The 72089-nt window shown below is 43.5% G+C and overlaps 1 long non-coding RNA gene across 1 annotated transcript; it reads right to left on the bottom strand.

The window, feature by feature from the left end:
- Positions 1 to 24326: 24326 nt before the first annotated feature.
- LOC116974861 lies at positions 24327 to 45699 on the bottom strand. The gene is made up of 3 exons (XR_004412472.1): positions 45581 to 45699; positions 29537 to 29544; positions 24327 to 24340 (listed from the first exon to the last, which is right to left on the bottom strand). It is a non-coding gene; the product is annotated as an uncharacterized LOC116974861 (long non-coding RNA).
- Between the last annotated feature and the right edge of the window lie 26390 nt (positions 45700 to 72089).

Below are 72089 nucleotides of genomic sequence, written 5' to 3'. Positions count from 1 at the left end.
AGGCTACCCCTTTTAGTGCTGTAATGCCACAAAACAACAGTCTAATTGAGTGTGAATAAGTGGTTTTGAAGATGATGATTGCCATGGATGGATGCATCTGCCATTGGTATATATGTCAGGAGGAGGTTTTAAGTAGATTTATCTTATTACCTTTCATGGACCCAATCTGGCAACTTGCCTTCCAGGACCCGCCCAATTGGCCCAAATAATTCTGCACAAACAAGTAATTTCTGGTGATGAACATTGAAGTCCTCCACCCAGAGTATGATTACTAATTTATTTTCCCGAAAGTAAACTTCACAATAGAAAAAAATAATACAAATAAAAAGCTCTTCTGACATTCTCAGCATCTATACATTCATTAGTGTCATACTCAGTGGTATATTTAGCTGTTCTTGCTTGCTCCTTGTATAAACCATGCTTAGGTTTTCTAGAACTTCAAAAACTGCTGTATTCAACTTCCCTCTGATATACGGTGGATATAAGCTGTAATCGCTGGAGTTTGGAAGAATGAGGGAGGACCTCATTGAAACGTACAGAATGGTGAGGGCTTGGATAGAGTGGATGTGGAGGGGATGTTTTCACTAGTGGGAGAGTCTAGGACTGGAGGTCATAGCCTCAGAATTAAAGGGTGTTCTTTTAAGAAAGAGATGAGGAGGAATTTCTTTAGTCAGAAGGTGGTGAATCTGTGGAATTCTTTGCCACAGAAGGCTGTGGAGGCAAAGTCAGTGGATATATTTAAGGCAGGGATGGATGGATTATTGATTGGTATGGGTCTCAGAGGTTGTGGGGAGAGGACAGAAGAGTGGTGTTAGGAGTGAGAGATAGACCAGCCATGATTGAATGACGGAGTACACTTGATGGGCCGAATGGCCTAATTCTGCTCCTATCACTTATGAACTTATGAAGGTGGAGATGAAGTTATCGGTTAACACGTTGCATAATAGCCAACGTAGGTGAGAAATGTGGGGGAAAAGACAACAGTAATTACTTTAATTTTATGATTGAATTTCCTTGCCTCATTGCTGGATCTGTCTTTCCTTCCCATGTTGTGCAAATGCAAACCATTAGATGGCCAATGTTAGCATGTTTTAGCAAACCTAAGGGCTTATAACATCAACTGATCTTTCTTTGTATAACTGCAGAACTGTCAATTTCATTGTATTCTTTTCTGTCCCAGCCATTACAACAGTTACATCATGTCCATGCTACTGTTTATCTTTATGGTCACTCAGTAGTCAATGTAGGAAACCCTTGTATGAAATGTATGAAACCCTTCTTCAGACTGAAGAAGGGTTTCAGCCCGAAACGTTGCCTATTTCCTTCGCTCCATAGATGCTGCCTCACCCGCTGAGTTTCTCCAGCATTTTTGTCTACCTTCGATTTTCCAGCATCTGCAGTTTCTTCATAAGCATTATAATCATACATTTTCCGGCAATTGATTGTGAGGAACTAAGAAAGATATGGACATTGAAATATACATGAAGAACAGAACATGTAAATGGGTAGGAACCATTTAATTTTCAGTTTACCTTAAATAGATAGTCAATTGAAAAAAAGCTACTGATATCCAAAGAAAACATTTTTCTCAATGCTATAACATTTGGGACTGTGTAGTGGGAAATATCACACTGCTGTTTGCAATTATGTAATTTTATCTCGTGTTTGTGGAATGGGTAATTTTGATTTATGCTCGTTTATGAAAGCCCATGTCTCTCCTTGTGTAATTGTTTCAACTACATGGAGGATATCAGCAGACAATTTGCTCACTGCTTTCAATCTCGGAGATAGCTTTCATAAACAAATTCACTAGCCTGGAATCAGGTGTGGGAAACAAAGCTGTTCCCTAAAGCGGAAAAAAAAAATGGCTTTTGTATATCCTGAGGTGGAAAGACAGAATAAGAGTAAATAGTGGGTTGTTGTTGATGCATTTGTATCCTATGTGACTGTCTATCAGCTTTGATTATATGTTCCTGACCTGACAACCAATGTCTGAACAGATTTCAGTTATTAAAGCTAACAGTCTTGACCTCTGTCAGGAATTGAGAGATGATTTAGAAACAACCCTGCCAGCAGCAGTGAAGGTGACAGCTGCTCTTACCTTCTTTGCTTCCGGCACATTTCAAGGGCCTGTAGGTGATAGCACAGTCCTCGGCTTGTCCACCATATCTAATTGTGTAAGCCAGGTGACAGCTGCTTTGCTTAGGGTGGCAGATCACCATATTCCTTTTCTACAGCCCATCTGTTTGCTACTGTTCAAGGTTCCTGTCATAATCGTATTAATTCTGTCCCAATTTGCCTCTTCCCAGGTGCTTTGTGACAGCACAGGTTGCAGATTTGCCGATTGGGGCTGGAATTGTAGCACTTTGATCTTAAATTCCGTTAACTAGGATGACTACCCTTGATTTTTATCCCCATTTTTAATTATATTAGATTTTCTATTATATGGTATTCTACCTAACCAGAGAGGTTGCGAGCAAGCTGTCATCTATTCTAAAACTAATTCCAACATAATGGTTCTGATGCTGTCATATCTTCTCTCTTCTAAACATGAACATAAAATTCTCCAATTTTAGGTAACCTCTAACTAAACCCTCCACACCCCCCTTTTCTCCCCCACACCACTGCTTTCTATCTGTTAACTCACTTTCACATCCTTATATACTAGAGAGAATTTACAGAGGCCAATTGCTACTACGAGTCATTATCTTTTTTGTAGCCGGGCTTCACAATGGGCGTGCATCACCTAAATATAAGCAAAACAACTCTGAGGTATCTGCAGTGTTTGGCCAGGATTTTAAACTCCTGTTCGGAAAGAAAGTGGTTCACTTAGGAAGCTAAGCAAGCCTTACATGACAATAGCACATCGACCACAAGGTATTCTGTAGAACCCAAAAGATAAAGGCCTGTGCTTCCACTGTATACATACATGTAGGCTTTTTACTACCACATCTACCATATTTACTCCTGGCATTATATTTATTCTGCTCTTGATCTAAACTGATAACTAAATGCATGATAATACTATTTGTATTCTGCTATCTTGACCTCATGATTGGGTCTTTGTCACAAGGCTATAGCACATTTTAGCAGGAAATAGGTGCAGCCTATTCCTGGGCTTTCCCACCCTAAGTAAATAGGAACAAAGAACTGCAGGTGCTAGTTTATACTAAAGATATACACAAATTGCTGGACTATCTCATCGGATCTGAAGAAGGGTCCTGACCCGAAACATCACTTATCTTTTTCCTCCAGGGATGATGCCTGATCCATTGAGTTACTCCAGCATTTTGTGTCTATCTTTGTAAGTAGGCATTGATGGAGTGAATTGAAGACAGCAGAATGAATTATAGAGTGAGAGGATGTAGTACTAATGCAACTGCATAACATGCTTAATATTTCTGAATGGAGATGATTTCCTGGACGACAATTTATAATATTAATGATTTCTCCGTAATATTTTAGTATCATACATCATATTAACATTTGCTCCAGATTTACTCTGTGAAACAAGAAATTGATATCCCAGTCACCATTGGTACTGGTATTATTCAGACAAATATCCAGATTTAACCATGAAAAACACTTCGGAAATGTTGTAATGAAATTATTCGACAATAGTGCAAAAAAGGCCATTATAAATTGGCAACACATTTTGTACTGTCTGATTTTCCTTTGTGTACAATTGAAAGATGTTGATGCTTGAATGTGAGATGACTGTGTTCCTGCATTCGACACCAACACCATCGTCAAGTTTGCAGACGACACAACGGTGATCGGGCTGATCACCAATGGTGATGAAACATACTACAGAGTGGAGGTGCAGAACCTGGCGGACTGATGCTCACGTAACAACTTGTCCCTAAACACCTCCAAGACCAAGGAGCTGATTATCGACTTCATGAGGACACATAATGGGGAATACGCCCCAATCTCTATCAACGGGGACAGCGATGGTATCCAGCTTTAGGTTTCTGGGCACACGCATCTCAGAGGACCTCACATGGTCCACCAACACCACTGCACTGGTCAAGAAGTCACAGCAACGACTGTTCTTCCTGAGAACATTGAAAAAGACTGGTCTTCCCCAACAGCTGCTGACAACCTTCTACCGCTGCACCACAGAGAGCATACTAACGTATGGCATCTCTGTGTGGTATCTCAGCTGCACGGAGGCGGAGAGGAGAGCTCTTCAGCGCGTCATCCACTGAGCGCAGAAGATTATTGGGACACAGCTATCAGTCTTGGAGTGCATCTACTACAAACGGTGCCTCAGGAAGGCCGCCCGCATCCACAAAGACTCCTCACACCCTTGTAATAGTCTGTTCGAACTCCTACCTTCCGGCAGACGTTACAAAGCCTTCTACGCCCTGTTCCTGAGTCTCATCCAGACTCAGGAACAGCTTCATCCCCAGAGCTATAGCTGCTCTGAACCGGCCCTGCTGAGTGCTCCCCAACCCCATGAACTGTCTCCCTCGGATGGTCTCGTTGCACATTGATCCGGCAAAGACCTATTTGCACGTTTTACTGTTTTACTGGTCTTTTTTATAAAGCATGTTTCTCGGGGTATCTAAATTTTATCTAAATTTTATTAGTTGTTTGTTATGACATCGGCTGCATACAAAATCTCGTTGCACCTATGCAATGACAATAAAATTATTATTATTATTATTATTATTATTAGACCTCTAATTTCACTGTTGTTCTCTGTGTGGTATTATGGAAGACCTGTCTAGTGCCTGTAACATGCATCTCATGTTGCAGTTGCCAGATTGTTTGCTGAACAATTGTTTACCATTCATCGTCTTTTTTCACCTACAGATCTCGTCTTGATCTCACTTTGACTGGCAACCTCCGCTTCTTTCCACTTCAATCTCCATTCCAAAGTTTACATTTTCAGCTTCGTCTTCTGCTGTTTCAGTAAAACTCAACAAAAAAAGTTTGAGTTTTTGAAAAACGTGTTATTCACCACTTGATGAGTAGGACTTTACTAAAACTCATTTGTATTCGCTTTCAGCTATTGAATCTAGACACTAAAGGTTTAAATTGCAGGAAGGAAACAAATAGGATGTACTTTGCATAGCTTAATGGGCAAATCATCATTTAGCCTTACTTTACAGATCAGGTATCTCTACTCATACAGACCGGAAGGAATAGGTTTGATTCAGGGTCTGTGCTGAATTAACTGATCTCATTTGGATATCAGTCAAGACGTAATTGCATTTATACCCCTGGGCTAAGGAGGAGAAAAAATATCAAATAGGGTCTATCCGCTGACATCATACACAGTAATCCCTGTACAAAAGTGTATGGGATAGAGGATGAAGTTAGCATAGCTTGCTTGACCAAATGATTCTACCCCACATGTTGTTCAGTGAGTTCAAGTGCACGCCACATTCAGGTTTACACTCAGGTACCTATAAGAGAGGGGAACTAAATGTTGCCAGGAATAAACATTCAAAATGAATGAATTACTTAGTGAAGACACCAAATTGTAATACAATGCTACAAAACAATTAGCAGAAAAAATGACAATAAATATGAGTTGAAAGCACTAATTCAATGACATTAGTTACAAGTTGGCTAGTTGTTTTGTATTTTTGACTAGTCTTTGTTGCAATTTATCATGCTCCAGGCTGATCTGTTGGATGCATATTAGCATTGGTATTGGGTTATTATTGTCATGTGACAAGATAGAGCAAAAATCTTCATTTTAAGTATATCAGGCAGCATAAACGAGATAATGAATAGAATCCGGGATATAGTGTGACAATTACAGAGGAAAGACAGATTACAAAAGTGCAAGAGCCACAACAAAGTAGATTGGAAGATCAGAAATGCATCCTGAGCATCTGAGAGATCCCTTTAAAGGTCTGGTGACTGAAGAATTTGGGGGTACATGCTTTCAAGGTTTTGTATCGTGGGAGAGGTGAAAAGAGAAATACTGGGATGTGAGTTGTCCATGACTACGTTGGCTATTTTCCCAAGGTAATGTGTAGTCCAGGTGGAGTAGATTTTTGGAGGGGTGGGGAAGGCTGTTTTAAATAATGCACTGGGCTGTGACAGGCCTTCCTTGCAATGCCTCCTTGGCTGCACTCTAGCTGTGGCAGCCGGGCGGGTGAAGGCACAAATGTCCCGTTGCCCTGTGGTCCATAACTCATCGACCCTCTCGGCGAGCTGTTGGCGGTCGCTGAAATCGGCTCCCTCGAGCATTAGACGGATTTCATCGGGATTCTGCTCCAGGAAAGCCTGTTCGAAAAGCAGGCACGGTCGATGTCCGTCCATCAGGGCCAGCATCTTGTCCATTATGGTGGAAGGGCTCCGATCACCTATCCCGTCCATATGGAGGATCCTCGCCGCCCGGTCTTGGCGGCTGAGCCCGAAGGTGTGTAGCAACAGGGCCTTGAGGCCCCCGTACTTGGCTGTCACCGGTGATCCCTCAGGTCCAGCAGCAACCTCAAGGCCCACTCCTGCAGCAGGGCTCCCACCATATGGAAATACCTGGTCTCGTCGGCGAAAATATTCCTCCTGCATGTCTTTCAGTCTAACGACGGTTCGACTCGTCGGGGTCACCAATTGGTGGATTAGACACAACGACCAGTGGTTTGAAACAAGATTTATTCAAAATCAAGGTTCTCTGGTATCACAGGTACTAATACACAACTGACCACAATGGAGGTCCTCAGTTGACTGGCGGGCTGAGCCCAGAAACCGCGCAAAAACCAGATCCCTCCCAGAGTCATGTGCGCACGGCTTCCGACCGCAGGGTTCGATGCTGGCGCACACCAGCAGGTGCCGCTACACTACTGTGGATAGGGTGAGTAGCTTTAAATACCTGGGAGTCCAAATTACAGAGGATCTGACATGAACAACACACACCGCCGCACTGGTGAGAAAGGCAAGGCAGCGCATTTACCACCTCAGGCAGCTGAGGAATTTCAGCGTCTCTCTGAGGATCCTTCAATCCTACTCTGGTGCAGTAGAAAGTATCCTGACCGGAAACATCTCGATCTGGTTTGGCAGCAGCTCTGCCCAGGACAAGAAGGCTCTGCAGAGAGTAGTGCGTTCGGCCGAACGCACCATGGGAACTACATCCTCCCCCCCCCCCCCTGCAGGACCTATACACCAGGAGGTGCAGATCCAGAGCCTGCGGGATCATGAAGACCCCTACCCCCCCAGCAACGGACTGTTCCAGCTGCCACAGTCAGGCAAGCGCCTTCGCTGTCATGCTGCGAAAACAGAGAGGATGAGACGGAGTTTCTTCCCACAGGCCATCAGAACTATAAACTCTGATCTCACCTGATCTCAACTCTAATTACTGTTGTGTCTTTTTTTTAAATGTAAATACTGGTTCTGTTCTGTTCCGTTCTGTTCTGTTATTTTGCACAATCCTGCAGGCATTGCCACTGTCATTTCACTGTACATCTTGTATGTGTATGTGACAAATAAAGTTGACTTGACTTGACTTGACACCATTTAGATAATAATCTGCCTTCCTGTTTTAACAGTCTGTAACAGTCTTTTGATGATAGCAGTCTTTTTAAAGCAAGTATAAATCACATATTGCAGTAAGGAGAGATTTAAGATGTCTCAGAATTTCTTGGCAGCTGGGCATGACCAGCACCTCAGAAGTTCATAAGTTCTAGGAGTAGAATTAGGCTTTTTACCCCATTGTCCATTCCGCTGTTCAATCATAGCTGATCTATCTTTTGCTCTCAAGTTCCAACCGACTAGTTGCTTTCTGAGGGTTCATTCTCTGGAAGGCCTATCTGACATCTACGAAGGACATCAAAAGTACAGGTGCACCAAAAGCTGTTGGAATAGGTGACATTATTCCTCTGTTCTTCTGTTCAAAAGGAGTGAGGAATGGTTCTAATCACATCAAGGACGGAAGGGTGTTGCCAAGGTTTCCGCCCAACCTCACTTTTAATGTTTGAACGTTGAATGTTTCCAGTGTTTTTTATTTAACACCTGCAGGTTTATTACATTAAGCTGGTCACAGTTGTCAACACAAAAAAAAGCCAGTAATACCAAATTTATATTACAAGCTGTGGGAAGAAAGGTCTCAACCTGAAACCTCACCTATTCCTTTTCTCCAGAGATGCTGTGTGACCCGCTGAGTTGTGATGCTGTGTGACCCATTTTTTTTGTGCCCACTTTGGTCCGCATTTAGACCTATTTTCATGATGTTCATATCTTTGTGATGACAGAAAATATGTAGCATAACTCACCAACTATTATCATGTATCACATACATCACACTGAAGTGATGAGAAAACATTTGCAGAAACCTGTGATCCATGTTTGGTTTAAGGTCAACCATGTTTCATTTGAGACCATAGACAAAAGGCAGAGTAAGCTTCTTTCAATTTCCCAATGAACCTGAACTGATGTTAATTAACTTTAAATTATTAATTTTCTGTTAAAAACTGTTTTCATAATTTGAATTTGAAAGAAAGTTTTGTTTCTAATTAGCACTTCTCATGACCCTCAGGACACTCCAAAGCACTTTATAGCCACAAAAGGTCCCTTGAATTGTAATCACTGTTGTAATGTAGGAAATCCAGCAGTTAATGTTCACAGGTAGACGTGAAGAGGATGTTAATGACTGGATAATCAATTTTATCATGTTGACAGTTAATATTAACCTACATTAAAAACAAAAGGGTAACTAAGAAGAATGTAGGACTATTCAAGAATAAAAGAGGGAATTTGTTCTTTGAATCAGTGGATGTAGGCAAGGTATGAACCAAGTACTTTGCATTGGTATTCACCAAGGAGAAGAACATGGAGGAAAGTGAGAACAGTGTGGGGTGTGCAGATATGCCTGGGCATTTTGCGATCAAAAAAATATGTGGGTTTGGGTCTCTTGAAGAACATTAACCTGGTTAAGTTCCCAGGCCTGATGGAATATATCCCGGGTTATTGAGAGAGGCGAGAGTGGAGATCGTTGAAGGTCTTTGTATTATCTTGAATTATCTCTAACCACACTTGAGACCATGAGAACTGGAGAATGTTGTTCCTTTGTTTAAGATGGGAACTAGAGATAATCCAACAAATAAGAGCCCAGTGAGAGAGACTCACATCAGAAGCTATTGGAGAGGATCCTTCACAATGGGATTTTCTTGCATTTGTAAGAGAGTAGACTATCAATAGTTACCATGGCTTTGTCCAGGTTAGATCATGTCTTCGAAACTTGACTGAGATTTTCGAGGAGGAATGGGACAATGGATGTTGTCTACCTGGATAGACACAAAATTCTGGAGTAACTCACCGGGACAAGCAGCATCTCTGGATATAAGGAACTCGGGACCCTTCTTCAGAAGTCTGAAGAAGGATCTCAACCCGAAACATCACCCATTCCTTCTATCCAGAGATGTTGCCTGTCCTGCAGAGTTACTCCAGCATTTTGTGTCTATCTTTGATGTAAACTATCATCTGCAGTTCCTTCCCACATATTTTGTCTACCTAGATTTTAGTAAGGCATTTGACAGGGTCCCTCATGGAAGGCTGATTGTAGTAGAAGATGAAGTTGTATGCATTCCATGTTATCTTGGTAGTTTGGATTTAGGAACTGTCTTATCCTTAGAAGAGAGAGGGAGGGTGGCATATTGGCTGGAGGTCTGTGACCAGTGGTGTTCTACAAGGATCAATGTTAGGACCTCAACCTGTGTTATTTGTGTTATATATGAATTTTGCACATGATAAAAAATGGCGGTTATAGACAGTGAAGAAGGCTGTCAATGGATACAGCGGGATATAGATATGGGCGGAGAAATGGCAGATGGAGTTTAATCTGGGCAAGTGTGAGGTGTTGCGATTCAGGGAAAAAAATCATGTAGCAATCACTGTACAGAAGCTCAAACAGTGCTTTTCATGAAGCATAAAAACAGAAATAAATCATCACAGCGTTAAGGAATAGGCAAAGAAACATTCTGGCAGTGTAATTTCACCACAAGCATTTCAGAAATGGAACTGTAATGGACTTGAACAAATCCATATAACCCGGCACAGGAATAATGTAGTGGGGAAAGAACGTTAAGCACCATAGTGCATTCATCGATTTTTAATAGCAAAATGTGGAAGTTAAAGAAAGTCTCAAAATAATGAAGACATTGCTCTTGACTACATGGTTGCACACAAATGCTGATGCATTAGATTTGCCTGTGGTCTTTCTCAATCTGCCCATGCTTCTCAACTGCAGAAGCAGCAGGGGTAGCAGTTGCTTATTTTCTGGTCAGTAAACACTCAGGTGCAAGAGTACATGATCATCTGAGAGATTATGAGCAAAAGAACTGGAAAAATGAATAGGGCAACGATCAAATTGTTTTCCCCTTGTACAAGCCTAAAACAAAACCTATTTCCACACAATGTGACACAAGTTAAAAGTCACAGTAACACATGGCTACATTTTTTACTTCAGCACTTACAACACTTCATATTTTGTTTGGGCAGCTTACAACCGAGCGGTATGATTCTGAATTCTCGAAGTTCAAGTAACCTTTGCATCCCCTCTCTCTCTGTCCATCCCCCACCCTAGTCATTGTACTAATGCCACTTGCATCCTGGTGAGTTTCATTGTCTGCATAACTCGTTTTCACCTATCCCACAGCTAACAATCGACTGCTTCCTTGATCATCTGCAGTTTTTTACATATCTTTCATTTCTTTGTTCTATAGCTATATTTAAGAGGGAGTTAGCTGTGGCCCTTGTGGCTAACGGTATCAGGGGGTATGGAGAGGAGGCAGGTACGGGATACTGAGTTGGATGATTAGCCATGATCATGTTGAATGGCGGTGCAGGCTCGAAGGGCCGAATGGCCTACTCCTGCACCTGTTTTCTATGTTTCTATGTTTCTATATCTCTCTATATCGCCTTCCATATCTCTCGTTCCCCTTTCCCTGACTCTCAGTAGAAGGGCCTCGACCCGTAATGTCATCCATTCCTTCTCTCCAGAGATGCTGCCTGTCCCGCTGAGTCACTCCAGCATTTTTGTGTCTATCTTTATTGCAGGTTAGTATTTTATGTGGCTGTCCTTTATTAAAGGATTGAAGAGTTATACCACATGTCATAAGGTCATATGTGATAGGAGCAGAATTAGGCCATTTGGCCCATCATGTCTATTCCACCATTCAATCATGGCTGATCTATCTCTCTATCCTAACCCCATTCTCCTGCCTTCTCTCCATAACCCCTGACACCCATACTAATTAATAATCTATCTGCCTTAACATGTCACATGGAGAAAATTGAGGAATAAAGTATTTACTGGCAACAGATAACAAGTCTGTTCAATATCTCACTGGAGGGGAAAAGGGTCACTACAAGAGAACTGGGTACTTATTTTTTTAAATAGGCAATTTTTCAAGGAACTGGAAATCCAGCAATGGAATGGAGGAGGAAAGGTGGAAGAAAGAAGTTTTCCCAGTTGTCCAGGAGGAGCAAAAGTCTACAAAAAAACCTTGTGTGTTTCCACCCGACAAAGTTTTGCTTCACTTAACAACAGTTAGAGAAATAAATCTGTTTGGCACAAGCAAAAACCTTAAAATAAGGTCAGGCAGGAATAATTATAGAAAGTAACATTTTCAGAGAGAAATAAAAAAGTCGCATATGAAAATAAACAGGAATACAAAGGAAATCAGAAAATTGATTAATATTTGACAGAATCTCTTTCCGCTATTTAACTGGCTACTTCATTAATTTTAATTACCAATAAACAGATAATAACTGGTCAGATTTAGTACTTCCTTATCTGATTTGTCATGCTTTATTTGACAAATGCAGATTTGATTGCTATGCCTATCAACTTGATCAAGTTAATTACATGGATCGGACAGGTTTAGAGGGATATGGGCCAAACGTGGAACTTGTGTAGCTGGGACATGTTGGCAAATTGGGCTAATGGGGCCTGTTTCCACACTGTGTCACTCTATGACTCTAAGTTAACACCAGTGGATAAGGAATGTAATCTTATGCTGTGTCCAAAGTTGATGGAGAGGTCTAAGGTAACAGGCATGGGGATGTGTCTAATGCAGCCTCTGTGGGGGAGGACCACAGTTTAGGGTTCTTCCGCTGCTTGACATTGGGGGACAGGTGTGGTGATGATGCCCCTCAATCAAGGGAAGGGATATAACCCAAGGGGCCACATGTGTGGCAATGGTGCCAGCTATAATGATATTTCTAATACGATATGACACTAATGAATGCATGTATAGCCTCCGAGTATTTTGGAAGAATTATTCCATTATGTATATATTTTTTATACTGAATATTTTGATTTTTACAAAAACGTGTCCAACATCACAGATGTAAGCTTCGTGAAGTTACTGGGGTAAAATACAGCTCAGGAAAGAATGTGCGGTTTCACAGAGTAAACAATGTAATATTTACCCTTTGTGAGTATGAAAACTGTTATGTGTGTCAGAAGTTATACTTCAGAGTAATCCCAAAGCTGTCATGTTGAATGACTCATGAAACAAGCAGCATGTTTTTGAAAAAGTCTCAATTTGCACAAAATGATATAGAACTATTTCTGTTCTCAGCCTGAAGAAGGGTTTCGGCCCGAAACGTCGCCTATTTCCTTCGCTCCAGCATTTTTGTGTACCTTAGAACTATTTCATACTTGATTGTAATCATCTATAATCTGTTCTTTGACTGGAAAGCACGTAAACAAAGCATTTCAATGTACCTCAGTACATGTGACAATAATAAAACTAAACTACACTAAACCAGTGCTATATTAAAGTACTTTTATTCTTTAGTTGTACTTTTTATAATATTATTTTTTTAGATCACATTTCAAAATGATGTTGCTTGCAGTTTAAAATGACTGCATCTCTAAGAGATTTTAGTATTTAGGAATACAGCATGTAAACCAAACCTTTGGCCCACTGAGTCCACGTTGGCTATCAATCACCGGTTCACACAAAATATACACAAATAGTCGGAGTAACTCAGCGGGTCAGGCAGCATCACTGGAGAAAAGGAATAGGTGATTTTTCCGGTCAAGACCCTTCTTCAGACCCAGCTTTCTTCAGAAGAATGGTCTCAACCTGAAACGTCACCTATTCATTATTTACAGAGATGCTGCCTGACCCGCTGAGTTACTCGAGCTTTTTGTGTCTATTTTCGGTTTAAACCAGCATCTGCAGCTCCTTCCTACAACAGTTCACACAAGTTTTCTGTTGTCCTACTTTCCCATTCACGCCCCACACACTTTGGACAATTTACAACATCCAATTAAACTACAAACCAGCACATCTTTATGATATGGGAGTAAGCCATGGCACCCAGAGGAAACACGTGCGATCACAGGAAAAAAGTGCAAACTCCACATAGACAGCACCTGAGGTTAGGATTGAACCTAAGTCTCAGGCACTGTGAGGCAGCAGCTCTGCCAGCTGCGGCATTCAGTAGAGAGTTTAAACTTATCCCTTTCCAAATGTTAATAGCCAGTAAACTAGCTGTGTTGTCTATGGAGGCATGGGGTAATGCGAATGTGTAGATGACCCCGATTTTAACTCTTTCAACTTTGGGTAGTGCGAGTTGTGGTTTCCGTTTATTATTCATTTTCTAATAGCCAAAAAGAGATATAGGTTGTTTACATTATTATACTTTTTATAAAATTACAAGTCTCCCAGTGATTTGACAGGGCCCATCCGCTCAAACGATTGTCTGGGTGATGGGTGGGGGAGAATATTTCCACAGGCTAGTTTGTGGCCTACATAAAGCAGAAATGCTTCTCACATGGGATAGTTGCTTTACACGTCCACAAGTTCACATGTTATAGGAGTAGTATTAGGCCATTCGGTCCATCGAGTCTACTCCGCCATTCAATCATGGCTGATCTATGCCATCTAATCCCATTTTCCTGCCTTCTCCCCATGAACCTTGACACCCGTTCTAATTAAGAACTTGGCTTTCTCTGCCTTAAAAATATCCACTGACTTGGCCTCCACAGCCCTCTGTGGCAATAAATTCCACAGATTAACTACCCTCTGACTAAATAAGTTCCTCCTCACCTCCTTTTTAAAAGAGTGCCCTTTAATTCTGAGGCTATGCTCTCTGGTCCTATGCTCTCCCACCAGTGGAAATATCCTTTCCACATCCACTCTATCTATTCCGTTCATCCTCATGGCTTCCAGGGAGATGGAAGTAGAATTATCTGAGAAATGACATTGAAGATGTGCCTGGATGCTCCTCTCTGTACAGCCTCCAGTCCTTGAATGTCAATATTAGCAGAAAGCAATCCATCCCATCGCACCACCATCCTTCAACATGAAGAAGACAAGAACTCGCGAGAAAAATTGGAAAGTGTCAAATACTGTAATTGGCCCCTTCTTAATTAGTCTACAGTTGTGCTGTCTTTTTCTATGATACCTACTGTATCATTTCTTCAGTTCATTTAAAAAAAAGCCTTCCCTAAATAGCACTGGAATTATTGGCATTGGATTTCAACACTTTCGTAGCATTTTCCACTTAAATGAGAAGAGTGGAAATTTATCTGATAGATTGCCCTGGTGTTATGCGGAATTATTCTAGATTAATTCCCTATGAAATACCTGAGACTGCAACATACGAGTCTGGGCTGCACAATACAATTGAAGAGAGACCTCAAGAAAGGAGCATAGCAGCGCTAAACCAAAATAGCGGAACAAAAGGAACTGCAGGTGCTTTGAAACCTAAGTAAAACAGAAAGTCTTGAAGGAACTCAGTGGGTCAGGCAGCATCTGTGGAGGCTTTAGATAGGCAACGATTTGGGCAACCTGGAAAATTGCCTATCCATTCCCTATTCCCAGATGCTGCCTGATCTGCTCCTCCAGCATTTTGTATTTTTTTAAACAAGAATAGTACCAGTTGTGTGGAGAACCTGGAGAAGATGATATTGTTCTTGAAAGAACAGAAAAGATCAAGGGTTGGATTTTATAGATATGCTCAAAATTAGGAGGGCTTTTGACTGGGGATGCAGAATATCAAGAGAAAATGTTTTTTTCAGGATGAATGGTAACCAAAGGGCTTGTATTTAAGATGATTGGCTAAAAACTAGAACAAGGAGCTGAACAATTATTTTGCACTGCGAGTGTTATGAACGGGAATGTACTGCCTAAACGAGATGGTGAAAGCAGATTCAAACGTATTATTAAAAAATTATAGAAATACTTAGAAAGGAGAAATTTGCCAAGCTATGAGGAATGACAAGGAGTGAGTGACTGAATGGATGGTTATTTCAAACAGCCCATGTAGGCATGTGTCAAATATTTTCTTTGTTGTGCAGTTTTACAATAAAATGAAAATGAAAACAAAATTTGTTGGAAACATGTAGAAAATTTGGTAACTTCCACAAGAGGTTAGCAGGTACGCTTATTGTAAATATAAAATGAGCTCAATGGTAGGACTGCAAAGCTGAATTGCCACACAATCAGTGACACGATATACCAGTAAAAACTCTTAATTATGGTTGGCATATTGTTAGTGTCAAGATTTTAACGAATGTTCTAGGTATGCATTTCCTTTGGTTCTTAGGCAGATGTTGGAGGCCAAGGTAACTTAATTGCATTCCAGTTTTTAGGACTTCAAGTAGTTGAAAAAAAGTCAATGCTGGATCTGCAGACTCTGCCACAAGTGGAGCAGGACATATATGATGGGAGGACGGTTAACTTAGGTGAGGGAACGTTCCTTCTGTTGGGCTTCCATGCATTCCAATGAAGATTATCAGTTGGATCACGCATGCTTCTTTTCATTTTGATCAATATCAGTCCAGGGATTGAGGTGGGACCAGTGTCGATGGGATATGTTGGTCAGTGTGGGCAAGTTGGGCCCAAAGTCCTGTTTCCATGCTGCGTGATTCAATGATTCTATGATTCTTATGAGGAATTATATATTTTTTTGTGGATTCTTCCACAGCAGCTTTGATATACAATGCATTCAGAAAGTATTCAGACCCCTTCACTTTTTCCACATTTTGTTACGTTACAGCCTTATTCTAAAATTGATTAAATTCTTTTTTTTTTTTATCATCAATCTACACACGATACCCCATAATAAAAAAGCAAACACGGGTGTTTAGAAATTTTTGCAACATAATTAAATAGAAATAACTGAAATATCACATTTACATATGTTACGACTCCCGAATGCAAGTACTTCAGAGCCACGTAACACAAGTCAAAAACCAGGTTCAGGTTCAAAAAAACAGTTTTAATTATTCATTGGAACACAAAACTCAAACCTGATTTAAACAACCCAGTCAGGGATATGGATAAACCGACAAACAATTTAACAATGCTCCAGCCAGACACGCCATGGGCCGTCGAACCGGAGATTCCAAAACCTGCCCAAAGAGATACAACCCTGAAACCAAAATACCCGAAAACTCTAAGGTCAGCCCTTATCCGTCCCAATTCAATATCTGTTAACAAGGAATGGTGAAAATACACAAAGTTCTATGCCATGTGGTCAGGCTTCCTCGGCCCCCACCAACAGTCTGCTCATCAGTCAGAGTCTACGACGAAGAGACGAATCCTGGGAAGTTCTGGTATTTATACTTCAGATGAGTCACCCGTCACCTGACGCAGCTGGGCCAATCGGGTACAGGAGCCTTTAACCCCTCGATTCCAGACTCACAGCCACGAGGCCTGTACTTGGGATAGAAACAGAGAGGTAAGTACATAGCATTCACCAGGGGGGGGGGGGGGAGCGCCTAACACCCCCACCCAAAGATACTGAATAAGTTTCTGAAAATGAACTAAAAAAAACACCACCAAATTTCAGCAACTATTCAGTAGCAGACATCACTGGCGCGACAATGCATCAGCCAATACATTATCTTTGCCACGGATATGTCTGATCTCCAAGTTGTAATCTTGCAGCTGCAAACTCCAGCTCATTAACCGCCGGTTCTTATTCCGCATATTCTGCAAGAATACCAAATGATTATGATCCGTGCGTACGATGACAGGGACATTCGAGGAGCCTTTAACCCCTCGATTCCAGACTCACAGCCACGAGGCCTGTACTTGGGATAGAAACAGAGAGGTAAGTACATAGCATTCACCAGGGGGGGGGGAGCGCCTAACACATACGTATTCAGACCCTTTACTCAGTACTTTGTTGAAGCACTTTGGCAGCGATTACAGCCTCAAGTCTTCTTGGGTGTGATGCTACAAGCTTGGCACACCTATATTTGGGTAATTTCTCCCATTCTTCTCTGCAGATCCTCTCAAGCTCTGTCAGGTTGGATGGGGAGCATCGATGCACAGCTATTTTCAGGTCCTTCCAGAGACGCTCGATCGGGTTCAAGTCCGGGTTCTGGCTGGGCCACTCAAGGACATTCACAAACTTGTCATAAAGCTACTCCTGCATTGTCTTGGCTGTGTGCTTAGGGTCACTGTCCTGTTGGAAGGTGAACCTCCACCCCAGTCTGAGGTCCAGAACGCTCTGGAGCAGGTTTTCATCAAGGATCTCTCTGCACTTTGCTCCGTTCATCTTCCCTCGATTCTGACATCTCCCAGTTCCTGCCGCTGAAAAACATCCCCACAGCATGATGCTGCCACCACCATGCTTCACCGTAGGTATGGTATTGGCCAGGTGATAAGCGGTGCCTGGTTTCCTCAAGACATGACGCTTTGCATTCAGGCCAAAGAGTTCAGTCTTAGTTTCATCAGACCAGAGCACCAGAGAAAAAAATCCTTTTGGCAAACTCCAAGCCAGTTGTCATGTGCCTTTCACTAAGGAGTGGCTTCCGTCCGGCCAATCTACCATAAAGGCCTGATTGTTGGAGCGCCGCAGATATAGTTGTCCTTCCGGAATGTTCTCCCATCTCCACAGAGGAACTCTGGAACTCTGTCAGAGTGAGCATTGGGTTCTTGGTCACCTCCCTGACCAAGGCCCTTCTTCCCTGATTCCCCGGGAAGCCAGCTCTCTGAAAAGTCCTGGTGGTTCCAAAGTTCTTCCAATTTAAGAATGACGGAGGCCACTGTGCTCTTCGGCATCTGCAATACTGCAGAAATTGTTTTATCCCCAGATCTGTGTCTCGACAAAATCCCGTCTCGGAAGTCTACGGACAATTCCTTTGGCTCCATGGCTTGGATTTTGCTCTGACATGCATTGTCAACTGTGTGAGCTTATATATACAGGTGTGTGCCTTTCCAAATCATGTCCAATCAATTAATTTTACCACTGGTGGACTCCAATCAAGTTGAAGAAACATCTCAAGGGTAATCAACGGAAACAGGATAAACCTAATCTCAATTTTGAGTGTCATCGCAAAGGGTCTGAATACTTATGTAAATGGGGTGGAAGATTGCAACCTTCATGTGGTCCACCCTGTTTCGAGAGTGCAATCAACCCGGCATACACAATCAAATAAAATCAAATAGAATCTTTAAGCTGTGCACGCCATACGCAAGAAGAAGAAGACATGTAAATGTGATACTTCAGTTATTTCTTTTTAATTACTTTGCACAAATTTCTAAATACCTGTTTCCACTTCTTCATTCTGGGGTATTGTGTGTAGATTGATGATAAAAAAAATAATAATCTATTTTAAAATAAGGCTGTAACGTAACAAAATGTGAAAAAAGTGAAGGGGTCAGAATACTTTCTGAATGTACTGTATCTCCTTTATCCTCTTGGTAATCTCTTGTTATTATCCAAGCCTGTTTTCTTGAGAGTCTGATGTTGGGATGTGGCCCACTTATCAAAGGTGACTTAACACAATTGCACCCTCACATCTGGGATTGGATGCAGTGCATGTGAATAGAATGTTTCCACTAGTGAGAGAGACTAGGACCAGAGGTCATAGCCTTAGAATTAAAGGACATTTCTTTAGGAAGGAGTAGAGGAGGAAATTTGTTTAGTCGGTGGTGAATCTGTGGAATTCTGCCACAAAATGCTACGGAGGCCAAGTCAATGGATATTTTTAAGGCAGAGGTAGATGGAGTCTTGATTAGTATGGGTGTCAGGGGTTATGGGCAGAAGGCAGGAGAATGGGTTAAGAGGGAGAGATAGATCAGCCATGATTTTAATAGCAGAGTATACTTGATGGGCCAAATACCTAATTCTGCTCCTATCATTTATGACCTTACGTTTACTTGGGGAGAGAATATTGATATTGGTCTGCTGATTCTCCTGGTGGATTTGGAGTTTTTTTTGCAGGATTGTCATTGGTGATTTCAGATACCTATCACCAATACTCCACGCATCATGTGTACAAGAGGACACAATTCACTGCTGCTGAGTGGACTGTGAGCTTTGCGGTTGGTTTGAAGTTGCAAACTTTGCTGAGATATGGCTCATGAGATATGGAATATGAACAGCATTTTCCAAGTCCTTATCATGGATCTTTGTTATCTGTTATTTGTTATCGCGCTTCATGAGTCCATTTGGTGGAGGACATTTGTGTTTTGGATATTAACTGTAAAGGGCCTGTCCCACTAAGGCGATTTTTTCGGCGACTGTCACTAGGTCGCCGAAAAAGTGACGACTGGACCCCCCCCACGACAATGTCTATGACAAGCTACGACAACCTACCACCTAGTTGACGTCAAGCTATGGCAAGCTAGCGACAATTGGCGACCCATTAGGACGTCCACCTATGGTCACACCTACGACAACCTACGACCACACTGGCAACAACCTATGACAACCAAAGTCAACCTACGTCCACAAGCTACCACAAGCAACAATCCTGTCGGCAACAACTGAAGACAACTGAAGACAATTCAGTTGCCGTTACCTGTCGCCAGTGGACGTAGGTAGTCGCCAATGGAATTCACCGAAGTCAGCACCCAGCGACAACCAACGTCACCTGGCGACAACCTGCGTCATCCTGGCGACAAACTACGACAGCACCTACGACAGGAGAAGCCAAGCTACGTCAACCCCACAGTCGCCGAAAAGTTTTGAACATTTCAAAATCCAGCGGCGACCAGAAAAACGTTACGACTCTTTAGGCGACTTGAGGAGACTACTCACGACCATACAGGTGTCGCCCAGCGACAATGTGGCGACAGCCTAATCGCCTAAGTGGGACAGGGGCTTAATGCCCCATCTCTTGTACATTCTATGTCTGAGGGTTAGAATGGCAATCTATTCCGATTGAGAAAGAAATCAATTTTTAAAAAATGTTTTCATAATACAATTGATAATCATCTCATTCACGGGTTAAGATAAAACGACAGTCCACAGGCTAAATATGGTAGAAAGTGATTTTATGCACATTTTCAGCATGACAGCTGTGATAAATATGGAGGCAGTGATTTCCCTGGTGCAATAAAATCATACTGCCATTTATCAAGAAGAGGTTTATCATTTTGCCACCTACAGAAGAAATTTTCCCTTAGTGGGTCATCTTTCTCAATATAATCAGCCTCATCACTTCTCTCTTTTCTCGTCCTAGTTCAAAGAACGCCTCATTAGTTATGCTTCTTGTCCAACTAATTTTCAGCATACATCCATGGTATCATAAGTCAAACACCTTCAGTCGCCTTCTGTCTTTAGCTCATGGTCCAATTTTCACATTCGTACAATACCTTTGACTGCACAGAGTAATTATCACTTCCTGTCATCAAACAGATTTTATATTGGGCAGAAGCAGCCCTGTGTTATGAAGGCTACTACTGGTGAATACAATTAATTCAATTGTGAGCAGAGACCACCTTTGTGGGTTCTACAGAATCTTTGACATCCAACTCTCTTTGGATTATGAAACTATCGGTCATCTAATAAAGCCTAATATTCTTCACAGAATAACCTCTAAAATATTGATGTAAAATATATACTAATTTCTTGCTTTAATTCACTGGAATTCAAATAGATTAGAAAATCCAACATTACACAAGAACATAGTGCATATCAAAATTGATGAAACAAACTTGATCCATCGTGGGTACACAAAATTGCTGGGGAAACTCAGCGGGTGCAGCAGCATCTATGGAGCGAAGGAAATAGGCGACGTTTCGGGCCGAAACCCTTCTTCAGACCATCATGTCCTTGCACAGCTGTAGAATAATACACTTTCTTACTATTTGTTCTAAGGCACCAAACTTCACTGACTTTGCAGAGTTATGACTGTGCACAGAAAAAGTCCTTTCAGCCTACCACATCTATGCCTACCATCTACACTGATCCCATTTGCCAATGTTATGCTTATATCTTTCCATGTGTTACCTATTTAAGTGCTTGTTTGAATGTCCCTTAACTGTAGTGATTGTATCTGGATATGCAGGGAACAGGGGGATAAGGATTGTGCAGACAGATAAGAGTTGGTCATGTCTGGCATAGATATTGTGTGCCAAACGGCCTGCTCTACTCTTCTATGTTCAATGTATCAGACTCTACCATCTCCTCTTCCAGATATTCACATTATCTGTCTAAAGGATACAAAGTGCCAGAACTTTGTCCCTTTGTGTATTAAGTTCAAGTTCACATTTATTGCCACATGCACCAATTAAGGTACAGTGGAATTTGACTTACCATGCAGCATACAATCAAAAAGAGCACAATACACAATAGAATACAACATGAACATCCACCACAGTGGAATCAACATACTTCACTGTGGTGGAAGGCAATAACGTTCAGTCTGTCCTCCTCCTTTGTTCATCCGTGGTCGGGGCAATGAAACCTCCCCGGTCGCCAACACGGGCGGCCCGATGTACAGGCCCTCTCGTCGGCATGCTCGAAACTCCGACGTCGGGATGGACGGACACTCCGCGGCTTGGTGGTCCCGAATCGGCCACTTCCTACCAGAGAATGGGCTTGATGATGTTATAGGCTGCAGGCCGGCGGTCGGAGCTCTTCTCCAGCGATATCTGGCAAGGGATCCCAGACTCTGTGATGGAAAGTCTCCGCTTCTCTCCATAGCCCCTGATCCCTTTAGCCACAAGGGCCACATCGAACTCCCTCTTAAATATAGCCAATGAACTGGCCTCAACTACCTTCTGTGGCAGAGAATTCCACAGATTCACCACTCTCTGGGTGAAATTTTTTTTTCTCATCTCGGTCCTAAAAGACTTTCCCCTTATCCTTAAACTGTGGCCCCTTGTTCTGGACTTCCCCAACATCGGGAACAATCTTCCTGCATCTAGCCTGCCCAACCCCTTAAGAATTTTGTAAGTTTCTATAAGAACCCCCCTCAATCTTCTAAATTCTAGCGAGTGCAAGCCGAGTCTATCCAGTCTTTCTTCATATGAAAGTCCTGCCATCCCAGGAAACAGTCTGGTGAACCTTCTCTGTACTCCCTCTATGGCAAGAATGTCTTTCCTCAGATTAGGAGACCAAACTGTACACAATACTCCAGGAGTGGTCTAACCAAGGCCCAGTACAACTGCAGTAGAACCTCCCTGCTCCTATACTCAAATCCTTTTGCTATGAATGCTAACATACCATTCACTTTCTTCACTGCCTGCTGCACCTGCACACCTACTTTCAATGACTGGTGTCCCATGACACCCAGGTCTCGTTGCATCTCCCCTTTTCCTAATCGGCCACCATTCAGATAATAGTCTACTTTCCAGTTCTTGCCAACAAAGTGGATAATAGTAAGATTAAACGAGAACTTACCAGTTTGAAGTATGATCTGTATTTTATGAGGAGTTACGATGAGGGATTACGTGAAGAGCCCGCTCAGCATGCATGCGCGGCATACTTCAAAGCAGCGGTGTGGAATCACAGATAGACACAGTTATTGAAATAAACATAGTAAAGAAAAGGAGACATCAGTTATCAGTTTGACCCATATTATTGAGGGTGGGAGGGCACGTAATCCCTCATCGTAACTCCTCATAAAATACAGATCAAACTTCAAACTGGTAAGTTCTCGTTTAATCTTACTATTTTACTTCGGAGTCACGTGAGTGACTATGTGAAGATTTTAAAGCTCTGTGATTTCAAACCGTGTAACAGTTATTACTTCACTCACTGCCGAAGTCCTTGAGGGAGGAAGTGTATTATCGTAATCAACCAGTTAATCTGTTTGTAGAAAAACACAATGGTATTTTTTAACAATAACAACAAAGAAATTAAATTGCTCCCCTGGGCTTAAATTAAATATTTGCAGTCTGTACAAAATGTTCTGCAAATAAAGCAGGTTTTGCCAACGGCTTATTATAAAAAGTTCTGAACGTTCTTTACCCCGACCATCCTGCTGTAGCCAGGATGTGGTCTATAGGCACGTCCATTCTTTTGGCCGTCGACGTGGATGCTGCCCTGGTGGAGTGAGATTTGTACATGTTAGTGTTTATCCCAGCAGCTTTTAGCACCTGCTTGAGCCATCTCGAAATGGTTTGGCTCGTCACCCAACCATAAGGTTTTTTATGACTGACCCATAAGGCTTTTTCACTCCCTCGAATATTTCTGGTTGTGTCTATGTAGGACAGTAGGTGGGTCATGGCACATAACCGTGGTTCTGGCGGGTAAGCCCGGAATTCCACGACTGGATTAGGTGTTCCTGGTCTGCTCTGTTTGATCAGTCCCTGGATAATGACAGAGATCTGATCTGGAGCTGTGAGCATGCTGTCCAGTCGCAATAGGTGTAGTGACTGGACCCTCTGTGCAGATACAAGTGCCATCAACATGAGTGTTTTGAGCATAGATTGTTCCAGGTTGAGGGATCTGGCTGGTGGCCATCCCCTGAGGTATGTCAGGACCACACTGACATCCCATATATGGGTGTACCTTGGTCTAGGGGTTAGAGTTGTAAATACCCTTAATTAGTTTCACCACCAGCAGGTGGGACCCCATGGCGTGTTGTCCTGGAGCTTGTTTTAAATAGACAGACAGGGCACTTCTAGCTGTGTTGATGGCACTGTAGCTGAGTCCTTCATTGTGGTGAAGGTTCACCAGGAATTCCAGTATGTTGGTAACTGTAGCGGTTGAGTAGGTGGTCCCTGTATCCAAGCAGTACTTCCCCCATTTTTTGGTGCTGGACAAGTACTGTTTTTAAGTGGATGTTCGGAGGGATGGTGACATGGTGTCGACGGTTTGTTCTGATAATCCCAGTCCCAGAAGTGGTCTGTTCAGAATCTGCAACCCAGGAGTTTGATTTTTTCATGGCACGGGTGGCTTATGCCTGACACTGGGTGTGTTAATAACTCTGGGTCACTGGGGAATACCATCGGAGTTTCAACAACCATGTCATGGAGTATTGGGAACCATGGCTGCGTAGGCCAGTCGGGTACTATCGAAATACCTGAAGCAGAGTCCATTTGTATTTTGCGTAGTACCCGACTGATGAGGCAGAAGGGAGGAAATGCATAGAAGAAGAATTTCCCCAATCCAGCGCGAACGCACCTACCGCTGCTGCCTCAGGGTCTGGTTCCCAAGCGACATACATAGGTACCTGGTGATTTAGCCTTGATGCAAATAAATCTATATCTGACATGCCATATTGCTTGATAACCTTTGCAAATATTTTGGGGTTTAACATCCATTCGATGTTGTCATTAAATTTACGTGACCTGGTGTCTGCCACTGTATTTAGCTTACCTGGCAGGTAAGTTGCTGATAGCCAAATATGTCTTTCGACACACCATTGCCAAATTGTGTTGACCAACTTGTCGCATGATAACGATTTTATGCCGCCCATATGGTTAATGTAGGCCACCACCGTAGTACTATCTATTTGTAACCGTACATGCAAGTGATGCATATCTGATGCATATGCTTTTAAACCATAAAAGGCACCCAACATCTCTAGATAATTAATGCCCAGTGTAAGTAGTAATGATGACTCTGGGTTAGTCCATCTACCACCTGTGCTGGATATGGAGTTAGTTGCTCCCCAGCCTTGAGCACTGACATCTGTTTGGATAACTAACGTAGGGTTAGTGATGATAATAGGGCTGAATCTATGCCAAACGTTTTTTGCCCACCACTGTAGTTCTGATATTGCTTCAGTGGGTAACTTCATGACACGATCATAATGACCTGCATGTCGTTTTAGTGCCTGTACCTTTGCTCTTTGTAAATTTTGATAGTGCAAAGGTCCGAATTGTGTAGCCGGAAATGCTGCTACCATTTTCCCAATTACTCTTGCTACTTGTCGAATAGTTGGTCGTTCATTGACCATTAAATTGTTGCATGATTGTGCCAATTCAACTGTTTTGTCTCTTGGCAATATTACAGTCATGTGGACTGAATTAATTGTGAAGCCCAAGTAGTCCATGGTTGTGGATGGCTTCAACTTAGATTTATCTGGATGTAAGACAAATCCCAGGGTTTTGAACAACTGTTTGGTAGCTGATACAGCTGACATAGTCAATTCCATGGTCTTGCCTACTATTAAGATATCATCAAGATATGCCATGACAATATGTTTTTGTCTTCTTAATATTGCCAGAGCTGGTTTTAGTATCTTGGTGAATAATCTTGGGGCTGAAGTTAAGCCATTGTGTAATGCTTTAAACTGCCATTTCTGCCCCATCCAGGTAAATTTCAGGTATCTGCAATGATCCTTGTGAATGGGTACCGAATAGTAAGCATCTTTAAGATCAATGCTTGCCATGAAGTATCCTTTGGAAATTAGTTGTTTGGCAGTAACAAACGTTTCCATTTTGAAATGTATATACTTAACAAACATATTTAGTGAGTTAAGTCAATGATGATGCGACATCCACCATCTTTTTTGGTTTTAGTGAATATATTTGATACGAATTCCAAGGGTTCATGTTTTGTTTTTTCAATGATACCCTTTGTAATTAGTCTCACCAGTTCAGCTTGTCCCTCTCGTTTTTCTTTAACTGAGAGGGAAAATACCCTCTGGGGTCAATGTTGAACTGGTGGCAATTTTTCTAGTATGAATTGTATTTTGTATCCACTAATGCCATTGAGTATATACTGATCACTCGTGATAGACTCCCATGTTTCTTTAAACAGGTGTAATCTCCCCCGTTAGTATTAAGCCCCTACTTTCTATATGCTGGTAGGAACCAGACCCACCTACCTCCATGGTTATGGTTATATATTCTGTTTCCTCCCGGACCAACGAGTCTTGCGCGTTGTCTGACGTGGCGGTGATGTTGGGGGGTGGCGCATTTTCCATGGGGTCCGCTCTGGGCCCTGGTCTAAAAAAGACTTCCGGTAATAGAATGCGGACCCCGAGCTTTCACCAGTCCCATATGGTAGACGTCGACTGGTGGATGCGATGGGGTGCTGCCGCTTGGGAATTATTGTTTTTGGTTTGCCTGTCCTCATGAGACCGAAAGTTTTTGTGGCCTCTTCCATATCCTTCATTTGCTTTGTGAGGTCTTTGCCAAAGAGCAGTGTGTCTGGCTCAGTGGCTGGGGTTTTGCACAACCCCACAAATTTAGGATTTATAGCAGGTCTTATGATTTGTTTACAAAGGTTGTTGATCTCGAACTGCGTGTTGCACAACAGAGCGAGAGTATCTTGTTGATTAGTGGTCATCTCCGTATTGTCCACGGAACGAGCAAACGATGTGATGGCTGATGTCAGGAGCTTGAGGATCCGCTGCAGTTTTAGCTCCTGGTTCCGAATATTTGCCCCAACGTGCCCCCAGATTTGGCTGTTTCCAGCTGGCACTTTGAGGGACTCACAGTTCTCTGGAGCTGTATACGTTTCTAAGGCCTCACTGACCACCTGCTCCTGTAGGGGCCTGTTGGAGAGGTGGTTAATGCTGGCCGCTAGTTTGGCCTCTAACGGGCTTCCTACACGTGGGGCTGCCACGTAGCGGTCCACCACACCCAGCAGCTCTTCCTGTTCCTGCACCCCTTGCATACTCCCGACATCTTCAGCCAGCGTCCCCTCTTCTTGACCAGCCCAGTCCTGGTCACCAAAGCTACCCTCGGGTAAGGAGGAAGCAATGGGCAGTGCACAAGACACTGTGGAGGGAGTGCCTGAACTCCCCCCGCGAGAGCGCCCCTCATGCAGTGCGTCTCGCTGGAGCATCCGTCTCTCCCCCGTGCGGGTGGGGACAAGTCGGAAGCCACCGGCCGGACGCTTCTTCGGTAGCTTTACATCCAGCCCGCTTCGGTCGCCTCCTCCATGGAGAGGCGACTTTTTCCAGGTCGCCTCCCCCGTGGCCTAACATCAAGGATCGACGCGGCCTTTCCCGGAGACGCGCCCGGGGCTTCAGCGGCGGGCGCAGCGTGGACTCTCGTTGTGGAGCGGGTGAGCCCTCGCTGGGGCTCGCTGGAGGGGAGCGCTCCGTTTCGCTGGCCCGGGGCAGCCGGCATCCTGAAGTCGCAGCCTGAAGCCGCGGTCTGCAGAGCTCCAGCTGGTGTGGCGTCTACAGCCCGGGATCCCTCGTGGGGGACCCGGGGGCAGAAGAAGCCATCAATGCCGGCCCGCGGCCGACTTCTACCGCGGGGCCGGCATGGACTTACCATCACCCCTGGAGGGGAGCTTAGACCGCCGGCCCTGCAGTCTACGGTGCTTCTGGCTGCGGCGGGGACTTTAAATCTCGACCGCCGGCCTGCGGCCTACAACAATCTAAAGCCGCGGTCTCCGGTGAGGAAGAACCGATCCTGGACTGACTCTGGACTCTGGTCCTGTACACGGGGGGGAAATGGAGGAGGACTGGCCAAATTTTTGTGCCTTCCACCACAGTGATGAATGCTGTGGTGGATGTTTGTGTTTCAGTTTTATTGTGTGTTCTTTATTATTGTACTGCTGCTGACAACCCAAATTTCCACCAACCCTGGTTGTGTGGCAATAAATTATATCTATCTATCTATCTATCCACTCTAGTAGTTACATCCTCGAAAAATTCTATAAGATTCGTCAGACATGATTTACCTTTCATAAATCCATGCTGACTATGTCCAATGATTTCACCACTTTCCAAATGTGCTGCCATCCCATCTTTAATAACTGACTAGCATTTTCCCCACTACAGATGCTAGACTAACTGGTCTGTAATTCCCCATTTTCTCTCTCCCTCCCTTTTTAAAAAGTGGGGTTACATTAGCTACCCTCCAATCCTCAGGATCTACTTCAGAATCCAAAGAGTTTTGAAAAATTATCACTAATGCATCCACTATTTCTGGGACTACTTCCTTAAGAAATCTGGGATGCAGCCTATCTGGCCCTGGGGATTTATCGGCCTTTAATCCATTCAATTTACATAACACCACTTCCCGACTACCCTGGATTTCACTCAGTTCCTCCATCTCATTTGACCCCCGGTCGGTCCCCTGCTATTTCCGGCAGATTATTTATGTCTTCCTTATTGAAGGCAGAACCAAAGTAGTTATTCAATTGGTCTGCCAATTGAATCCTTGTTCCCCATGATCAATTCACCTGTAGGTCACTGCAAGGGACCTACATTTGGTTTAACTGACCTTTTTCTCTTCACATATCTATAAAAACTTTTGCAGTCAGTTTTTATGTTCCCTGCCAGTTTTCTTTCATAATCTATTTTCCCTTTCCTAATTAAGCCCTTTGTCCTCCTCTGCTGGACTCTGAATTTCTCCCAGTCCTCTGGTAGGCTGCTTTTTCAGGCTAATTTGTACGCTTCATCTTTTGTTTTGATACTATCCCTGATTTCCCTTGTTATCCACGGATGCACTACTTTCCCTGATTTATATTTTGCCAAACTGGGATGAACAATTGTTGTAGTTCATCCATGCAGTCTTTAAATGCCTTCCATTGCAATACCCAATCTAGAATAGCCTGCTCTCTCGTTGGTTCCTCTACATGTTGGGTTAGAAAACTATCCCGCATACATTCTGTAGATCAGTGCATGCTCCTTTAACATAGTGACCTCACCACTACTAACCACTCCCCATTGTCTCTTGTATAATTGTAGCTTCCCCACCTCCAGCTCGCTCTCTAGCTCCAGTGATGACCATGGACAGCTCGGGCATAGTGTGTGTAGTGCATATAATAAAGTTATGTAGTAAAAGACTTTGTGTGTCAAGCAAGTCCTTTTTACATGGTGTCAGCGTGGTAGACTTGCGTCTCCTGTTCATCGGCTTTATTTTATTATTTGTTTATCCCAGTTGTGTCCCCACCTCAACATTTTTACTAAGTCCAACTCGTGTCGTCGTCCCGACACGCTCATTTTTGACACGGACATCGTGCACCGCTGGACTGTCTTCCAGCGCGACTACGAACACTATATTGCGATCGCTCATCCTGGTGCCACTCCTGCGGAACAGGCTCACCTACTCCTCAACCTGGCTGGTCCGGAGGCAATGGAACATTATGCCTCGTTCGAGTTCGCCCCTCCGGAAGACCGCAACGACCCGGTATGTCTCATAGCCAAATTCACTGCCCTCTGCGATATACCCACCAATAACATTACCGAGCGTTTTAAGTTCTTCCAAAGGCGTCAGACTCCCGGTGAGCACATTGACGCTTTCATTGCCTCTTTGCGACATATGGCTCGGCGGTGCCGCCTTGAAGCGATAACACCGGACGAAATGATCAGGGACGTCCTGGTCAACGGTCTCCTAAACTCTAAGCTGTGTGACGAGCTCCTGATGAAGCCTGATCTAACGCTAAGGGATGCCATGCATTTTTTTTTTTTAAATTATTTTTATTAGAAGTACGGTAAATTACAATAACACACAACACATATATCTTAATACATTTTTTGTACCGCTTCATTTTTTTTTTAAGCTTTAAGAAAAAGATAGAAGTAAGGAAAGTAAAGAAGGTGCGCAAGAGTCGTGAAGTGCAAGAGAGTGTTGGTGGACTCCTACTCCAGCTGGTTCGAGGTGGACCAGCTGCCGTCCCTCACGTCTGCTGCCGTCATCGGGAAGCTTCGCCGTCACTTTTCGACCTTTGGGTCCCCGGTGACTCTCCAATCCGACAACGGCAGCCAGTTTACCAGCGCAGAGTTCGGCGCCTTCGCCACCCAATGGAACATTCGCCACATCACCAGCAGCCCCGAGTACCCGCAAAGCAATGGCCTTGCGGAGCGCGCTGTCCGCAGCGCCAAGGAGCTGCTGGAACATTGTCGGCTTGCTCATTCGGACTTCTACCTTGCCCTCCTCAACCTCCGCAACATTTCCCGGGACCCCGCACTCGGTTCGCCTGCCCAGCGCCTCATGTCCCGCACCACTCGCCCCCCTCTCCCGGTCTCTCAGCAATCCCTAAAGCCCGCGGTCCGCAGCCCTGCCGCTGTCAAGGAGCGCATCATCGAGAAGCAGGTCATCCAGAAGCGCTCCTTTGACAAGTCATCCCGTCTCCTTCCCTATCTGTTCCCAGGCCAGGTTGTCCGGATGAAGTCCACCTTCGGTCATCACCGGCTGGCCGTTGTCGTTGGCAATGCTGACTCTTCCCGGTCATACCTGGTTGACTACGAGGGCACCGTGTACCGTCGGACACGCCAGCACCTGCTGCTTGTCAACGAGCCTGCTCCGCCTCCCGCAGACCCGTTTTCGCCGCATGTCCCTTCCCCACTGCCCGAAACTCCTCCTGCCCCTGTCACTCCTCGCATGCCCCGGACACTGCCCTCTCAGCTCTCTGTGCCACGCACACGCCAGCCTCCTTCTCCTGCCTCACCTGCAGGTGTACCTGTTTCGCCCCCCCGTTCTCCTCCTTCCCCTGGGCGCTCTTCACCCGGCTCTCCCATCTCTGTCCCTGCCCCCGTACCTGCAGCTCCTGCGGTTGAAGGGGAAGGCGGGTTGCGCACCCAATCTGGGCGGTTGGTCAAGCCGCCTGTCCGGTACGGAGTGTGCGAGTAGTCTGTATCATGATATATTTTAACTGTTCCCTGCTTATGGTCTGATTCTAGCGTATGAGCTGTGGTCGCTTTTGTTTCCAAGACGAAGGATGTAGATCAGTGCATGCTCCTTTAACATAGTGACCTCACCACTACTAACCACTCCCCATTGTCTCTTGTATAATTGTAGCTTCCCCACCTCCAGCTCGCTCTCTAGCTCCAGTGATGACCACGGACAGCTAGGGCATAGTGTGTGTAGTGCATATAATAAAGTTATGTAGTAAAAGACTTTGTGTGTCAAGCAAGTCCTTTTTACACATTCCAAGAAATCCTCTTCCTCAGCACCCTTGCCAATTTGATTCACCCTTCATCTATATGTAGATTGAAGTCACCCATTATAACTGTTTTACCTTTGTTGCACGCATTTCTAATTTCCTGTTTGGTGCCATCCCCAACTCCACTACTACTGTTAGGTGGCCTGTACACAACTCCCACTAGCGTTTTCTGCCCCTTAGTGTTTCGCAGCTCTACCCATATCGATTCCACATCCTCCAAGCTGCTTTTTCTGGCTAATTTGTATGCTTCATCTTTTGTTTTGATACTATCCCTGAATTCCCTAGTTATCCACGGATGCAGTACCTTCCTGATTTATTCTTTTGGTAAACTGGGATGAACAATTGTTGTAGTTCATCCTTGCAGTCTTTAAATACCTTCCATTGCATATCCACCGTCAACCCTTTAAGAATCAAATGCCAGTATATCTTGGCCAATTCACGTCTCATAACCTCAAAGTTACCTTTCTTTAAGTTCAGAACCCTTGTTTCTGAATTAACTATGTCATTCTCCATCCTAATGAAGAACTCAATCATACTATGGCCACTCTTGCCCAAGGGGCCATGCACAGCAAGACTGCTAACTAACCCTTCCTCATTATTCAATACCCAGTCTAGAATAGCCTGCTCTACATGTTGGTTTAGAAAACTATTCCGCATACATTCCAAGAAATCCTCTTCCTCAGCACCCCTGCCAATTTGATTCACCCAATCTATATGTAGATTGAAGTCACCCATTATAACTGTTTTATCTTTGTTGCACGCATTTCTAATTTCCTGTTTGATGCCAACCCCAACTCCACTACTACTGTTAGGTGGCCTGTACACAACTCCCACTAGCGTTTTCTGCCCCTTAGTGTTTCGCAGCTCTACCCATATCGATTCCACATCCTCCAAGCTAATGTCCTTCCTTTCTATTGCATTACTCTCCTCTCTAACCAGCAACGCTACTCCACCTCCTTTACCTTTCTGTCTATCACCCCTGAACATTGAATATCCCTGGATGTGCTGCTCCCAGCCTTGGTCACCCTGGAGCCATGTCTTAGTGATCCCAACTATATCATATTCATTAATAACTATCTGCACATTCAACTCATCCACCTTATTATGAATGCTCCTTGCATTGAGACACAAAGCCTTCAGGCTTGTTTTTACAACACTCTTACCCCTTATACAATTATGTTGAAAAGTGGCCCTTTTTGATTTTTGCCCTGGATTTAGTTTTCCCTTCATCTAGATCCTTCTAGGTTGTATATTGTAAATAGCTGCAAACCCAGCACCGATTTAACTTTCTGTTTAAATCTATATATATTACAAAAACTCTCATCTTGTTTGTGATTCTGTGTGCTTGCGTGATCCCGGAACTATGCCAAAATGGTACACGATAGCTACAAATTTTGGACCACCTTACTCTCAATTGCCTTGAGTGTTTTTATCGTTTCATTCAGATTGATGTTATATTTTACAAGTTATTCACATTTTTAATTTTACAAATCCCACTATAACAGCTATGATGTCACAATGGGATTGTAGCCCAGCCCGCTACAATATTGCAATCCCAGGACACTGCAAGTGCAATTGCTATTTTTTTAAAGTTTGAAATGAGGGAGGGTGAATAAAGGGGAATGAGCCACCCCTGCACAGTTGGGGGCTATGGGTGAGTGGTGGAATATTGCGTTGGGGGAACGGATTGCATTGGGGGAATGGGTGAGTGGTGGAATATTGTGTTGGGGGAATGTTGGGGGACCAGGCCTCCCGTGGGGGAAACGGATTGCATTGGGGGAATGGGAGAGTGGTGGAATATTGTGTTGCAGTTACGTTGGGGGACCAGGCCTCCTGTGGGGGCTATGGATGAGTGATGGAATATTGTGTTGGGGGAGCAGGTTGCATTAGTGGACAAAGCCTCCCATGTGACAGGGACCCAACAGTCTAGTCCCCTTTAAAATTCCTGCCACTCATCGGAAACCAATGCACTTTTGTTATTCATACCCCTTTTATGAAAAAAGAGACTGTCTGTCCACTCCATCTTTGCCTCCTATGATTTTATAAATCACTATCAGGGCACCCATTGACCTCCTTTGTCCCAAGATAAACACCGCCAGCTTACCCAGTCTGTCCCTGCAACTGAAGTCTTCCAATCCAAGCAATAGCCTTGTGAATCTTCTCTGCATTCTCACCGCAACCACATCCTCTATGTAAGTGGAACAACCAGAAATGTTCACAATACTCTAAGTGCAAACGCAGGCAGGTGGAAATATTGTAGATGGGACATGTTGGTTGATGTGAACAAGTTGGGCCGTTGAGCCTGTTTCCTTGCTGTATGACTCCATGACTTTATGCATTAAAGTCAGTATTTTGTAAAGTTGCAATAAGATCATAATGTTTATATTCTCTTTTGACCTATTAAAGCAGGCTTGCCGTGCTTTCTTCACCACGTTATCTACCTCTATTGCCACTTTCAAGAAACAATGGAATTGTACATCTAGCTCTTGTAGATCTATAACATTCCTCAGCACCCTACCATGCCCGTAGAAACAGTACAAATTGACAACAATGCTTCATTCTCGTTGACCATCAGCATAGAGGCACCTCAGAATTTGTGCTCAGCCCCCCTGCTTTAAACTCTCCATACTTATGACTGTGTAGCTAGACACAGCTCCAACAGCATCTTTAGATTTGCTGACGATATCATCATTGTTGGACACATAAAGTGAGGGAGTCTTGGACTAGAGGTCATAGCCTCAGAATTATGAAGACGCAACTTTTATTCGAGTCGCGTCCTCGCCCCCCCCCCCCCCCACCACCAGCGGCCTACCTACTGGATTGGCGTGGACTTTCCTGCGACCAGAGCTCCAGCAGCGGCGGGACAGCGCTGATACATCGCGAGGCTGGCGATGCCTTACCGGGGATCGCCGTCTGGAGCCCGGAGTGCTGGACCTGCTGCACCGACATCATGGAGCTGCGGTTTGCGGAGCTCCCAACGCGGGCGGCGCTGATCAACAACGCGGGGTCCTGCGACTCCGCCCGGCTCGGCCTGCGGACTCGGGAGCTGCGGACTCCGGCTGCGGGAGGCGGCTGATCAGGAGGTCCGGGCCGCTGAGGAGGAGGATGTTCACCGTCGGGGTTCGGCGTCGGCGTTCCACCAGCCCGGCGTGAGGGCCTGAACATCGGGCCGCCCGGGGCGGCGACTGCGGGTGCTAGGAAGGCCTCGACCACGAGTGAAAATCTGGGAAGAACGGAGGGGAGGCTGGCTGGACTATGGTGCCTTCCTCACCTTGGTGCCACTGTGTTATGTTGTGTCGTGGACTTTCAGTGTTTGTGCTTTTTTTTAAATTCTATTTTATTTTTAATATGTTTTATTATTTATTATTATTATTTATTTATTTTTATTTTTATGATACTGCCTGTAAGGGAAATTCATTTCGTTGTCTCTAACTGAGACAATGACAATAAATTTGAATACAATACAATACAATACAATACAATTAAAGGACTTTCTTTTAGGAAAGTGATGAGGAGAAATGTATTTAGTCAAAGGGTGGTGAATCTGTGGAATCCTTTGCCACAGAAGGCTGTGGAGGCCATTAGTGCATATTTTTAAGGCATAGATAGATAGATTCTTGATGGGTACGCGTGTCAGGGGTTATGGGGAGAAGGCAGGAGAATGGGTTTAGGAGGAAGAGATAGATCAACCACGATTGAATGGCGGTGTAGATGGGTATTGATGGGCTGAATGGCCTAATTCTAGTCCTATCACTTATGACCTTATGACCTTGACAATGAGTCAGAGTACAGGGAGGAGATTGATAATGATTGAATGGTGCCAGAACAGCAACTTTGCTCTCAATGTTAACAAGACTAAGGAGTTGATTGTTGACTTCAGGAAGGGAAAATGGATGGTCCATAAACCCGTCTTCATCAGCAGGACAGCGGTCAAGAGAGTCAATGGTTTCAAGTTCCTGGAAGTCCACATCTCTGAAGATCTGTTCTGAGCCCAGCACCTTGATGCAATCATAATGAAAGCTCATCAATGCCTCTAGTTCCTCAGAGGTTAGAAGAGATTTTTTATGTCACCCTATTGAACAGAACACCTTAACACATTGCATCATGGCCTGATTGTATCCACTGGGTTGCGGCAGCAATGGCTGTCTCGACAACAGTCTGTCTGTCCTTTCTTTCTTTGTGTCTGTTTTGTATGTGTTAAATGTATGTTTTTAGTTTTCTTTAGCTTGTTTCATGTGGAGGTGGGTGGGGAGGGGGAGTTGGGGGAAACTTTTTCTAAACTCTTACCTCGACGGAGATACAATTTTATCCGTACCTTATCCCCATCTGCACTGTGGCCTAACATCGTGGAGTTGGCGTCCTTTGCTGGAGATCGACCGGGAGCTTCATCGCGGGAGCCTGCAGAATTACCATCATGGAGTTCGCGATCCCTGTCGGGAGTTGACTTTGGGGATCCAACCGTGAGAGCCTGCGGGACTTTAATATCGCGAAGGTTAGAGACCGACATCGGGGCCTCCAAGCCGCAGGAGTTAAGATCGCCCCGATGTGGGAATTTCAATCGTCCCGACGAGGGGGCTTCGACCGCCGGCTGTGGGTGCTTTGATCGCCCCAACTGAGGATGGTTCGACTGCCCCGGCCATTGGAGTTTAAAGAGGAAGGCGATTGGACCTTATCGCCTTCCATCACAGTGAGGAACGTGGGGAATCCGCTGTGGTGGATGTTTATGTTCACTTTTATGTAGTTGTGTGCCTTGTTGCTTTTTTTTAGTATGGATGTATGGTAATTCGAATTTCATTGTACCTTAATTGGTACGTGACAGTAAACTGACCTTGAAAAGGCCAAGAATGGAGAAATTGGGGAGCACTGCCTGGTCCATCACAAGTTTTGATCTTCCTACCATTGAAGGGATCTATAGGAAGTTCTACCTCAAAAAGGTAGCTAATATCATCAAAGATCCCCACCACCCTAGCCAGGTCTCATCTTGCTGCTAGCATTGGAAAGAAGATGAATGATTCTGTGATCTATGAACTTCTGACCCGACCTACTATACAGGGCTTTGTCAAATACCTTACTAAAGTCCACATTGACAATCTCTACTGCCTGCCCTACCTCTATCAGTAATCTCCTCAAAACATTGGTGAGACGGGATGTCCCCCACACAATGCCGAACTGCCCCTTCCTGCCTTTCCAAATGTACATAATCCATTCCTTTAGGATTTTGACCATGGAATATCAGATAATCCCCAAATAACCATTGCCTTTCTAAAAATACATAAATCCTCATTTTGTTATCAACGTTGTTTTATGTTCTTTCCTGCACTCTGTATCCCTCAGGTGTCTCTGTTGATCCTATTGCCAATACCTTCTGTATGTTTCCATTATTTTTTATTAATCAAACCTTCAATATTATTTGTCTTCCAAGCCTCCCTAATGTAGCATCTTTAACTCACATTTTTTTACTGAATCATGCTGATCTGATCTCTTACCCTATTTTAAAATACTCTTATTTGTCAGTTGTTGGTTTGCCCACAAGCATGCACTCTCAGTCTATTTTTGTCGTACTGATATTAACCTTCTCACCATTTCAAGACTTAAAGATCAACTTGATGTCATTGAACCAGAATTTGTAAGAGGAATACAAATCACACCTGTTACAATATATTCATGTAAAGCAGGGGTCGGCAACCTTGTTCTGCATAGCAGCCAGGACCCATGTCCAAAGATCTTGCTCCTTTATAATCTTTGCAGATGTCTGTGAGCGCATGGCGGGCCACATCTATCACCATAGTTAATAAATAATTAATGATAGTTTAAAAAAATTGCAACAAAACAATATAACAAAGACAATTACCCCCGTGACAAACTGCAACTAAAGTGCAACACTGTGGACAGAGCGGAATTCCTCACCGACCACACTGATGCTTCGCTTTCCTCCAGCCCGCCCGCCCGCCGCTGGGCTCCCGAGGAAACCGTACCAGCACCGCCTCGCCGAAGCCGCTCTCAGCCCGCTTCAGTTTCACACATGCCGTGGCACCGGGGTGGGGGGCGCTTTCACTCTGGGTGGTCGGAAGGATGGAAGAGGGAGTGGGAGGGTAGGGACGGGGAGAGAGAGTGAGTCGACAGATGTTGTGATATGGAATGGCAATGTGTGTGTGAGAACTACTCTCGGATAAGTGTTGTGTGTGTTTGTGTTACACCTGTGGGCCGGATGATTTCGGGTTACGGGCTGGATCTGGCCCGTGTGCCGTAGGTTGCCGACCCTTGATGTAAAGGGATTAAAGGTCAGTTTCTGCACCAATAATTTGTTTTCTCTATATCTGATAACAATCAAACACTGTTATTGTTAACCATAGATTTCAATATGATTTATTTTTAAAAATAGAAAAGGAAGATTAAATTAAACATTTTCATAACTATTTCCTTAAATAAATACTAATCATACTCGCTTGTTTTAATTCACTATAAAATTCTGTTTTATTTTGCTAGCACTTGTTTTTGATATTCCTAGGAGTATAATTCCAAAATTCCATAAAGATTAAACATAAGTAAAGGATCAATCATTTTTCATGAAGCAAATCAAAATGACACTGCCTGTTGTTTGTATGTCTCAGTGATTCATATGATAAGTTTTAATCTGCAATTTGAGAGGGAGAAGGTAAAATCAGAAGTGTCAGTATTACAGTTGAACAAAGGGGACTATGGAGGCATGAGGGAGGAGCTGGCCAAAGTTGATTGGAAAGGAACCCTAGCAGGGATGATGGTGGAACAGCAATGGTAGGAATTTCTGGGAATAATCCAGAAGATGCAGGATCATTTCATTCTAAAGAGGCAGAAAGATTCTAAGGGGAGTAAGAAACAACTGTGGCTGACAAGGGAAGTCAAAGACAGTATAAAACTAAAAGAGAAGACGTATAACATCGCAAAAATGAGCAGGAAGCCAGAGGATTGGCCAACTTTTCAAGATCAACAGAAGGTAACTAAAAATGCAATATGGGGAGCCACCAGCAGTGGCTGCCTCGCCAACAGTCTGTCTCTACTTTCTTCTTTTTGTTATTTTTAGTATGTGTTAAAATTATATTTTAGTGTTCCTTGGTTTGTTTTATGTGTGGGGTTAGGGGAAACTTTTTTCAATCTCTTAACTCGACGGAGATGCGATTTTTATTCCGTATCGTATCTCCATCCCCATTGCGTCCTAACATCGTGGAGTTGGCGGCCTTTCCTGGAGACCAACCCAGCGTTCCAAGCCCCAGGGAGCTTGCTATCCCTTTGCCGGGGATCGAAGTTCCTGTGGACTTTAACATCGTGAGGCCCGCAGTCTCTGGTAAGAAGAGGCTGACTCGGGAGCTCCATGCAGCGGAGAGAGTTTCGATCACCCCGACTTGGGCTTCGATCGCCAGCTGCAGGGGCTTTGATGGCCCCGACTGCGGATGGTTTGACTGCCCTGACCGCGGGATAACAAAGAAGACGATTGAACTATATTGCCTTCCATCACAGTGAGGAATGTGAAATCCACTGTGATGGATGTTTATGTTAACTTTTATGTGGTTGTGTGTCTTGTTGCTTTTCACTTTGTATAGCTGTATGGTAACTCAAATTTCACTGTACATTAATTGATACATGTGACAATAAACAGACCTTGAAACCTTGAAACCTTGAAAAGATGAAGTAGAAGGTAAGCTAGCCAAGAATATAAAGGAGTATAGTAAACGCTTCTTTGGGTATGTGAAAAGGAAAAGATTAGTTAAGACAAATGTGGGTCCCTTGAAGACAGAAATAGGTGAATTTATAATGGGGAACAAGGAAATGGCAGACGAGTTGAACAGGTACTTTGGTTTGGCCTTCACTAGGAAGACACAAACAATCTCCTAGATGTGCTAGGGGATAGAGGACCTAGGGTAATGGAGGATGAGAAGGAATTCACATTAGTCAGGATATGGTGTTGGGTAGACTGATAAATCCCCAGGGCCTGATGGTCTGCATCCCTGGTACTCAAGGAGGTGGCTCCAGAAATTGTGGACGTATTGGTGATCATTTTCCAATGTTCTATAGATACTGGATCAATTCCTATGAATTGGAGGGTAGCTAATGTTATCCCACTTTTTAAGAAAGGAGGGAGAGAGAAAGCAGGGAATTATAGACCAATTAGACTGACATTGGTGGTGGGAAGATGCTGGAGTCAATTATTAAAGATGTATTAGCAACGCATTTGGATAGCAGGAACAAGATCAGTCCATATCAGCATGGATTTATGAAGGGGGAATCTTGCTTGACTAATCTTCTGGAATTTTTTGAGGATGTAACATGTAAAATGGATAAGGGAGGGCCAGTGGATGTAGTGTATCTGGGCTTTCAGAAAGTCTTTGATAAGGTCCCACACAGGAGATTAGTGGGCAAAATTAGAGCACATGGTATTGGGGGTAGGGTATTGACATGGATAGAAAATTGGTTGGCAGACAGGATACAAACAGTAGGAATTAAAGGGTCCCTTTTGGAATGGCAGGTAGTTCAAGTGGGGTGCTGCAAGGCTCGGTGCTGGGACAGCAGCTATTTACAATATCTATTAATGATTTAGATGAAGGAATTAAAAGTAACATTAGCAAATTAGCAGATGACACAAAGCTGGGTGGCAGTGTGAACTGTGAAGTGGATGCTATAGAAGATGCAGGGTAACTTGGATAGGTTGGGTGAGTGGGCAGATGCATGACAGATGCAGTATAATGTGGATACATGTGAGGTTATCTACTTTGGTGGCAAGAGCAATAAGGCAGATTATTATCTAAATGGTGTCAGATTAGAAAGGGGGGGAGTGCAATGAGACCTGGGTGTCCTTGTACATCCGTCACTGAAAGTAAGCATGGTGGTACAGCAGGTAGTGAAGAAAGCTAATGGCATGTTGGCCTTCATAACGAGAGGATTTGAGTTTTAGAGCAAGGAGATCCTACTGCAGATGTACAGGGTCCCAGTGAGACCACACCTGGAGTATTGTGTGCAGTTTTAGTCTCCTAATTTGAGGAAGGACTTTCTTGCTATTGAGGGAGTGCAGCGTAGGTTCACAAAGTTAATTCCCGGGATGGCGGGACTATCATATGGTGAACAAATGGAATGATTGGGCTTGTATTCACTGGAATTTACAAGGGTGAGAGGGGATCTTATAGTAACATATAAAATTATTAAGGGATTGGACATGCTAGAAAACATGTTTCCAATGTTGGGGGAGTACAGAACCAAGGGACACAGTTTAAGAATAAGGGGTAGGCCATTTAGAACTGAGATGAGGAAAAACTTTTTCACCCAGAAAGTTGTGAATTTGTGGCATTCTCTCTCAAAAGGCAGTAGCGGCTGATTCACTGGATGCATTCAAAGGAGAGTTAGATAGAGCTCTTTGGGCTAGCTGAATCAAGGGATATGGGGAGAAGGCTGGAATGGGGTATTGATTGTGGATGATCAGCCATGATCACATTGAATGGTGGTGCTGGTTCGAAAGGCTGAATGGCCTACTCCTGCATCTATTTTTTATGTATCTATGTATCTATTCACATTGCTGTTGTTTGAAAACATACTGTTGTTTTATTACATTACATCTCATGAATGAAATGGGAATATTGGAGCCTTGTGCTCCAATTTGAAGATTTTAAGGAGGAGAAAAAAGTAGCTATTGCCAATATAAATACTCATTTGAATAATTGTAATTCCATGGTACTGTGTACTCCATAAACCATTCCATCATCTGTCTATGCATATGAGATGATGTCCACTATGAGTGGTGAAAGCACAACAAAATAAAACTTCATTAATGTTTACAAATTATGGAGATGAACTGTGGGCCAAATTTGAAATCAAATCTTTCCAAACTGAGCAAATTGGGATTTATTTAGGAAAGAAAATTATCGGAGGAGTTCAGATGAAAATGCTTTGAATGTATCTGTTACTTTAACAATATGAGAGAGTATTAGCGTGGCATATATCACTGCCTGCTGTGCCATGAAGCAATGACATTGATGTGTGTTCATTTGCTAGGCTGCACTTGCTGAATTTTGAATCCAATCTGTGTGACTGGGAGAGTGTAAATTAGAGAGATGTCAAGGTAAGGGGGCAGAGGCCGGGAGAGAAGATTACCTATTAATGTACAGTAAATAGTAGACACATGCAAATGGATGAGACATGAAATGGATGAGAACAGATGAGCACTAAAGGTAGTGTCAGTTCTTCCTCCAGGATGCAGAATCATCCATAGGACGGCATGGTATAATTAAGGGGCTGTCCCACTGCAGCGACCAAATCCACGAGTTCTGGCGAGTTTGCCCTCGACTCATACTCGCAGCATGGTCGACACGAGGTCCTAGGAGGTCTTTGTAACTCTCCTTCATGCTCGAGGGTAGTCCTCGCATACTCGAGGCCTCAGCTAGGTCGCGGCGTATTTTTCAACACGTTGAAAAATGCCCGTGAGTAAAAAACGTTGCCACGGAAAAAATCGATACTTTTTTTACTCGTAGGTTTAGTCGAAGTAGGTCGTAGTAGGTTGGCATGTTAGTTGTATGCAATCGAGGGTAGTCGAAGGTCATCGAAGGTAGTCAAAGGTAGTTGTAGATAATCTTTAACATAGTCGAAGGGAGGTCGAAGGGAGGTCGAAGGAGATCGAAGGAGGTCGTCTTCACTCTCCACTATTCGGTGTCTAATTTTCCCGAAACTAGTCGAAGCTAGTCTTCAACATAGTCGAAGGAGGTCGAAGGGGGTCTTCTACATAGTCGAAGGAGGTCTTCAACATGACATTTTTTTCAAACTCTTCTAAACTCGCGAATTAGGTCGCCGCAGTGGGTCAGCCCCTTTATTGCACAAACCGATGAGCCGGAAATAGAACTTTCTAAAGTTTATTTTGTTAAAGGTTTGTCTTTCAAAGGTGAGTCTCACTTCTTATTTTGGACTGTCCCAAAATACTTTACAGCCATCGAAATACTCTTGACGTGTAGTTGTATTTATGTAGGTCACTTGTAGGTTATTTTCTCTAGTCACCCGAATGAATGTAGCTTGCTAATTTAAGCATAGATTTTATATTCACATGTTCTAGGAGCAGAATATGGCCATTCGGCCCATCAAGTCTTATGATTCAATCATTTCTGATCTATATACCTTTTCCTCACATTTTCCTGCCTTCATCCCATAACCCCTGACACCCCTGATATTGGATGCTCCCGATTGATGATACAGGGGTGGAGGAAGAAAGAGAAAAAGTTTTGTGTTTGCTGAAAACTAGTTCAGTACATTCAAGGTGAGTGCTCAAAAATTACCAAGTTTTGCTCTGCATTATTCCAATGAGCTACATTAATTGAAATCACCAATTTATGTTAATGTCATTAATAATGCATTATTACACTTTCGCTAACATTATTGCTTTATTGTGGGCATCATTAACATTGTAAACATTGTGCTCCATAATTATAATTTCTATGGTGTTATATTGTCATCTGAAAGGCTGGTGGTGAAGGTTGGTTGGCAGGTGCACATATCATCTCATGATACAAAATAACAACCTAAAGCTTGGCAACAATGTCCACTGAGATAAAAAATCAAAATGTAGTGTAGACACTGACAGCAAGTGAGCTTTAGCAAGTGAGGGCTTTGTATTATATTGAGAAGGATTGAGTTAAGTGTCTAAGAGAGTGACATTGTGTAAACATTAATGACTGAAGTCTGCACTGTGCAATATGTTAAATTGAGAGGGATGAGACTGAAAGACAGAGAGCAAATTAAGCTAGGGGGCTTTTACTGCTGCAATACCGTTGATTGAATGCAATGTGAGGGAGGACAGTTAAAGCACTGGAGTGATTGGGAATATCAGCCAATCTTGAAAGCAGGAAAAAGGACTCCACAAGTGAACAAGGGAACAGCGCTCGACATAAATGTAGGGCAAGTTGGAGAGTGTCTGTAAAGAGAGGAAGAAGTATATTGTGTCAACAACCTTACATTAGTGCAGATCAGGTCTTTTGATGATAGGTGACAACTTTGCTTTAGTCAGTAACATTTAGACTCTGTTAATGTTAGTAGTGGAGTTTAATTTCCGCAAACCCATCTGACATCTAGCAGAGATGGAGCATGAAGGTCAGTAGAGTTACGGTTTGAATGTAGATTGTAATGGGGAATATGTGGTGAAAAGAGATGAGTGAAAAAAAATTAAAGTTCAGCAGAGATGCAAACAGATAAAAGACAGTCATAATATTTCCTCACCTACTCTATGATTCTTACCCTTTATGCTCCACCAGGAACTTTGTCTTCCAATAGTCTTCTGGGGTGGGAGATTGCAATTTTCACGTGGTCCACCCTGTTTCGACAAATGCAATCAACCCGACATGCAGAAACAAATAGATCAAATAGAACAAGTTGACCTACAACTTTACGCTGTGCATGTCATACACAAGAAGAAGAATAGTCTTCTGACACCAGATCTGGCTCCTTGCCTGAAGTGGGACAAGAGTATTCTCTGCACTGCAGCCCCGCACCAGAATTCTGGGTTCGATCCTGACTACGGGTACTGTCTGTATGGAGCTTCTACGTTGTCCCTGTGACCATGTGGGTTTTCTCTGGGTGCTCTGGTTTCATCCCACATTCCGAAGACATAAAAGTTTGTAAGTTAATTGGCTTCTGTAAAATAGTAAATTTCCCTATTGTGTAGGATAGTACTAGTGTATGGGGTGATCACAGAGGGCATGTTTCCATGCTGTATCTCTAAAGTCTAAAGGCTCTTCCTATCATCAAGGGGCTCGGAAAGGATATCATTATCCTTCACCTGATGTCTGCATCCCTGGACATCTTAGGCTATCTGAACAAGCCGTTTATTTGTTAGTTCAAGTTTGAAAGTGAGATATCAGAGAATTCATTGCAAGCATCTTTTCCCTGAGCTTGGAGGACTATCAGTTCTGCACTATGCAAAACCAAATAACTGTTGGCTATTTAATAGAACTGCCCATTAAAACATACATTGCTGCTGAAAGTTTAAATCACAACCTCGTACATACCAGTACAATGAACCAAAGACACATCACCTTTGGGAACAAAGAAAAAAAACTTCTCCCCCCCCTGTTAATGGCAGACAGTTTTCATGTTATAATCAATTGGCTTTGCTTCTGGTTGAAGTATGCTTTCTGTCCCTCGTCACTGCACATTTCGCCTCAGGACTTGCATCAATAGTTTGGCCTTAAACAGTGCAGTGCAACCTATAAAGTGATGCAAAAATTCAATAACATTCAATTTAGCTGAAAAAAAAATCACGGCTGAGAGGCTTAGGAATATTTTAACTCCTCCTACTAATATGGACCAGAAAATTACTCATCATTAAATTTCTGCACATTGTTTTTCTTATGCTATGATTTATTAATATGACTTTCTCTTCTTTGATTTGTAAATAAATGTTTTTGTCAGGTGCAACGCATGGCTTCAGTGAGACTTATAGAAATTACCGATCCAATATCTTGTTCTTTACATCTTTCCCTCTGACTATAATTGAAATTGACAGGACACATTATATATCCCCTATGTGGAGGAATCAAGAACATTGTTTAACCACCAAAGAATAGTAATTAGATTTTAAAACAGTATTATCAGGAATCCAACTCTTCAATACCTAAGAGAAAATATTTGTAACAGGTGCGCTTAAATAGTATCGTTTTTTTGAAGGAACATCGATTTGAGGATTATTGAAAAATATATGGTGACTAGTTTTTCTGATCATTATATATTTGGATTCCGGATTTTCTGGAGATACGTAGGACAGATGGAAGAAGGAATGAGTGTACAATATCTGCAATATTAGTAGGCCCATCACATTGATGAAAAATTACACACACTAGGCACAATTTTACAATTTTACCAAGCCAATTAACTTACAAATCTGTACGCCTTTGGAGTGTGGGAGTAAACTGGAGCACCTGGGGAAAACCCATGTAGGTCCCGGGCAGAATGTACAAACTCCATACAGACAGCACCCGTAGTCAGGATCGAACCCAGGTCTCTGGTGCTGTAAGACGGCAACTCTACCACTGCACCACCGGGCTGCCCTAACAAGACAAAGACTTTTAGTTATATAGAGATGATGGGCAACTCTTTTAGTTAATTAGAGTTAGTTTAGTTTATTGTCATGTGTACCAATATACAGTGAAAAGCTTTAGTTGCCTGCTATCCAGTCAGCAGAAAGACAATACATGATAACAATCAAGATACTGCCCCAACCCCTCCCTTAACTCTTCCCCCCCCCCCTCCTTTCCCCTACCCTCGGGGCGGCAGAAATTAACATGGAAGTAACCTTACACATGTCGCCATTGTGAAAAAAAGATCGCAATCTGAATTCTGGAAAGGTCCCAACTGCGCAGGCACGGCTGAGGATCCGTTGGGTGCCCTTTGCGATGCCAGTAAAAAGGCACATGGGAACTCTCCCCAAACTGGTCATGCGTGGGTGGGGGCGCTGTTTTAAGTTTATTTTTAAATGTTAATAACTTTTAAAATATACCATCAATCGGAACAAAACCTGTTTCATTTACAGCACAGGACAATGGTAAGGTGGGGCAAAAATTGTAGTGCTATCATGTACTATTTTTGTGCAAATAGAGGTACAATGCAAACCTACAGATAACAAGATGAAAGTTTTCGTGATATACCAGACTAAGTGGGACCCGTTGGGTTCCATGTTCATACGGGAGGGCTGGTCCCCCAATGCAATATCCCACGTCTCCACCAATTCCAATATTGGTGGCCAGTGGGGGGGGGGGAGTCTTTCTGGAGGCTAGTATGGGTATTGTGGGACAAAGGGACTGGTTTCCAGAGGGCTAATATGTACATTATGGGCCGAATGGATTCTTGGGCTGGCAGCTCAGTCACTCAGGCTGGTGGGCTGACAGCTCAGTCACTCAGGCCTGGTGGGCTGGCAGTTCAATCACTCAGAGCTGGTGGCTGGAAGCTCAATCACTCAGGGCTGGTATGCTGGCAGCTCAGTCACTCAGGGCTGGTGGGCTGGCAGCTCACACTCAGGGCTGGTGGGCTGATAGTTACTCAGGGCTGGTGGGCTGGCAGCTCAGTCACTTGGGGCTGGTCGGCTGGCAGTTCACTCACGGCTATTCCTTGAAATTCCATTTCAAGCAGAGTGCAGGCCTCCAAATTCAATTTCATAGCATTTCAAGCAGAGTGCCGGCCACCAAATTCAATTTCATAGCATAGGTTGTGGGGGCGGGCAGGGTTGTTGGGGGGTGTGTGTGTGTGTGTGTGTGTGTGTGTGTGTGTGTGTGTGTGTGTGTGTGTGAGGGGTGTGTGTGGGCAGATGGCAGGGTTCAGGGGGGCTGTGGGGGCAGTGGAGGGGTTGTGGGGGGTTTGTTGTGGGAGAGGGGAGTTGTGGGGGAGGTGGGGTTGTGGGGTTGTGGGGGAGGGGGTTGTGGGGTGGGGTTTGTGGGGGGAGCGGTGTTTGTGGGGGCAGGGGGGTGGTGGGGGTGTGGTTGCGGCAGGGGTAGTGGCTGGAATTGGCGGTACGATGAGAACTTACAACGGGCGCTAGTTGCTGGTCGTTCTCCGCCGGGATCAGAGTTTCCGCTTTCTGTTTGGCGATATCGGAGACATCTCCGACTGCGGGCTGGGCTTGGTCTCCGACTCTAGGCTGGGCTGGGCTGGTTCTCCGACTCTGGGCTGGGTCTCCCATGGTGGGCTGGGCAGGGTCTCCGACACTGGGCTGTTTGACACTGGGCTGCTTCGGGTCCCTCCGAAAGTCTGGTTGGAAACCTCCACCGGCCATCCTCAGCTCCAGTAAAGACGTGATGGTGCAGGAAGGGGCGGACCGTCCTGGGGAGTGACAGGGGAAGAAACTAAAATGCGGTGCTGACTGGCAGGAGAAGTGTTTGATCTGCGCACGCGCGGTTTTTAAGATTTTTAAACCTCACTAACTTTTACGACATTCAACCAATCGGAATGATACTAGGTACACTTGCAGCACAGAGGAACGGTGAGTGAACTGGTGAAAATTGTAGCGCTATCGCGAACTGTTTTTGCGCAAATAGAAAGGCCACCAAACCAGAAGATAGCTAGATCAGAGTTTTAGTTATGAATAGATACAGATAGATGAAAGCTTTTTGGTTACATCTTCAAAAAACTCAATCAGTTTGTAAGATACAATCTCCCACATACAAAACAATGCTGACTCTATCCAAATGCATATACAGTGTATTGTATCCCTCAGATTTTCACCAGTACCTTGTCTATCACAGATGTTATACTGACTGGCCTATAGTTCCCAGGCTTTTCCTTGCAACTCTTCTTAAATAGAGGCATAACATTGGTCGTCCTCCAGTCTTCAGGCACCTCACCTATGCCTAATAATGATTTATACATCTCAGCCAAGGCCCCTGTAATTTCTTCCTTCGCCTCCCACAATATCTTTGGATATATATGATTAGGGCTGGGAGATTTATCCAACTTCATACACTTTAGGACGTCCGTGGTGGAGCTCCTCGCCTGTAATTTGGACTATCCACAAGGCATCTCCATTAATTGACCCAAGTTTCCCAGTTTTCATGTCTTTCTCTACAGTAAAAGCAGGAGAAATACTCATTGAAGAACTTGCCCACCTCCTGTAGCTCCATACAGAATTGATTGCTTTGGTTTCTGAAGTCATATTTTCTCTCTAGGCACCCTCTTTTCGTTTATATACAGTATATATAGTACATAAAATCGCTTAGGATTTTCCTTAATATAGTCTGCAGAGCTATCACCTACTCCCTTTTTGCCATCCTGATTTCCTTCATAAGTATACTATTTAGTTCCCAAAACTGTTCCAAGCATACAGGATCCCAGCTGGCTATACCTCTCCCATACCTCATTTTTCCTAACCAGAGTCTCAACCTCTTATTATCCAAGCTTTCTTTCTCCTGTGTAGGTAGGAACTGCAGATGCTGGTTTACACCAAAGATAGACACAAAATTCTGGAGTAACTCAGTGGGACAGACAGCATCTCTGGAGAGAAGCAATGGGTGATGTTCCAGGTCAAGACCCTTGGTCCCCTTGTTATATGACTCAGTGGCATTGTGATATGAATACAATATAGCCATCACACCAGTACAAGCTTAGCGCAGGTAGAACAATACCAGAGTGCAGAATATATGTTACAGCAGTACAGTATTACAGATTCAGATTCAGATTCAACTTTAATTGTCATTGTCCGTGTACAGTACAGAGACAACGAAATGCATTTAGCATCTCCCTGGAAGAGCGACATAGCATATGATTTGAATAAATATTTACATTAGCATATATACAGACATAGTGTTTTTCCTGTGGGAGGAGTGTCCGGGGGGGGGGGGGGGGTGATTGGCAGTCACCGAGGTACGTTGTTGAGTAGAGTGACAGCCGCCGGGAAGAAGCTGTTCCTGGACCTGCTGGTCCGGCAACGGAGAGACCTGTAGCGCCTCCCGGATGGTAGGAGGGTAAACAGTCCATGGTTGGGGTGAGAGCAGTCCTTGGCGATGCTGAGCGCCCTCCGCAGACAACGCTTGCTTTGGACAGACTCAATGGAGGGGAGCGAGGAACCGGTGATGCGTTGGGCAATTTTCACCACCCTCTGCAATGCCTTCCGGTCGGAGACAGAGCAGTTGCCATACCATACTGTGATACAGTTGGTAAGGATGCTCTCGATGGTGCAGCGGTAGAAGTTCACCAGGATCTGAGGAGACAGATGGACCTTCTTCAGTCTCCTCAGGAAGAAGAGATGCTGGTGAGCCTTCTTGATCAGAGTTGAGGTATTGTGGGTCCAAGAGAGGTCATCGGAGATGTTAACACCCAGGAACCTGAAGCTAGAAACACGTTCCACCTCCGTCCCGTTAATGTGGATGGGGGTGTGCGTGCCGCCCCTGGACTTCCTGAAGTCTACAATGAGCTCCTTGGTCTTCTTGGAGTTAAGGGCCAGGTTGTTGTCAGCGCACCATGCTGCTAAGTGCTGGACCTCCTCCCTGTATGCCGACTCATCGTTGTTGCTGATGAGGCCAATCACCATTGTATCATCTGCATACTTGATGATGGTGTTAGTACCATGTACAGGTGTGCAGTCATAGGTGAAGAGGGAGTAGAGGAGGGGGCTCAGCACACAGCCCTGTGGAACGCCGGTGTTCAGGGTGAGGGTTGAAGAGGTGTGCTTGTCTAACCTAACAGACTGTGGTCTGTTGGTTAGAAAGTCCAGTATCCAGTTGCAGAGGGAGGGATTGATGCCCAGGTTACCGAGTTTGGTGATCAGTTTAGATGGTATAATGGTGTTGAATGCTGAGCTGTAATCGATGAACAGCATTCTTACGTAAGTGTCTCTGTTGTCGAGGTAGGAGTGAAGTGCCGTTGAGATGGCATCCTCCGCACTCCTGTTCTTGCGGTAGGCAAACTGATAGGGATCCAGTGTGGGGGGTAGGCAGCTTTTGAGGTGTGCCAGGACCAGCCTCTCGAAGCACTTGGTGATGATGGGGGTAAGTGCAACTGGGCGGAAGTCGTTAAGGCTTGCCGCAGTGGAGTGTTTTGGCACTGGCACGATGGAGGTGGTTTTAAGGCACGTGGGGACAACTGCTTGGGCAAGTGACAGGTTGAAGATGTCAGTCCAGACGTCTGTCAGCTGCGCAGCACAGGCCCTGAGCACGCGCCCGGGGATGCCATCAGGGCCAGCAGCCTTACGTGCATTAGTCCTACTCAGTGCCACGTATACATCGTAGGGGGTGAGTGTGAGGGGTTGGTGATCGGCAGGGAGCACAGCCTTGATGGCTGTCTCTAGATTGTCCCTGTCGAAGCGGCCACAGAAGTGATTAAGCTCCTCAAGGAAGGAGGCGTCGCTGGATGTGGGGGTGGTGTTGGAGGGTCTATAGTCCGTGATGGCCTGGATGCCTTGCCACATGCGTCGGGGGTTGGAGTTGTTGTTGAAGTGCTCCTCAATCCTGAGCTTATGGCAGTGCTTGGCCTTCTTGATGCCCCTCTTCATGTTAGCCCTGGATGAGCTGTAGGCTCGAGCATCGCCTGACCTGAAAGCGGTGTCCCGTGCTTTCAGCAGTAGCCTGACCTCGCTGTTCATCCATGGCTTCTGATTCGGGAATATGGTCACCTGTTTGAGGGAGGTGACACTATTGATGGTGGAGTTTATAAAGTCCAGAATAGAGGATGTGTAGGAATCAATGTTCGTGTGGGAGTCAAGGGTGGCCTGGGCTGCAAACGCCTTCCAGTCAGTGTTACAGATACGGTGAAAGTGCAGATAAAAAGTGCAAGGCATGCAATGAAGTAGAAAAGTTGAGAATAGACCCAAAAGCCACTTTCAAAATATTTATTTTCTGTTCCAAAGGATTTTTTTACTCCCTGATAAAATTATGTAACTGCAGGTAAAATGGAATGATTCAGGGACCTTTCTTTTCAATTAAATTAGCTGAAAGTAATATTTTACAAAACTAGATTCCCAGCGGGTGGCACAGTGGTGGAGGGGTAGAGTTGCTGTTTTACAGCACCAGAGACGTGGGTTGGATACTGATTGAGGGTGCTGTCTGTACAAAGTTTGCACATTCTCCCAGTGACCATATGGATTTTCACCAGGTGCTTCAGTTTCCTCCAATATTCCAAAGGTGTGCAGGTTTGTAAGTTAATGGGCTTCTGTAATTTGTCCCTAGTGTGTAGGATAGGACTAGTGTACGTTGGTCCTAGTGATTCTTGGTCGATGTGGACTCGGTGGGCCGAAGAGCCTGTTTGCACGTTGTATCTGTGAACTAATGTAAACAGTATTGGAGTATTCTTTAGGTGTACAGTTGGGAGGGCACGTTATAATACCAATTGGTTGATTTATGAGTTGAACCAGTTGTCAAAATAGGCTCGTTCTGAAGGATGCAGACTCACAAAATCACGCTCAACTATTTTTTTTGTTACAGGATTATTTACTCTTTATCTTTGTGTTCTGATAAAATTATTAAAGTGAAAAAAATGAACACTGTAAATTTTAATTATTTTTGCATTGTGGCTGATTAGTAATGGCAGATGGTGATTTTGACAGAATCTCAGACACTTAAGTGAGATCTTCTTAAATCCAAATCATTCATTAATCACAATTGTCCAGAACAATGCCTGATGTGAGAAAGGAAATCATCCTATGAAGCTGATGGATCAGCATGGAACGACCGTTTTACAAGGTTAATGGATAGAATCCAGCTGTATCTAGGTCTCTGCCTGCAGTGCCCATCTGCCCACAGTGGCGCCGCGGTAGATTTGCTGCCTTCCAGCGCCAGAGACCTGGGTTCGATCCTGACCACGGGTGCTGTCTGTATGGAATTTGTACATTCTTCCTGTGATCACGTGGGTTTCCTTTGGGTACTCCAGTTACCTCCCACACTCCAAAGACGTACAGGTTTATAGGTTAATTGGCTTCCGTAGATTGTAAATTGTCCCTTGTGTAGGATAGTGCTAGTTTACAAGATGATTGCTGTACGGAGCGGACCTGGGGGTCAAAGGACCTGTTTCCACGCTGTATCTCTGATGTCTAAAGTCTATAGTCTAAAGATTACCTGCTCTGAGTGTAGATGGCTGAACAAGCTGATCCTCAGCACCCGAGAAGTGTTCCGTAAGGTGGAGTAGGCCTGACTATAGGCAAAGATTTTTCCACTATTTCTGATAATAGAAGATATTTAAATGCCATTCAAATGTATATATAATCAATTAAAACGTAAAATGCAAAACAAAAGAACATTATAGCAAAATAAATACTGCAGATTCTTGCCCTTTCTTATAGGGTCAGTAACCCCAGTGATAAGGGTCATGGTTCTAACACCACCCAGGCCTGGTGTGAAACTGAGGGGTTGGATGTGAAGTCCATCCAGACCTACTCTCCAGTTACAATGCACTGTTGGTGGAGTCCTGAGTGAGGCTAGTAGCTAAACATCTGACCTGCAGGTCGTCCCAGGCTTCCTATGAAACTGCCATCTGTCAGTCAGCTCAACTCTGCCTGTTCAATTTAAATCAGTAAAATCTGTTCGGAAACAGCTCTTAAGGGGCAGTTTGTCTTGAGGGTATAAATTCATCAGAGGGCCTGACACCAGTCTGAAATTGGACCTTGGAGCTTTAATAATATTGATTTGGTGAGCTGGCAGTGTCGGCCTTGTGTCCCAAGGGACCTCGCTCATTGAAAGAATTGGACATTGAGTTATGTGGTTCACCAGTAGATGCTCAGAGGCAGGACAGAGTGGAGGAATTGTTACGGGAATCTCTGTTACTTCTGGCTGCACCATTTATGAGGATACAATTAAAAATAGTTCCGTTTTAGTTTATTGTCATGTGTACTAATGTAAAGTGAAAAGCTTTTGTGGTATGCTAACCAATCCAGTGTAGGAGCTGTCACTTCCATTTTGCTCTACGAGGGGTCCTAAAACAATCCTTACACCCCTCACTCACATGTCCAAGAGTGATAGAATTGAAGAATGATAAGGAAATAACAATGATAAGCAGCTGCCAAATGGTTCTCTGCAACACTGGGTCACAAATCTCTCAGTCGCTCTTTAGTGCAAAACATCGTTTCCCAAAAATAAACTTCATAACTGAACTTTATGGGCATAATGTTTATGTTGTACACAGACCTCCTGCAATTAGATTCTTCATTCAAAAATCAGCCAGTATCTGAAGTAAGTCAGGTCAATAAGTGAATGGATTAGATGTCACGGGTGGTTAAACCTTTATGTCGCCTGATTTATACGAATAAAGTGCAGCTCATGAAAAACCTTCTGAAGAAAGGTACCCATTTTAATCTTCGTCGATCATTAATCCTGAAACTGAATCTACCCTGAAGCAATGGTTGGTCCAAATTTGGCGCATGCCTAAACCTTCTGCTTTGTTGTGGTGTCTGATCAGCCCTTAATTAGTTTATGAACAAGACCTGTCCATTGCCTGTTTATATCCTGAAAAGAAGCAGTGCTATCTGCTGAAACCTCGGGAAAACTTTGCCTTTCAGCTGGAAGAGGCTGAAATATTGCTTTGTGTATAATGACACCCAGCTGCGAGGAACCTTCATCTTTGCAATCTTTAATTAGGTGCAGCTGTAGGCAACTAAACTTCTTACACGCTTTTAATTAAAAGAAGTAAACTTTTTTCTTTCAAATTTAATTTGAAAAAATAGACTTTTTTCTTTTTTGGGGATTTTTTTGATCATTTTTTCAATGTTTTTAAATTATTAACAACATGAACCTCACATTAATAGCCCCATCGAGATAACAGGCAAGGGATCTCATACAGAGTCTAATCTCTGTTGAGGTAATGATGCCAATCTGGAATATTTATACTTTTGTAAACCTCTGAGTTTTGTCAATGTACATAGAAAGGTGTGGAATGGTTCAGGTTGTTTGACTGACTTTTTGCTCCCATGAGATGTACAAAGAAGACCTTCACTCTGACCAAATCTGTTTCTTTTTCCTAAAATTTAACTGATTGTAATGCTTGTGAGACAATGAACCAAGAGTCTAAATTGCAATTATGAAAGCACAAAGGTCAATACAGTTTGGCTTAATCTTATGAAATAACTTGTGTCCGCCTCTGTATCCACCATCCCTTCCTAAAGAACAATATTGTGAAAGAAGTCACAAGAATGCAATACATTTGGTGGATCGCTGTTCAAGCCAACAAGAAATAGAACTGGACATATCATTCCCTGTGTACAGTGTTCCCTGTACATACCATTCCCTGTGTACAGTGTTCCCTGGACATATCATTCCCTGTGTACAGTGTTCCCTGTACAACTGGACATATCATTCCCTGTGCAGTGCTTAATTTATCTCATCTGGAATGGCAAAATGGGTTGAAGGTCACCTCAACCTCAGCACTCACTTGCTAAGGAGGAGTTAGATTGTATGACTGGTTGCTAATCAGCAACAACAACCACTTATATTTATCCATACACAGTAAAATAACCCACAGCACTTCACAGGAGTGATAAAAAGCAAAACTTAAGATAAGGACAAAGTAGAATGCACGATAATACATTTGGTCACATAATTAGGCATTATAAGACATCATATTGGAGGGGAGAAAGGTTGGCAAAGTTTAATAAGAACATTCAGAGTGCAGAACTGAAACGGGCATTTTGAAGCAAATTGCAATGGTACAAAAAGCTGAATTCTGAGTTATTTTGAGACGACAACATAGTGGTGCAGCTGGTAGAGCTGCTGCCTCAAAGCAACCGAATCCTGGTCTAAGTGGAGTCTGCACATTCTCCCTGTGACCGCATGGGTTTCCAACATAGAACTAGTGCAAATGGATGAGTGGTGGCTTGTTTCCATGCTGTATCTCTAAAAACTAAAAAATAATTGAATACCATGCAGCATGTCTGAGCGAAGGAGGAAATAACTAAATAGAAGTTATGTGATAAGGCACAAGGCTGGAATGATCATTTGAGAAGAGTAGATCAACAATCCTTTGGAATGTTGCAGGCAGCTTGAGGGTGTGTGAGATGAATGAACTGGAGAAATGTTTGATATTATTCTTGCAATTGAGGTATTACAAGTTGAGAAGGCTGATTCATTAAGTGTGAAGACTGCTGGTTTTGAAATTGATGGAATTCTTTTGTCATTCTGGGATGCAAGAAAGGAATAAAGACAGGAATGTATGGGCAAGTGTGATGAAGAGGGTGGAGGGCCCTGTTCATTAAGGAGAAGAGGTGTCCTTGATTGAGGGAACAGCAAATGTCATTGATATGATTATTAATTTTGTTTCTGTGTGGGTACTTCCTGATATGTTGTGTATTTCCAGCACTTCTGTGCTTGTTTCAGATTCCTGCACTTTGTTTTTGTAACTATATCTTTTATCTTGTTTAAAGGAATAATTGATGAACAGTGGGCATATTGGACAAGGTAACAATGCGTTTACAAATGACCATATTTAACATTCTTTTAAAATAGACATGCCTTTGTTTCCATCATCATTTGACATTCTTTCCTCTTTTTTCTGTATCTTCAGATTCAGATTAGTTTATAATCATACAAACCAGAGTGGAACAAAATTCCTCATGAAGGTCACAGAGTAATCAAACAGCATTGATAAATACAATAATGAATATGACAACGGGAGCAAAACAGTAGAATGGTGCAAAATTGTAGTGCAAAAGAATATTAAAGACACTGACAGAAAAAACCAAATGAGGCATAGGATGTGACAGCGTTTTGGGAATGGGATATGACAATGGTTCAGGAGTCAGATAACAAACGTGGAAGAACTTGTTCTTAAGTCATTTATTTACTCCATTGAGATAAACATCTAGTAACACACCTTCATTACTTTTTTTCCAGACCTGTGTCTTTTTCCATTTCGTTTTCAATCTTTTTTCCCCCACACAAGTTTTAGATCTTTATTCATTGGTACTTAATTTTCTTAATTTTCTTGTTCTTCTGATTTTGGATTTAATCCCTGTTCTTGGTTGTTGTTTTATTCCTGATTCTTTTATTCCAGTGCCTCCAAATTTATTTTATTTTTTATCCTGACCTCTTACATTTAATTTTATTCTCTTATTTAAATTGTTTGCTTCTTGGTTATTTTTTTCATGCTTCTTTGCTGTATTCTTTGAACTCATTTAATCTTAAGTTTAAAAAAAAATGCATGTGTTACTTTAACAATTAATGTGGACACAAAGATAAATAAGTACCAGCAGTGAACCAAAAACAGATCACTCCCAAAGGAGAAAGCAACAAGTGTGAAGGCAAGCTGCTGGGAAATGGGAAAAGAGGAAGGTTCTTATTGTCAGCATGGCACTTTCAAATAATCATTGTTGCAATGTGTGTCCTTTACATTTGACAGATTGGAAAGTGGTTATCATCATACAAAAGAAGCTCTCTGGAAGGATGATTTAATGAAACCCTGCTTTATTGTTAGCAGAGGGGCAGACTGCCACTTCTAAAAGAGAGTCCAGGAGTTTATTGGAAGACTGAGTGGAACATAATACATAGGACAGTACAACACAGAAACAAGCCCTTCAGCTCACTACTGTATGTCATTGCCAAACATGAAGCCGGGTTAAACTAATCTCGAGATACAAGGACCTGCAGATACTGAAGTACAAAAACAGCCACAAAGTGCAGGAGTAACTCAGCAGATCAGCCAGTATCTCTAGAGAACATGGATAGACGACATTTCGGGTCAGGACCCATCTCCTCTGCCTGCATGTTTCCATATCTGTTGTGCTGCTGCAAGTAAGAATTTCTTTGTCCTGTTTATGACAACAAAATACTCTTGAATGAATGAATGAAGATGTTTATTGGCCATGTATGTACACATACAAGGAATTTGCTTTGGTGCTCCGCTCGCAAGTAACAACACGACATACAGTAACAATTAAGAATGACACATAAAACATTAAACATCAATAATAAAACTTTTCAGTTTAAACATGTGAATGAAATAAAATACCAGAGCAAAATGGAATGGGGGTCCTTGTTCATCAGTCAATGAAAGTAAGCATGCAGATACAGCAGGCAGTGAAGAAAGCAAATGGCATGTTGGCCTTCATAACAAGAGGAGCTGAGTATAGGAGCAAAGAGGTACTTCTGCAGTTGTATAGGGCCCTAGTGAGACCACACCGGGAGTATTGTGTGCAGTTTTGGTCCCCTAATTTGCGGAAGGACATTATTGCTATTGAGGGAGTGCAGCGTAGATTTACAAGGTTAATTCCAGGGATGGCGGGACTGTCATATGCTGAGAGAATGGAGTGGCTGGGCTTGTATACTCTGGAGTTTAGATGGATGAGAGGGGATCTTATTGAAACATGTAAGATTATTAAGGGTTTGGACACGCTAGAGGCAGGAAACATGTTCGTGGTGATGGGGGAGTTCAGAACCAGGAGCCACAGTTTAAGAATAAGGGGTATGCCATTTAGAACGGAGTTGAGGAAACAATTTTTCACACAGAGAGTTGTGAGTCTGTGGAATTCTCAGCCTCAGAGGGCGGTGGAGGCCGGTTCTCTGGATACTTTCAAGAGAGAGCTAGATAGGGGTCTTAAAGATAGCAGCGTCAGGGGATATGGGGAGAAGGCAGGAACGGGGTACTGATTGGGGATGATCAGCTCATTGAATGGCGGTGCTGGCTCGAAGGGCCAAATGCCCTATTCCTGCACCTATTGTCTATTGTCTAATGTCTATTGTTATGTCCTCCGCAAACTTAAGAAGCTTGTCCGAGGAGTCTGTGGAGGTGCAGTTGTTGGTGTAGAGAGAGGAGAGGAGAGAATACACAGGTGCTCCTATGCTCAGGGTCTGCGGGTCCGAGATGTGCTTTCCCAGCATCACATGCTGCTTCCTGTCTGTCAGGAAGTTGGTAATCTCCTGACAGAGGGGTTCAGGCACAGTCATAGAAACATAGAAAATAGGTGCAGGAGGGGGCCATTCGTCCCTTCGAGCCAGCACCGCCATTCATTGTGATCATGGCTGACCGTCCCCTATCAATAACCTGTGCCTGCCTTCTCCCCATATCCCTTGACTCTGCTAGCCCCTAGAGCTCTATCTAACTCTCTCTTAAATCCATCCAGTGACTTGGCCTCCACTGCCCTCTGTGGCAGGGAATTCCATAAATTCACAACTCTCTGGGTGAAAAAGTTTTTTCTCACCTCAGTCTTAAATGACCTCCACTTTATTCTAAGACTGTGGCCCCTAGTTCGGGACTCGCCCAACATTGGGAAAAATTTTCCTGCATCCAGCTTGCCCAGTCCTTTTATAATTTTATATGTTTTTATAAAATCCCCTCATCCTTCTAAACTCCAGTGAGTACAAGCCTAGTCTTTACAATCTTTCCTCATATGACAGTCCCGCCATCCCAGGGATCAATCTCGTGAACCTGCACTGCCTCAATCACAAGGATGTCCTTCCTCAAATTAGGAGACCAAAACTGTACACAATACAACTTGTGAGAGTTTTTAGTGTAGTAGCTCTGGCACAATGGTATTGAATGCTGAGCTCAAATCAACAAACAAAATCCTTGCATAGGTCCCATGGCGGTCTAGGTGCTGGAGTATGAAGTGCAGGCCTCAGTTGACTGCGTCATCCACCAATCTATTGGCCGGTATGCAAACTGCAGAGGGTCCATCAGGGGGTTTGTGATATTTTTTTAGCTTGGCAGCACAAGCCTTTCAAGGGTCTTCATGACTACAGAGGTCAGTGCGACAGGCCTGTAGTCATTAAGACCACTAATACTTGTATTTTTGGGTACAGGCACAATAGTGGAGACTTTGAAGCAGGCAGGGACAGTACCGGTTTGCAGGGACTGGTTGAAAATGTCTGTGTAGACAGGTGCCAGTTGTTCAGCACAGAGATTGGCGGTAGAGGGGGAAACATTGTCCGGTCCTGGAGATTTCGGCTTTTCTGTCTTCTGAGCAGCCTCTCCACCTCCTCAAGTTCTATTGTTATTGATGGAGAAGTGGCCAGACTGATGTTGGACAGCAAGGAGGGGGTGGGTAGTGGACGGTGGCCCAGTCTTTGTGGACTGGAGTCAGGCTGTAAGTGGGTGTTAAATGGTGATTGGAATGGAGTGGGTGGGAAAGGGCCCAGTCTTTGCAGACTGGAGTCAGGCTGTGAGTAGGTGTGAAGTTTTGGTTGGGGAGGGGGGGAGGGGGCACCAGGGTTAAGTTTCTGTTTATCGAACCTGCAGTAGAACTCGTTCAGGTCGTTGGTCAGCTGACGATTGGTCAGCTGACTCTTGACTCTTGACACTATGGAGAGAAGAATGCTATAAACATATCGCCTCAGGAAAGTAATGTAAACCAACACCTGCAGTTCCTTTCATGCACATTTTATCAAAGATTCATGGGTATTGTGGTATAATTCTAAAGTCACTGAACACTGCATAATGCTCCAGAGATCTTGTTTTAATCTTCTTAGTATTACATGGACTACAAATAACAGTGGGACACACATGGAAGGAAAACATTATTTTGCATTTCATACCTAGGGTAAGTTTCCAAATAAATGTGTGACTTGATAAGCAGGGTTAAAATTGTTATAGAGACTGGCACAGACAAAAAGATATACTCTGCACCCAGTATCTTTCCGGCCTAATTCACAAACTTGTGATTACTTCTTTAACACTGGTCACGGTGGCACGGTGGCCTGTTTCCACGCTGTATCTATAAATTAAACTAAACTAAACTAAACATGCAGGTTAATTAGCTTCTGTAACTCGTCCCTAGGATAGACCCCGTTTTCATGTTCTATCTCTAAACTAAATTAAACTAAAATTGTAAAGCCAGAGGAAGGAAGAATGTAGGTGAGGAGGGGTGGGAGGGGAGAAATAAGTGTGAGTCCAGTTGGGGTACAGCAGAGGGATGGGGGATGGGGAGAGAGAGAGTGGGGTTTGGGGAGAAAGGAGGGGAGGTGTGGGTGGGTGTTGGAGTTACCTAAAATTGAAGAATTCAATGTTTACACCATTGTGCTGTAAGCTTCCAATAAGCTACTAATGACTTTTAATTGTTAGTTATTGAGAGAATATATATTTGGTTGACATTTTATTAATCATAAAATGTTATTCCACTTGTTTTCTTGGTTGGTTTCTTGGTCCTCCAAAATATTCCAAATGGAATTTAAACTGGAGGTGCCTTGGTCTCTTGCTATCATTGACTTAATAACAGGATTAATTGAAATGTGTTTCTAAACTTAGGTAAAGCATTTGGTAAGAATCCCATAAATATGACATGATCCACACCAATTGCATTGCTCGAAAGTTTACGACTGAAATAACAATCTTATAGGCAAATAAGTTTAATCAGTTCAATTAAACTTCATTATTATGGTATGTTTGAAAGCTTGCTGATGGAGGAATGAGCAAATTTTAAGCATGATCGGATGTTACTCCATTAATCCAATCTATTAATTCACTTTTTAAAAAATGTTACAAAATAGAATAATTTTTTTTGCAGTGAACTCAGCAGGAAACAAAGCGTGTGGAACACACTAAGAGTTTTATGGTAGTGTCGTAATCAGAGCTGAGTAAATTGCAATGGTAGGAGGTGCACAGAACAATGTGAGCTTAAACAGAGCACAGGAGATGGAGCCCTGTTGTGCAGAGTACCAGGAAGCTTACCAGGAAGCTTAACCCCTACCCTACCAGGAAGTGGTGCCAGGGAGAGTGGAATGGAGCATGGGAAATGGGGGATAATGAGCATGGGCCTGGCATCTAATTGAAGGGAAGGGAGTGCAGGAACTCCCAGGCTTCCAAGGTATGAAAGGCCCTAAACACAGTTGGTCATCCATTGAACTATATATAGAAGCCTCCACCACTCCATATTAATGATGGACACAAAAAGCTGGAGTAACACAATCGTAAGGCATCATTGGAGAAAAGGTGACGTTTCGGATCAAGACCCTTCTTCAGATATTAATGGGTTGGATGCAGAACTCAAGAGCGTCATTCAGATTCAGTCACTGATAATATTCAAGATTAAAAGATTAAAAAGGATAGATTTCTGAATACAAAGGAAATCACAGAATATGGGATCAGTACAAGAAAGTAGCATTAAAGTTAGGTCAGGCACAATGGGTGGAATGGGTTTGTCGTGCCACAATTTATTGTGCTATATCTGCAATTAATTGGCACAGGCAAAAAAATTGTTATAAATGGCTTCTGTGAAACATAGACATGAGCTGTGTTTGTCTCCAGTTGTATTTCTTGCTGTGGGAATTGCAATTCAAAGAAGTAGGAGCTTGTTTTAAACGGGAAGTAAGCGGTAGTGGCTTACAATGGGCTGAACAATACAACAATTTGATTAATTGCACAAACATTCGGGGTGGAGTGAAAGGGGAAAGAAAAGAAAACATGAAATGACTGGAATTTTTCTTTTTACCTTTAGCTTTCTCCTCCTGTTATTGCAAATGAGTTTGAATGTAATACAACTTACGACTGTGGGCTGCAACAGGTCTGTCTGTTGGGGGACACTTTGTTAGTGCTGCCTAATTCATGCGCTGGTTTTCTGTGCTGGGGATGGCAATTCTCTGCTGTGTTTTCCTGGGCACTTAACTCACACTTCCACGCAAGGCTATCTGGGAGGAGCCATGATTTGGCTAGACACAAACAGCTCATTCAGTGTGACATTAGCAAATACTTGGCAAAAGGTTACTTTCTCACCCTTTCAGTCTGGAAATGATGTGAGACACCTATGTAATCGTTATACAATAAACTTACAAATAAAAAGAAGTAAGGCCATAATAAATTGCCTGCCTATTACAGTTTGAATTTTGTCTGAAATCAGCATGAGATTTTATCAGCTGTTTCAAGCAGTCTGATCCCAATCTCTTGCTTTACAGCCCCAAACAGTTCTGAGATCAAACACTCTGGGGCTTGCTCCAAAATCTGATCTCAATGAATAACTTCAGACCATTTATACATGACCTGTTGGGGAAGATTATAGGAATGGGGGGTGGGAGAGAGTTGGGAGTAGTTTGCGAGAGCAATAAGTAGCTGTGCAAAACAGAAGAGAATATTTTTTTAACATGAGAACTAACTGGTAATAAATACGCTTTTAAAAAGTATTTTATTTTTCTTCATTTGAAACTCGAATTCACAAGCATGCATCGCTCTCCGGCAGTATGCAGTTTTCCTCAGTATAATTATTCATTCTTCTGACATCCCTTCTGCCATTTGGATACCTCTCCTTTATTTCTTATGAATGCTTAGTTTGTTTTTCTCACCCAAAACTTCTTAGGATACATTATTACATTGTGTTGTGCAAATGTATATTTTATTTCATTATTTTAAAATTGTAAACTGATTACATCTAATTCAAGCAGTTCATTTTTAGATACACCCAAATGTCTAACAAATTGGGTCTGTCTTATTCTACCTTCCAAACATAGACAATCCTATATAATGGTATTTCCACCCTTTACCTCTGGAGTACTTGGAAGCTGTATCCGTGCCAACAACTGTTTCCCATCTGCATCCCCTCTGTACCAAGACCATTTGGCATGATATTAGGTTTCACAAGCAAGAAAACCTCAGGCAGTTCTACCCTCACCATCATTTCCCCTGATGGCTCAACTGTTATGACATTTGTAAGATTGCTTTTTAGTCTTCCAGTTCTCTGTGATCCTTATCTTCTCCATAAAACATTGGGAACATGTGAGGCATTGTCTTTTGGGCTTGGCCATCACCTCCAGACTTAGCTACTGACTCCATCCACGCTGTCATCATAATCCTCTTCCCAACGTCCGCGACCTCTCTGAACTTCAACTGAGTTTGCGAACAGACCCGCTCCACCATTTCCACCTTTGGCATCTTAAGGGCCTGTCCCACTTTCACGACCTAATTCACGACCTTTTTTACCCGTGGACATTTTTCATCAGGCTAGAAAAATGCCCCGACCTACTTGATGCCACGAGTACCTACGACTAGCATCACAACCTACCTACGACCTACCTACAACCTCCTACGACCTTCTACGACCTCGTGATGACCATGCTGCGAGTATGAGTCAAGGGCAAACTCGGCAGAGGTCGTGAATTAGGTCGTGAGAGTGGGACGGGCCCTTTACCCAACTCAACTCCTTTATTTCCCAATTTATCCATCAACTGCTTTACTAGTTACCAAATGTTCACTCCTCTAAAACACTCTTTGAAAACAGGAGTGTCAAGTGACTGCAAATTCTGGAACCTTGAGCAAAAAAGTGCTGGAGGAACTCGACAGGCCAGGCAGCATCTGTGGTGGGAAATGGATAGACATGGCAGACAATGGTTAAGACCCATGGTTCAATCAAATGCAGAGCCCCATCACACAATCCTTTTACCCACTTTTACCCTTAGGAAGTACAAAACCTAATGAATGAATGCCCTTGATAATTCTGGGATCCAATTAGTTTAGTTTAGTTTAGTTTAGAGATGCAGCGCGGTAACAGGCCCTTTGGCCCACCGAGTCCACGCCAACCAGCAATCCCTGCACACTAACACTATCCTACACACAAACTTGGGACAATCTACATTTATACCAAGCCAATTAACCTACAAACCTGTACGTCTTTGGAGTGTGGGAGGAAACCGAATATCTCGGAGATAACCCACGCGGTCACGGGGAGAACGTACAAACTCCATACAGACAGCACCCGTAGCCGGATCGAACCCGGGTCTCTGGTGCTGTAAGGCAGCAACTCTATCGCTGACCCACCATGCTGCCCTATTCTTATTCTTATATAAAGTAGATTATTTTACTGAATGATCTTAAGATTTTATATATCCAATCTAATTCTTAGTCATCATGTGGCTAGGAACCTGGGAAACACTGCATCACTGGTAAATGGATAGAATAATGATGGAACACAATATTTTCAATATATTGCAAACCAGAGATTGCTTTCACATTGCCTTCTTTTAACTAAATCGTGGAATTCTGGCGACGTTGGTGACTAGGCAAAATAAAGCCTTTTCATGGCTGAGATTAATATGAGTTAGGAGAGATGGTGTATTGGTCAAGCAATATGTAAAAACAGGGCCATTCAAAAAGCAAAAACGGCAGTAATGTACTTCGTAACTTAAATTTTCAGCTTCACAGCCCGACAGAATCAAATGAAGACTGAAAGTTCTGTAGCTTCATTACTCCTCTGATTAAATTTTATTGACTGTCATGTGCCAGTATGTGTAGCATGTGGGTTTCAAAGTATTCATGTACTTGGTAGTTGTATTCTCCTGCTATTGATTATATTTTTTTGTAAATCCATGTGATTTCATAACTGGCACAATGGCAAGATGATATGAGGGACCCGATTGTATTCCTGATGGCAAGATCCAAATGAAAAATTACTTAGTGGTGGCAATGGAAATAATTTCTTTTTATGCTGTCACATATTGTATTTTGACTGATTAAGAATATTTACATGCTCAATATTTGAAAGTTTACTCTCTGGATTTTAACCAAATTATTAAAGTCCGTGGTGGATGTAACTTCTGGCAGATTAATTCAATTGGACAGCAACAGAGGTCTGCTTTGCACCACTCCAAATAAAAAGCATAAATATATTCATTGACAGTAGTCCTAAAAGAGAAACGATGGGTGGAAATACAATATTCTTTATCATGAAATAGCCTCACAGTAATGAAGGTTGTCAGAGGAGCCTTTTTTGATTAATTTAGCCCTTTCTCCTCATAATCCTGTCATGTGCATCCAGAAGACACTAGTATTGACATTACTTCATGTTCAGTTACACTGGAAACAGGTACGACTAAATGCTTTCTAGTTCCTTTGAATACAGTATCATTTGTCTTCTACTGTGCTGCCTGCCTGTACTGCACGACAGCACACAATGACAGTAATCTGCAGTGATCTGCACCCACTGTCAGCCCTGCCGTCACAAATGGCAATTGATTATTATGTTGTAGTTTTATTGACTGGCCTTTTTTTTCCCATAAAGAGCAGCTTAAACTCCTTTATCGAGACAAGCCCAGCTTCTCTAATCCACACTGTTTCAATGCCTGCATTAGCTCCTTCGAAATAATTTAATGTCAACAAAAATATCACAGCTAATGATCCTATTGTTATCGCTGCTAATATTTTTTTTTAAATTTGAAAGAAAGTTTTCACTTCTCCAGAGGCTAGGCTGAAGTAGGATTTGACCCTCATTGTTTTATTCACTGGATGTGCACGCCACTGTCAATCCACATTTATCATCCATCTCTAATTATCTTTGAGAAAATTGGTGGTGCCTTCTTTCAGCACTACAGTTGTGTGATGAATCTCTTCACACTGCTGTTAGGAAGGGAATTTCCAGCATTTTGTCCCAATGCTCAAGAAGTAGTATATGCAACTGAGATTGGTTAGTGTGTGAAGCTGATGATCTCATGCCCAGACTAGGCATGTTTTCAAGGTTGGAGATCATCACTATTTTTGAGAGAGACATGAAAATGGTTGTGGTGCACTTATGTTATCAAGTACTTAAATGCAGTTAATTGTTTTTAGGGATCAAAGTGGCTTTCTAGTACCACTAACTGGTCAAGTGGAAGAAACTGTAGGAGGGGTTGGATGGAGAGAGAGGGATTTGACTTATTTTTGAACAATGAAGCTAGTTTTCTGACCATGCAAATCAAAACAGAATTTTGCTGGATGTTTCCTGATCAGCCGTCCAATTGCTCTGCTCATTGTCTTAATACAACCAGCAACGTGTGTAGAAATGCCTTACCTGTTTGCATGTGAATTTGGCCTTTGGGATTGCAGGCCAATAATTGGAATCTGATTTACATGTTTAATAAATTGCCTCAGGTGATGCACTGTCATGGCAGCTCTTCGATTTGGGCAAGGCAAATCACAGTCCGACATTCAAAGATATTATAGCAATTTGCCAATAAAACACAGAAAGCCATCGTTTGAACTTCTTTCTCCAATTAATTTTAACAATTTTTTTGAGCTGCCTTACTGTCATCAATACCACTAACTAGGCATTATTATTGGGAAGCATTCAATGGAAATACTACATATGATAGTGATACTCTTTTTTAAACATAGGATAATTTCAGTTCCTGAAAGGTCTTCAGCCAAATGACCCAGTGAGCCATTTTCAAGGGCAGAATAGTTTAACAGTGTTCTTGATCAGGAGTAGATTGGCTGAGAGTGGCAGATTCGCTGCCCTGAATGTTATTAGTAAATCAGATGAGTTCATACAACAATCTTCATAGGCAATGTTGGGGGCCAAGGAAAGAGCGTTCACGTCGCGGCCCTGTTTCAACCAATCTTTCCACCACCACGCACAAGAAGCACAAGAAGCGCAAGACAGACACCATTGTGCAGATGCCGAGAAGTGTGTTCAGCTCTGGCTGAACAACTTCTAATCTTGTGTGTGGACTCGATAAGAAGAAGATAGGCAATGTTACTGATTCTATGTCTTTATTCCATATTTTGTAAGTTAACTGAATATACTGTACATTCTCACCCACCACAGCAGAATTCAAACCCTAGTTTTAACCACATCTCGTGCATTCGGTGCTAAGGATGTGACGAGACCAATTAGAGACTTGGCGACTATTTCACTGAAGAAGTGCTCAGTTGGACAAGGCCTGCTGGATCTCTCGGTTGCTAAGCATTTTAACTCCACTTCCCATTTGCATAGTGACCTTGGAGAAACAAGGAACTGCGGATGCTGGTTTACAAAGGAAAGGCACCTCGAAGAAAGGTCCTGAGCCAAAACATGCTTTGTCTGCGCCTCATCTGCGAGGATCAAAGGCCAGGATCGAGCCCGGCCGGCTCTCCGGCGCTGCAATCGCTGCTGAACCTGCCCCGTCCCCAACCGAGTGCCCCCCACGCCCGGGGGTGGCCAGAGACATCGGGATTCAGATGGGCGCTGTGCCCCCAGGCCCACAGCCAGCGCAGAGAAGCAGCGCTAAACCCAGCTCAACTCTGCCTGTCCCGCCAGGATAACCTACAGCCCTGCCTGGACTTAGGAGAAATATGGCCCAGGCTTACAGCCAGTGCGGAGAAGCAGCACTAGCTCCATGGCTCCAGACTGGTATTCCGTCAGTCCAGGCTGGGCTGTAGGTTAACCCGGCAAGACTGGCAGAGTTGAGCTGCATTTAGCGCTGGATTGAGCTGTAATTACCGTTCACAGGGCCCACGGTTGAAGCCTTCGAAACCTCGCATGTGTGTGTGTAAGTGTGCACATGCTCGTGCGGCCACCAAGAAATTGTATCCCCCCTGTCCCCCGGTCCCCTCCATATTTCGATAGCGATTTCCATCACTGTGGTTAGGTATACTTTTAATAAGTGGAATAATTTCCTTTTTGTGTTCAATTTTGCTTACGTGTTTGGAGTTCATTTGCATGTTTTTAGATTAAGGTCGGGGATAGAAAAAGGGCTGCGAGAACGTGTGCGATTGTCATTGGTTGTTTCCTGGAGCATTTTGATTTGAATATTGTTTAAAACGACTTTGGTAACTTCGAAATTAGAAAGGGAAATTGTTAAGAGTTGCGAGTAGCTTGAGAGTTGCTTCCATATCCAATAGAATGGAGAACCACGCAAATAAAGATATGACCGCTGACTCGGAAAGTCCTTTACAAGAAAATGCAGTGAATTTCTACAAAAAGATGACCGATTGAGAATTCTTTCTGGATCATTAAATAGAGAATTGGGAGCGAATTATGGCCCAGATGGGGCCTAGATACAATAAAGGGATTGAAATACATTGAGCAGATTATATGGCAATGCAGCAATAATACAGAGGCAAAGGAACTAATTGAATTGTGGAGAAACTATTATGAGGACCAGAAAGCGAGTAGAGCGGAGGAAAGAATGGCAAGTTGGAAGGAAGCAACAGAAAGCGGGGGATAAATTAGAAGATACTGAAGCATTTGAACCTCCAGGTAGCCTAAGGGAAGAGCCTGAGAGTATTTAAGATAAAGGGAGAAGGAAATCTTTCACAGAAAGATGGTCATCCATAAGTATCAAGCGTGAGGATCCGATGTTTGGCACTGGTTACGAGGGGGATGACGATGATTATTTAGAAGATTGGGAGAGTGTTAAAATTAGGAATTCACGTCCACCACCTTATTCCACTTACTATCCCAATACCTTAGATGCACATCGTGGAGCTCGTGACGGGCATAGACAATCAGATCTCAGGGCACAAACTTACTTAAATCCGACTGCTCCACCCATTACAGACGGTCCTAGAGTTCACGGTACCAGAAGCCAGACTAGAAAAAGAACTAAATTAGTTAAGGAGATAAATGAGCATAGCCCTAGACAAATTGAACAAGCAGTTAAAGAAGGAAACAAATCATTTAGAAAGAATTGTGAACCCCCTGGTGAAGGGGAAGATACTTCTGGGGGTGAGACAACAATTGAAGAAGCTGAGGTAGATCCTGAAGCTAAACAAACAACCTTTAGACAGTTCCCTACAAGGGAAATGCCTAATCCTTCTTTTGATCCAAACAATGCAGTGAGTGCAAATAATCCCCGTACAATTATAGTCTATTCCCCATGGAAGCCTAATGAGATGATGGCTATATTACGTCAAATACCCAATTGTAGAAAATCACCCGTTTCTTTTGTGGATCACTTAAGACCTACAATGCGCGTTTATCACGCCGATTCCCGGGATTGATGGGCAGTGATCCAACAAATAATTACCCCAAGTGAGCAGACCAGATTCCTAACGAATTTAGGGCATCCGTCGCATGAAGATCTTGCAAATATATTAGCGGACAATGGTGCAAGGGAGGAAGCTGTTTTAACAGCCCTTGCAAACACCCTTCAAAAACCAATCAATTTGGCCAGAATATTAGATGTAAGACCAAAAAGGGGAGAAGGAGCGGAAGAATTTTTAGAGCGATTCTCTGAATTATATATGGACCAATCGGGTGACATAAATTACATAAATGGAGCAAATTCCCCTCAATATTGTGCCATCTTACTGAATTGCCTCCCCACCAACGTAGCAGAAGCCATTAAGAGTAATAACATGGACAGGACAGAAAATAGTGCCAGTCAAATGGCTAGTGCTGTAAGATATCATTGGAAGGACATAAAGAAGTAAATAGCCCACCTGCAGTAAAACCAAAAACTGAATACGTGATCAGAAAAGAAGTACCAAAATTCGACCCTCAAATATGGATCGCTAGAGTACTAGCAAACCATGGACTGGGAGAAGTGAGAGTCCCGGAATATCCAGACCGATATTATAGAGAAGCATCTGCCCTAGAACCAGTCCTCCAAAGTCCAGGGTCAAGGACATGCCGGCCATCAGGAATGGGCCAGCGTTATATTTGCAGAGGGGTTGGTCACTGGAGTAGGGGGTGCCCAAATAAAGAAAGGAACGACAGACGGGGTTACAGAAAATAATTCCAAGATCCAAGAGAATGGAGGGATCAACGGGATCCTAGAGAGCACAGTGGGAACTGGCAGGAAAATCAAGAGCCAAGGGGACAAATCTCCTTTTCTCAGAATAACCCATTCACACGCCTATGATTAGCGAACCTAGCGGTGACTGGGTACAAGTCTGATGAGGAACCTATGTTGTCTCAACAGGTTGAAGGTAAAATCTGCACTTTCCTAGTAGACACAGGCACATCTATGTCATTTCGTCAATCAATTTATAATTTACCAGAATCAAGTGAAGTTGAGAACCAGTCCGAGTTACAAGGACAAGCTTGCCAGTATCCCATCTCTGAGCCAGTCGAAGTAGTGTATGGAGGAAAGGCAATCAAACATAGATTTGTGATAACCACCGGATTAGATTGAAACTTGATGGCAAGAGATTTACACTGTGCTTTCCAACTAAAAATAGAATGTGGCTATAATAATAATAATAAGAAGAAATTTTATTTGCGGGCGCCTTTCAAAGTCTCAAGGACACCTTACAGAGATTAACAAGAGAGAAAAAACATATAGTCGGAGTAAAATAAATAATAAGGACATCACCAGTACACAAATTAAAGACAGAAATCGCTCCAAAGACAAAAAATCAAAAACACAATGTGAAGAGAGAGCAGCGGCAGCTAAAGCGCGCCAGCGTCCACTCTCCCTTCCGACAACCATCTTGGACACAGACTAACATATTAACTTACACACAAAAAAAATCATCCCCCCACAATGATTGCCACTGTGGGGGAAGGCACAATGTCCAGTCCCCATCCCCAGTTCTCCCAAAGTCAGGCCTATTGAGGCCACCGCTATTGCCTCTACGGAGGCCCGATGTTCCTGGCCGTTCTGGCCGGGTGGTGTTGCCCCGGCGTTGGGAGAGTCCTTTCAGCGGCTGGGCCACCTGGAACGGCCGCTTCGTAACTGGGGACCGCGGCTCCCAAAGCCGGCAAGGCCGCGCCGGTTTGGAGCTCCCAGGCTCCCGATGTTAGAGTCGGCGCCGCCTGCTCCGCTCCGCAGCCCGGAGGTGTTGAACACGGCGGTCACAGCTCACCGGAGTTCCAGCGCGTCGATCCAGCGCGGCGACCCAGGCAAGGCATCGCCCGCTCCGCTCCGCAATAGCGCTCCAGCACTGTGCCGCCACCGAAGCCGAGGTGCTGGGCGGTCCCCGACAGGAAACTGCGCTCCACGCCCGCTGGTAGGCCACGAGGACGGGTCGACGGGGCAGCCCGGAGAAAAAGCTGCCCCACCAACCAGGTAGGGACCTAGAAATATTATTACCCCCTACCCCCCACATTAAAAAGTAATTTCTCCCACAGACAAGGCACAGAACACACTAAAACTTCCAAAAAAAAGTGAATTAAACGGACGGCTGCTGGTTAGCAGCCGTTCCCCAAGATGGCTCCTCCTCCGAGGTATAGAGGTATGGTAGTGACCCCCTGGGCCCCTGTACGACAATGTTACTCCATAGTGACTCCCAATGGTAGTCCTTAGATCTGGACGAAGAACCCCCACTTCACATTACACTGGCTTACAATAGGAGTGGAAAGGACAGTGAGCTGGAAACCTTCTTTAAATCATTCGAAGGCCAGGAATGGGAAATAGAAGTATTGGCACTAATGGAAGGAAAAGAGGGAGCTGCCGAGTATGCTAAAATACCAGCACAGTTATGGAAAAAAACTGAGAAAGTTGCTCCTCACATCACCCGAAAGGTGAATTTCCCATTTGTTGAATTTTACCAGGCCCCAAGGAAAGTTGTTACCCACTTACATCATCATCTGGGGAGTGATGTATACGAGTATGTGGAACCTCAAGTATGGGCGGAGGACACAGCTCAGGTAGGGTGCGTGACCATCAATCCCATCCGTGTAGCTCTCCAGAAAAGGGTAACACTTCCTTCAATCCAATAATATCCATTGAAACTACAGTCCATCAGCAGCATTGACAAATTAATTCGGGGTTTACTAGAACAAGGAATATTGGTGAAGTGTCAATCAATCTGAAGCATCCCTATTCTTGCCATTCCAAAACCGGGAAAGGAGAGCCAATATAGACTCGTACAAGACTTAAGTGAAATAAATTCTGTTGTAGAACCACTTCATGCCCTAGTGCCAAACCCTGACCATATCCTAGCCCAAATACCGGCTGAAGCAAAAGTATTTTTGATAGTCGACTTGCAACATGCATTCTTTTCTCTTCCTCTACATGAAGACAGCCAATATTTGTGTGCCTTCACATATAGGGGCCAACAATATACTTGGACCAGTTTGTCTCAAGGATTTGTTAATTCACCTACCTTATTTTCCATGTGCCTGCAGGATCAACTAAGTACGTTGAAGTTCAAAATGAATTCAACATTAGTGCGGTATGTTGATGACCTATTCGTGGCTAGTAAAGATGAATCCAGTAATCGGAAAGACACTACACAACTACTAAATCATATAGCCGATCTGGGATATGTGGTCTCACCATCAAAAGTACTGGTAGCTCAGGAGAAAGTAAAATTTCTAGGAAGTATAATTTCGGCCACCGAATGAAGTCTTGAGAAGAGCAGACTTGAACCTATCTGCGAATTTCCAATCCCAAAAGAAGCCAAACAAATGAGGCAATGGCTGGGCATGGTTAATTATTGCAGACCCTAGATTCCAAATATAGCTCTAGAAACCAAGGAACTGACACTAACAAAGAAGGCACAGGAGGCATTTGAGAACTTAAAGAGATCATTGATGCAAGCCCCGGCATTGGGAAGGCAATTATATGATCGTCCTTTCCAGCTGTATTGTACAATTCTATCCGAATGTGCCACTTTGGTACTAACGCAAAAGCATGGGGATAGACATAGAACAGTTGCATATCACTCCTCTGAATTAGATCCAGTAGCTAGGGGACATCCTCTTTGCACTCAAATCTTAACTACAATCTATAATAGTTTACAATCAACTGATAATTTGACACTCCAGCAGGAAATTGTAGTGTACAGTTCACATTCGGTATCAGCATAGTTGGGGCAGCTTCAAACCCAGCACTTGACAATGGCCCACCAAAATAAGTATGAGATCTATCTGTTGAACAATCCAAAATTACAATTCAAACATTGTACATTGATTAACCCAGCCTCTTTTCTTATTTCACCCCCAGAAGAGCAATTAGAAGCAGGACATCACTGTCTATTTGTTATAGAGGAAGAAACATCAGCAAGGGAGGACCTGAGGGATGTACCCATGGAAGACCCTGACATCACCTTATATGTGGACGGGAGTGCATCCATTGGACTGCGGGGTGGGAGGTTGTCTGGGTATGCAATTATTAATCAAA

This window comes from Amblyraja radiata, chromosome 7 (genome assembly GCF_010909765.2).
Source record: "Amblyraja radiata isolate CabotCenter1 chromosome 7, sAmbRad1.1.pri, whole genome shotgun sequence".
NCBI lineage: Eukaryota > Metazoa > Chordata > Chondrichthyes > Rajiformes > Rajidae > Amblyraja > Amblyraja radiata.
The sequence above is the reverse complement of the archived record's forward strand: the minus strand, read 5'-3'. Positions and strand labels throughout refer to the sequence as shown.